At 38.0% G+C, this 64,947-nt stretch overlaps 1 protein-coding gene and 1 pseudogene across 1 annotated transcript; one reads left to right on the top strand and one right to left on the bottom strand.

The window, feature by feature from the left end:
• Positions 1 to 4,592: 4,592 nt before the first annotated feature.
• On the bottom strand, positions 4,593 to 28,916 carry ITM2B (integral membrane protein 2B). The gene is made up of 6 exons (XM_053564061.1): positions 28,584 to 28,916; positions 11,968 to 12,096; positions 10,005 to 10,211; positions 7,972 to 8,082; positions 7,100 to 7,250; positions 4,593 to 5,343 (listed from the first exon to the last, which is right to left on the bottom strand). Exons 1-6 carry the CDS (start codon positions 28,698 to 28,700, stop codon positions 5,258 to 5,260), a joined length of 801 nt encoding a protein of 266 aa, XP_053420036.1. The 5' UTR covers positions 28,701 to 28,916; the 3' UTR covers positions 4,593 to 5,257.
• Positions 28,917 to 62,328: 33,412 nt separating this feature from the next.
• Positions 62,329 to 62,950, top strand: LOC128566465 (60S ribosomal protein L7-like; annotated as a pseudogene).
• Positions 62,951 to 64,947: the final 1,997 nt, after the last annotated feature.

Below are 64,947 nucleotides of genomic sequence, written 5' to 3'. Positions count from 1 at the left end.
CGGTGGTGAACAAATGTAATTTTCAAGGAAATGAGAATAGCACTTACCAAGAAACTGTAAAACAGTGTGGAAGGATGCTAAGAACAACGGAGAGAGTGGCTGGACTGGCCAGTGCAGCATTAACTATTTTGGTCTTTACCCCAAGGAGGAGGAGAAGCCATGGAGGGGCTAAGGTGGGGCGATTGAGCCAGGACTACAGAAGACCAGGAAGCTGCTGGGAGCTGGGGGACATAGTGACTGTCAAGACTGTAGGGTTTCTGGTTTGGACTTCTAGAACAATCCCTGTTTCACGATGGTGGTTAAGACCACATCATCTGACCACGTCATCAGAAAGTAGTTTTCATCTTCTTACTCACTGGGGCAAGAACGAGGTCATCTAAAAATTATATCACACATTAAACTGCTGGTCACTAAGTCTCCCTTAAGGAATGTGACCGCAGAGAGAAGATTGGACAAAGAGGGGGAACATTCATTTTTTTACCTTTAACATTTCTATATTATTTGCAATTTTACAAGGAAATATACTTGCAAAGTTAAAAAACAGATATAGAAATCTCCAAAAATTATTTATAAATGTAAGCAGGAGAGAGCTAGAATTATCTTGCTTCATAGCATTCAGGCCTGGATTTTGAGCTTGGAAGAGCCCACTCCCAACCCTTCTGCTTCTCAGAACCAGCCAGCAATAATAGGTGGCTGGAAGGGATCTACAACCTATGAGTGATAGCAGGAAATATTTTAATTCATGGCTTAAAAATTCAGTAAATATTTCAAAAAATCTTCACGTGTTCTGGGTTAATTTTTTTCAATAAAAGGCTAAAATGTTCAGTAGTCAGAGAGCTAAGACTTGCTAAACCATGCTTCTTCCTCAAAGAAGGGCTACCCACCAACCTCAGACAGAAGCCAGGTTAACAATGACTTGAGACAAGGCTTTCAACAGACTGATAGCTCTGTACTTTGTGGAGATGGAAGAATCGCTCTTTTCTAAGAGAAACACATGGAATCATCATCTAGGAAACTAAGTCTCAAACAGTTAAAATATTCAAGGAATGGTGACCAACACAGAGTAGGATTTATATAATTTGGGGCAATAGACTCTTTGCTAGGAAGAAGAGGGGTGGCTAGGAAACTACTAAAGGTGCACTTAGCACAAACAGCTGGCATTAACTTGTAACTGCATTCAAATGTGGTACTGGACGTTTTCCTTCCAGTAATCATTTGCTTTTCATTTGAATTATTATTTTATTCCTCTTGAGTTTTTTTTAATTTATTTTTTTTATTGTTAAACCATAGCTGTGTACATTTGTGCAATCAAGGGGTACAATGTGCTGGTTTCATATACAATCTGAAATATTCTCATCAAACTGTTCAACGTAGCCTTCATGGCATTTTCTTAGTTATTGTATGTAGACATTTGTATTCTGCATTTAGTAGGTTTCACCTGTACCCTCCTCTTGAGTTTTTTATACTCCGACTTCTGTCATGTCATTTGAGATAAACGCCATTTAGAACACTATGTACTTTTATTTTTGGCATTCTGCTTACTAACAAGGTGTGGAGAGTCTGAAAAGGGATCCAGGAAAACCATAAATGAAAAATTATACACTAAAAAACAAGATCGGTGTTCACTCACTAACAAACAGCAGTGATAGATTTCACTAAAAGTGCTAATTGTACAGAGCTCTCCACAGCACTTTCATACCTATGATTTTATTTAATTATGAGCCACCTTTTGAGCCACATTCTCGATTTGGTGGCACAGATGAGCAATCAGGGTCACTGTCCTAACAATGTGCCCAAGTTTATACAGCTTTATCTTCTGACTTCTATGCTCTTTTTCAACTAGTGCAAAAGATAACAAGAAGGTGCTGCAAAGGTGCAGGACCAGAGCTGTCTCAGGTAAACACACACACTCTAAGATGGCATTTGTGGAATAGTTCCCCCAAATTCACATTGAAATCCTCACCTCCAAGGTCATGGTTTTAGGAAATGGGGTCTCCAGGAGGTGTTGAGTCATGAAAGGACAGCCCTCAGGGAATAAGTGCCTTTATAAAAGGGACCCCAGAGAGATCAGCCATGTGAGGTCACAGAGAAGACAGCTGTCATCTATGAGTGGCCCTTCCTCATCAGACACTGAATCTGCAGCTGCCTTGATCTTGGGCTTTATAGGCTGGAGAATCGTGAGACATAAATTTCTGTTATTTGTAAGTTAGTCTATGGTATTTTGTCACAGCAACCCAAATGGATTGAGACAGAACTCAGGTACCGAGAGGGGACACTGAGCATCCCTGGGGCCCTCTGGGAGACAGGGCAGTCCTCTCTGCACGTCTGATTCTATCATCTCATGCACATCCTTCGCCCTCTGGTTTTTCGAAGCCACACCAAGACTGCAGTCTCCTGCATGGCCCACGAGTTCAAAGGGTATCACTTAGAATTTCAGTCAGACCTCCAAAATTCCTGGGACATATCTGAATGATCAAGCTCAAGTGAGAGACAGTCTCCACTCTACTGAAGTAAGTTGAAGTTACTATAGTAGTCATGGAGATGAAGTAAAATCATGGGCACTACACTAGACCAATCAGGCCACATTAATGATTGTAAATGTTTTAAGGAAGTATTTTTACTAAGATGATTACACAAAAACCTTTACAAATTATATGAAAAACTATGTTATAGGAAAGTGTATGTCTGGGTACCTAGGCACCTAAAGGCTGCCTGCTACACTGGACTGTGATGAAAGCACACTCCTACCATGAAGCCAGCCAGATGGCAGGTTTATTTCCTCGGATCAACTACCTTCATAAAACATTATAACTATTATAATCAATGGAAAAACGGAAACTAATATGCTCCTTCAAAAATGCAAACCTTCAATAGCAGCACATGGTCTACTGAATGAAGTTCTCAGAATGGTATATGACATTTTCCATGACAATTTATATTCTAAAATCTCAATGACTCTCTCAAATATTTCCAAAGCACCTGGATCTGCCCCCTCATAGCACAGATAATAACACAATATAATTGGTTTGTTATTTATCAGTCTCTTTTCGCAGATTTTGAGTCTCCAAGGCAGCAGTTGCCTTTCTCCTTTATAGATGTATCTTTAACATAGTATTATATGTTGGACATACAAAGGATCCTCAGTTATTTGCTGAATGAACAAATAGTGTGTTCCTAGATGTTCACAGCCATGCCCCCTACCCCTGCCAAACCATGAAATTTTAGAACCCAGAAGGTAGGAAAAAGCCAAGCTCATTTTATCAAAAAATATGTTCTTCTAAAAAGTTGTCAATCCCAGAATATCCAACTGGCTGGCCTAAAGTTCTGACAACATGACTGAAATGAAACCAAAAGCCATGAGTAAATAATATCCTTTTGGACTAGAATTGGTTTCTGGACTGAATCCATTATTGAGTTGAAGCTTTAAAATTCTGACCTCCTCACAATGTAACAAAGACATCTGTACCAGAATGTTTATTGCAGCCCAATTCATAATCGTTAAGTCATGGAAGAAGCCCAAGTGTCCATCGACCCACGAATGAACTAGCAAATTGTGATACATGTATACCATAGAATATTATGCAGCCTTAAAGAAAGATGGAGACTTTACCTCTTTCATGTTTACATGGATGGAGCTGGAACATATCCTTCTTAGCAAAGTATCTCAGGAGTGGAAGAAAAAGTATCCAATGTACTCAGCCCTACTATGAAGCTAAATTATAGCTTTCACATGAAGACTATAACCCAACTATAGCACAAGACTATGGGGAAAGGGCCAAGGAAGGGGAAGGGAGGGGGGAGGTTTTGGTGGAGGGAGGGTAATGGGTGGGGCCACATCTATGGTGCATCTTAGAATGGGTACAGGCGAAACTTACTAAATGCAGAATACAAATGTCTACATACAATAACTAAGAAAATGCCATGAAGGGTACGTTGAACAGTTTGATGAGAATATTTTAGATTGTATATGAAACCCACACATTGTACCCCTTGATTGCACTAATGTACACAGCAATCATTATTTTATCATTATTTTATTGTTAATGATTTAACAATAAAAATAAATTTAAAGAAATAAAAAAAAATAAATAAAATTCTGACCTCCTAAAGTTAGAATAGAATTTTTTTGTCTTAAGAATTTTCAATGAAATCACTCTTAGGTATTTTAAATGGCAGTGGATCCAGAATTATTTCAGATTACGAAGCAGCCTTTGAAATATAAAAATCATCACTGTAACTTGCAGTGCTCCATTTGTGAGGGGGCATTCTCAGAGAAGCACAATATTTCATGCTCCTTGAAAACTTTAGGCTCTAACAATAGTCCTTCCATTAAATATAGAAGTATTTTACATTAATCAGCATCATTCAAGAATGAATCTTAAATATTACTTTTAATAGTATCGACAAAGAATCTGGTTTAGTTATTAAAATGGCTTATTTTTATTTTTTAAAAAGATCTATGATTTTACCCACTGTATATAGAGAACTGAACTTTTAAAAAATAGTTTTTCTTTTTGTGAATTATCTTAAGATATGAAGAACCAAATTTTTCTTTGGTTTTATTATATGGGGGGAAAATAACACACAGTCTTGTCAAACAACTTTGTGATATTTATATTCCATTGCACAGATATGGGTTATACAAATTAGTAACACAACTTATTTCTTAAATTCCAAACATTTTCTAAAATATTATTACAGCAGGTGTCTAGGATATTTAAACATAAAAGTGGAAATCATACTGTAAGTAGTTAAATTTGACATTGAAAATACTACACGTTTTAATTAGAGGAAAATTAAAGTATGTGCTCAAATGCTCTAACAAACTAGGTAGCAGGGCAACTAACAGCTACAAATAAGTCACTGTGGTCCATTTTTACATATGGTTATAAAAATGATTATTCTTTAGATAACCCCTTCTCTTGAAAATGCGTAATTAAAACATAAAGATCCAGATAAATGATTTAAAGAAATTTAATTCTTCCTAAAACCTAAGATCTAAGGTGAAGTGTACTATTGTCAATGACTTCATATACTTACTAACTCAAACAGAAAAGACACCACACTTGGAAAAGAAGAAAAGATTTCTTTTTTTAAGGTAATGGTTTTAATTGAATTAATGAGATGAAAAGATAGTGAAGCCCTGTTTGCTACTTACATGGAAGATCTTAAAAAATAATCACTGCACAAAATACAAAGGGTGGGGTTATTTATGCTACGGTATTAAATTTTTCTCCATAATGTTTTCCTTGACTCTTCAAGAACAAATGAGAGTTTCCACAGCAAATTTGTTTTCAAAATGCCGAATTGTGATACAATCGCTGGCTTCACGTTTCTGAATACCTGTTGGAGAGGAAAAAGGTTTTTTTTTTAAGTTTTGGTTCTTTAGTAATAGATATTCACATATACTTAATAGTTATTATATAGGCATATATGGTATTTCATTCTTTTACTCCATAAACTTTTGTCACATCAAAGAAAAAACTTTTTCTCTCTTTTAATTAAGTATCTTAGATCAGAGCAATAATAATAATGATGTGATATAAATTGCTTACAAATTTATGAACTTGTGGTATTTGCATGACCAGGTGTGTCTTTGTAGAAACTCAGAAGTGCACTAAAAATGGTAATAAATCTCATTGCATACTGGTCTGACTTAAAAAAAAAATATTATACACCAGGAGAATTTTAAAATGTAAGGAATCAAGTAGGACTTGATTACATTCCTTAAATGTAAGGAATCAAATGTAAGGACTCCTTAGCCTGAGGTCAAAGAAGAATATTATTAAAAATGTTAACTGTAAACTAACACAGCCTCTATGGAAGAGAGAATCCTCAAAGAACTCAGATTTGCTCTCCCACTTGACCACACAATCACACTACTAGGCATCTATCTACCCAGAAGGAAAATAAAATTTTATCATAAAGACATGTCCACTAGATTGTTTGTCGCAGCTCAATTTGTAATTGCCACGATGTGGAAACAACTAAGTGCCCATTAACTCAAGAACAGATTAACAAGCTGTGGTATACCACGGAATACTATTCAGCCATAAAAAGGTGACTTTATAGCTTTTGTATTAACCTGGATGGAGTTGAAACACATTCTTCTTAGTAAAGTATCACAGAATGGAAAAGCAAGAATCCAATGTATTTAATACTAATATGAAGCCAGTAGACAAATTAATGCACGCCCATACAAGAGAAAAACTCATTTCAATTCAAGTTGGGGGGAGGAAGAAGGAGGGAGGGCTGGAGAGGGGAGTGGGGATTTGGGGTGCTCCCACTGAATGGGCACAATAGAAGGGTGTATGGCACACTTTGGGGGAGCAGGACAGAACTACAAGACAGAATGTGCCTAGCAAATTCAAATCCTGTGGTTGTTTGTACCCTGACATTAACCTGAAATTAAAAAAAAAAAAGAAATTAAAAACACTAAGAAAAAGCCAAGAAAGCACTTTTACTGTGTGACATGATTTCAAAGAAATCACACCAGTATATTTTAATAGCACTTCTTACTTTCTACAGCTGCTTCATGTACTTTCACTTTATTTTTACAATGATCTTCAAAGGAAATGGGGAGATAGTATTATCCTCATTTTTCAGGTGAGAAAAAAAAGTTTAGGTGATTTGGCAAAGCTATAACATTAATTATATCAATGCTCTGAATTCCTCACCCAAATTCTTTTCTAACTAACCTGACAGTGATTATCCTCAATGTGACCCAAAAGGCAAACTGCCTGCTTAGGCTCTAGATCCCTGATGATACAGCTCAAGACTGGTCTTGAGACCCCAGCTGCATAATAAGAACCCTTCCAATATGGCTGAATCTGGCAGGCTAGGAAGTTGGGCAGGGTGACCATTTGCAAAGTCAGGGATCAGCATTTTGAGGTAATGACATTTCACATTGACTTTCCTCTACCTAAAAAGAGTGGATTTAGAATTAAGATGATTCTACCGAAATCTGAGATTATATAGCAATATAATTTTATTTTCTTACTCATGGCAAGCGTATTGGTAATAAGGACGAGGCTTCATCTAAATCTAGTTTAACATAATAAACTTTTCTGCCAACACTTGAACATTAGAAAAGTCTTACCTTTAATAGTTTCTTTGCGTTGGAGTTTGTAAGTTTCCTTGTCATGACACAGTCGATAAATAAAGAAACCCAGGTGATCAACGTTTTCAATGCGATCAGTAATAACCATGTGCTCATGAATCAGATATGACTGAGGCAAATAGGTTCCAGCCTACATTCAGAAAGAAAAGACTACATGAACATCTCAGAACATACATTTAGCAGACTACAAAAATTTGTCAACAAAATTCTTAAAGAATATAGTATTAATTAACAGGGGTTGAAAATTCCCCACCATCTGTCTTTATAAGTAGAGTTTTATTGGAAGACCAGAATGCCTCTTTGTTTAAATGTTGTCTATGTCATCAAAATTAAATACTTAGCTGATATTTACTCACTGGCTCTTTAGAAGACTTAAACATAATTTTATAATTATACCTTAACTTCAAAATATAAAACATTAAAAAAAAAAAAAGAAAGAACAAAACTGGCTTGGCACCGGTAGCTCAGTGGTTAGGGGATGGGCCACATGCATGGGGGCTGGTAGGTTCCACCCCGGCTAGGGCCCGCTAAACAACGACAACAATAACAAAAGAATAGCCAGCCATTGTGGCGGGTGCCTATAGTCCCAGCTACTGGGAGGCTGAGGCAAGAGAATTACTTAAGTTTGAGGTTGCTGTGATGCCACAGCACTCTACCAAGGACGGCATAGTGGGACTCTGTCTCAAAAAACAAGAAAAGAACAAAACTAAAAACCATTAATCTTAGTTCCTCTTTGTAAAATTCTTAGCTATATTCTAGTAAAATGGGCTCTACTAGGGCTAATTTCTCAACTGAGAATTCCAAGGCACTGTAATAGTTTTGTTAATCAAAAATATTAAACATTTTTATACCTTGATGTTAATAAGTAACTCCAGTAGGTTTCTGGGTGGCATAACAATGGAAGTGTTCAGAGGAATCACATAGCACTTATCCAAATTAAGATCTAAATATGCTGTGAGTTTCTGGGAAGAAAAAGACAAATTTTAGTTAGATTAATTTTTTTAAGATAGGCAGTAATTAGATATTTAACAATAATGTGTACTATTTAAATGGATTGGCTCTAGAATGTGTAAATCACTTGCATTCAACAAATCAAAGTTTTGTTGGCTAGGGATGGAAGTAGAAACAAGAGATAAAATTACTGCTACTAGTAAATAAAATGCTTATCTGGGGCTTCAGTCCATATTAAGTAATAACAATACCTATTACAATTAACTGCAAATACGTATCATCCGATTAAGAGATTTAGTTCCCTCACTTATAAGCCCAAATGCCCTCTAAGGCATCTATCTATTGTATGTAAAGATTAACTTTTCTCCTACACATCCAGAAGGCAACTATCATTCTTAGCGAACTGGAAAAATAGTCATGTTAATGCTTTTAAGTTCAATGGTGCAGATGAGAAACCTGGTTGAGGAAGATGGTCTCACAAGATGATTTTGAGGACTAACTTAAACGAAACCATGTTTAACACTTAAATTTCTATGAGCTCAGAAAGTGTTAGGTCTCATTTACTATTTGTTTTGGATAAAGTTTATTACCTTGAACACAAAAAGTAATTTTTCACACTGGTTTATAAATATTTATTGGGCATGAAATGTTTGTAAAGCTAACTTTAGTAGTATGTTTGAGTGTTGCAAATAGCAACCTTATAGAGATATTAAAAACTACAAGTAATATGTGAACTTCTGAATCTCTAAATCTTGATTTGGAAAAAAAAAAATTCATTGGACAAGAATTACTAGGAAACTAGGTAATAAATAGTATAGTACTTTCCCCTTCACCTTCAGTTTTGCTTTGTGGGTTTCAGTTACTCACAGGCTGAAAAAAGGTGAATTTATTATAATAAGATATTTTGAGAAACCACAGTAACCTAACTTTTATTACAATATACTATGATAACTATTGTATTTTATTATTAGTTATTATTAATCTCTCCCTGTGCCTAATTTATAAATTAAACTTTATCATAAACATGTATGAAAAGGAAGGCAGTGTATGTATGGTTATATGTAGGGTTCAGTACTATTTATGGTTTTAAGTATCTATCCACTAGGTTCCTTAAAATTTTTCTCACACAAGTAAGTGAGAGACCACTGTACTCTATTATGTTAATTTCTTACATGTAATAAAGATGTTGTAGTTATGCAGGAGAACATCCTCATTCTTAAGAGATAACAGCGTAAGTATTTAGGAGTTAAGTGTCAAATGAGAGAAAAAGAGAAAGCACATATGGCAAAATTTTGGAAACTGGTAGAAAATTTTGGTTGTTCACTTCAACTTTACTGCATTGCCGAAAGTGTTCAAAAAGCTGAGGGGAAATGTGGAATGAATGAGAACTTAAAAACAGATTAATGAACTACAGAAATGATCCCAGGGACTCTACCTAACAAATGCAAACGCTGTAACCTAACTGTACCCTCACGTTAATCTGAAATTAAAAAAAAAAAAAAATGCTCAGAGTAAAAGTTTGCATTAAAAAAAAAAACTAAATAAGTAAAAAGAAAAACAGATTAATAAAATTATTTCTAAAAATGCTACCAAAAATGAGAACACAAATTACCTCTTATCTAAGAAAACATGGGAGCATATAAGAAATAACAATAATTTGCCAGCAAAGGAGGAATAGCTCTGAGGTGGGCTGCAAGAGCAGACAAGGCCAGGGGAAGAAAGGAATAAAGAGATGACAGAAGGCCAGGTCGCTAGGAGTCTGTTCAAAAAAAGCAGAGCCCACCAATGTTGACAGTTTGTCTTGTAGGGTAGAGAAACCTAAGTTTGGTTTTAAACTCTAAAAAGAATAAGCAAATATTGAAATTAAAACTACAAAAAGCATAAATTAAAGAACCTGCATTCTTTTTAACAATTCTGGACACATGGCTCTCACCTTGTTAAAGTCATGAACGATGTTGGCAGGATCACTATCTGCAAACTCTGGCACGGGCACGCTGATGAATTCAACCTCATCTTCTTCAAAGATCTTAATGTTTTCTTCAATTGTCTGGTAGCGTGCAGCTGGGGCATCTGCAGAAGGCTCATTTAAGATGACATCATCTTTGATGTACTTTATCCCACAGTAGTACACGTCATCCGGCTGGAGAGAGTTTAAACACTCATTTCAGCAATTCAGCATGAGACAGTTTTTTAAATGTAAGCATTACTTAAGCTGCCACCTCTTTCTAAATAGCATTTTGCTTGCAAACTCTTACTTTTAGATGACAAGTCAGACAGTTTAATTACACAGTTAACACATTCTTAAGATCAGGTTTTGAAGTACTATTAAAAATCGGCTGTGGAAGGAGAAAAGCAGCTGATTTCCCTTTTACGTTTTATGGTTGATAAAAATAGAAAATAAAAGCAATTATCCATCATCTTCATATTGTCATTGTGTGACAATATGAAGAAACACACAAGCCTACTTCTGCCTGTTGGCATTTTTCTTTTTTTAAATAAAAGAGTATGCTCAGGAACTAGCAATATTTTTCTGAAAGAATATACTTTATAAACTTTTGATGTGCTCCACTGATTAAATGATTCTTCTTTTATTAGCCAAAAAAGGGATAAGTTCTCTGTAATTTCTTTTCTTTCTTTTTTTTTTTTTGTAGAGACAGTCTCACTGTCGCCCTCGGGTAGAGTGCCGTGGCGTCACACGGCTCACAGCAACCTCTAACTCTTGGGCTTACGTGATTCTCTTGCCTAAGCCTCCGGAGCAGCTGGGACTACAGGAGCCCGCCACAACGCCCGGCTATTCTTTTGTTGCAGTTTGGCTGGGGCTGGGTTTGAACCCGCCACCCTCGGCATATGGGGCCGGCGCCCTACTCACTGAGCCACAGGCGCCACCCAGTTCTCTGTAATTTCTACATGCATACAGGTAATTCTGATTTTTCCTTAAACTACGTCACAATTAAGTGGAAAATATTAGATTACAGCAAATCTTTATAATATTATGTCATTTTTGTAAAAATAAAAGTGTATATACACACACAATAAAGATTAGGGGTATATAACAAACTGTTAAGGTACCAAATGTTATCTCTGGACAATAGAATTAAAATTAATTTTTTCTATATCATAAATATTTCTCATAAAAACTGTACTTAAAAAGATAATTAGCATTTAGTAATACCTATCAACATTATCTTGAATAACATAGAAATGAACATGAAATTTATACATTCCTGGCCGGATCCTCCAAAATTAGTTATTTAAATTATTTTAGTAGGTCTAGTTACCAACTGTTTCTCCAGCTTTTGAAATGTTAAAATACTCCATATATACAAAAAGCTTTAAAGCAATTTCCCCCTTAAGATTCCTTAAGGAGAAAACAAAACTACTGAATTACTGCCGAGAGAAATATATCACAAAAACAGATGATAAGTCATAATTATCTGATGAAAAATCTATGCCTTCACCCACTGGATTACTATTAAACACTCTCCAGTTACGAAGAACTTTCACCCTATGTTAATTTCAACATTTCTGCTGAGCTTAGCCCATTCTTTAGAGAAACCAATGCCTAGGGAAGAGGTAGTTTCAGTGAACTCTGGGCCCAAGAACAAAAGGCCATAATAGGGCAGCCCAAACTGGCTATGAAGTTATAGCCTATCAACATGACGACATTTGTGGCGAATGCATTTGAAGACAATGCTACTCTCCCTTTTAGTGACTGCGAGCTTAATCAGCTGGCAAACATGATGGAAAGATTTTTAAGCACAGCTTTAAAACAGGACCACCACTCTGGGTAAAGGCCATAGACAAAGAGTTCAAACTTAGAGCAAGTTAGAACAATTTTATAATACACATGAAGGAAAGAAAAAAAAGTCAAGGATGAAAAAGTATTTTCCACTTACCTGAAGTGCAAAATATTTGTATAGGTATGCTCCTCCTAGAATGACACCAGCAAGCATAAACGCTAGTCCGAAGCACATGCACCAACACCAGGCTCTTCTTTGGCCAACTGGTACCACATCATCTGGGTCCTAAAATAGGAAAAAGACAGATAGTCATAATCTATCCTATCAGTCATTATCAGAATCATAGAACGCTCAGGAATGGAAACCTTAAGGTTTATAATTTTAATAAATGAAGACAGAAAGACCAAAGGAGTCTGATCAAAATCAACCCAAGAATGATTCAGTGGTAGCATCAAGGCTCATCACAACAGCTCTTAGGCTTCGACACTGGTCCCTAAGCAAAGTTCTGCCTACTTCTAACTCTTAACAGTTCACCTGCTAACCATGTCTCAAGCACTGGCACATGCCATCATTTCCATTTTCCATGTATAAATTTTGGTAACACCTAACATTTAAAAAGTCAGAGAAGATTACAACACAACTTTTCATATAATATCGTGATGCTGAGCCTCATGATTACAAATTCAGGACATCTCTTTATTGGATCATTTATAAAATAATGGGTTAGTCTGCTAAAGGTAATTTTTATTTCAAACCAGTTATAAAGCCATTCTGAACAATCCATAAGAAGAAGTAACAGGAAAGTAAGAAGGGATGGAACAAATAATATACTAAAATTCTTTAAGCCATTAGAATGTTTTGAAAAAGGACAAAGTTACATGCCTAAAAGTCATCCTATCAATTTCACTGCCCTACCCTAAATCTCAGTTTAACAACGTTCTTCACTTTCTTTTTAAGATGGGAATAGTGGGAAAAATGAGATGAGATTCAATAATAAAAACTTACTTATAAAGAGTCAAGAAATATAAAACTGGCATACAATTGTCATAGAATTTTGATTTTGATCCCCTTAAGAAAGTAACAACATCATTTGGGGTCATGACATTCATAACTCCTTCCCTGTGCCCTTCTGCTCCATCACTCTGTCACTTCAGAGTTACAGCTAATTTCTTATTTGTACCCAAGTTCATGTGCACAGGGCTAAGCAAGCAAAGGTGACTATATAACTAGTAGCTCAAGAGACAGTACAGAGAGCAAAAGAAAGGCTTCAACTGGCTTGAAACTATTATAATAAAAGGTGTTGTAGATCCTTGAGATGGAAAACTTAATGTAGGGTAGCTTAAGGGTGAAAGTACAGCTATTCTAAACCTATAATAATAGGATATAAGAATGACACACAAAACCAGGAGAAGTCTTAGACCAAAAACATGGGTATGACTGAAACCCATGTTTCAGTCAGGAATGAAAGCAAAAGTTATGTTTTCAATGCTAAGAGGAATTTTAACTTGATACCACTGGGGAAAGTCCAATCCCTGATGTCAAAGCAACAGAGAACAACCTGACAGTAGACAGTGTGCTCCTAGGTTGAGTTTTTAAACATGGAATTTAAGGCTGAACAACCAAACACTGTTTAAGGACTGGATCAAACCGTGTGAGAGTGCCACACTGTGCTTTGTACTTGTCAATATACAGGGTGTCCATAAAGTTCGCGTGCAATTTATAATAGTTTTACACTGTAAATTACACACAAACTTTATGGACACCCTGTATTGTATAATATGAGTGCCCTCCCTGGAAGGAAGTAATCTGTAATGAGAATAAGTCTGGAAGAATTGATCAAGCCATGTAAGATATCCCATCTGTGAAAAGTTACAAGAATTCCATGGAATCATATGGTATTATGAAACTTGGGTGATAAAATATACACCTTTTGCTTCAGCCCTTGTCTAACAAATATCTAAGGAGATTAAGAAATTGTTCCTAGCATAATTAATTTTAGGGTGGAAGACGGGTAGGAGGAATGAAAATGACAGATGGAAATAGTCATTTCCAACATTTGGTATCAGCTGCTGAGACAGCTAAATGTGCGCACACACCCACCCCGTTGGCAGGCTCTGTCTTCCAACAGTACGTAAATGAATAGCCAGAGAGCATGGGTAGACACCTGTGAAAGATTACACAGCCCCAACTGTCAAATAAATAACAAGCTTCCAGGCCGTTTGATATATCATTTTTAACTATCCAACAAACTATCATTCTGAGAATAGATTATAAATGTATGCTATGTGCCAAGAGTTATGGTAGGCCCTGAAAATATATCTTTTGCCAAGAGACTGGTTGGGTCAGTCTGGAAAACAGATAAATGTACAAAGAGAACATAAATATGATACGGGCTTTAATTTAATACGGGCTTTATGCAGAGTGCATACAAGGCATGAGCTTTAGGAAGCCTTCCCCAGGGAGAAAATACTTAACAGGAATTTTAAAGGACAAATACTCATTACCCACACAGAATACAGAGTTAAAGGAAATTACATGTAAGGCAAAGAATGGATAAAATAACGGCACCACAATGCATGACATTTCCAAGGGCCACCTGCAGTACAGCTGAAGTGCCCAACATGGTGGGGAATGGTACAAGGGATGAGGGCGGAGAAGCAGTCAGGGCCGACCACAAAGGAACTTCATAAACCAAGCTGCGGAGTTTCCCTCTCACGTTCATTTAAAAATTACTTCTCAAGATTATAATAAAAGAAAAAATTTTCATTTTCTTGAAGAACTTAACTTATAAAATACTTCACTTAGCCATAGGTCATTTATTCAGAGCCTCAACAATGAGAAACATGGCTTAAGAACTGGGAAATAAGTCTTTGAATAGCCAAATTATAAGCCCGAAGTCTATACACCATAAATTCCATAAATGAGCTATCAAGTCTTCAAAGTCTGTCTAATCTTTGCTTTTTTTCTAAAAATTCTATGGATCACTTTCTAACTTGCATTAAAACAAGTCACAGATAGATCTTAGCTCTTTCTACTAGGCTGTAAGGTTCTTGTAAGCAACCATTTATATTCATTTTGCATTACTGGTAGTTCTAGATCTAGTGTGGCACTTAGCACTAAAATATGTGATGCGTGAATGAAACTTAGGTATTAAAAAAGAAAGGCTCAAATATTTAGATTTTTAAGATTCACAGAAGTTATAAGAGCCAGCATAATAGGGAGGGGGAAAAGAAATATAATTTATAAAACAAAACTGTGGCTATTTAGCAAACAACAGTAGCCCAGAGTTCAATATTTAGTCAAGGTTTATTATTTGCAACGTACTGTGCTAGATCCTGTGGGAAACTCAAATGTGATTAAGACATGGCTCATACCTTGAGCAATTTATGGGCAAGAATTAATGTATGACAAATAATGTCCCATAATACAGTCAGTCACGGGGAAGAAATTATATTCAAAATTAAAATGTTTTAATCTAAGAAATGTATTAAAAGTGTTTAAAAATGATTACATTTTAACACTAGAAAGAGTAAGTCTTACTGTAGAAAGCCACATATGTAAGATTTAAGAAGAAAACCTCATGACCATCTCAAAATATACAAAAAATGCATTTGACAAAATTCAACTTACTTTCATGATAAAATCTCTTTGCAGGAGGTGAAATTCTTTAACATCAGTAAGGCTAATGATCAAAAACCTATACCAAACCTTATACTTAACTGTGAAACATTAAAGTTGAGTGAACAATCAATGTTAGTTGTTGACTGTCTCAACATTATACTAGAGATCTTAGTATACAAATGACAAGAACAAGATTAGGTATGAAGATTAGAAAAAAGGAAGCAAAACTATTATTATTTATAAATGTTCTATACAGAAAATCTGAGAAAGTCAAATTATTCAAACTAGAATTCAGCAAGATTGCTAAAGAGCAATAATCAAAAATCAACTGAGTCAAAGATTTATACATGAATATTCATAGCATCATTATTCATATAATTACCCCAAACTAGAAATAACTGAAATATCTATCAACTGACAAATGGATATATTGTGGTACGTTCATACGTGAAATAGGAATAACAAGGAACAAAACACAGGCAGAACTGAATCTCAAAAACATGCTCACTGAAAGACGACCAGCACAAAGACTACTTACTGTAGAATTCCTTTTTTATGAAATTCTGCAAGAGACAAAACCATGACAGAAAAGCAGGCCTCAGGCTGGGGAAGGAGAAATTGATGAGAAAGAGGCATGAGGAAACTTTTTAGGGTGATAGAACTGCTTCATACCTTCATGATCAAGGTGGTTACACAACCTCATGTAATTACCATATGTTCAATCAAACTGCATACACAAAAAGAGTTAAGTTTTTATTGTATATGATTCCAATATGAAAGGTAGGAAACAAATATACCAGGTTTAAAAAAAATGTCCAAAAGCAGTAAGGGCTGGAGATAGTATGGAACAAAGGGAACTTGAGAACTCTGATGCAGCTGACAGGTTGGTACAATTATTTTGGAGAACAACTTGGCACTATCTAATAAAATTAAACATACATATGTTTTATGACTCAGCAATTCCTTCGTCAGATATATAACCCTAGATAAACTTTTGTACACAAGCACAAAGAAATATATCCAATAATGCTTACTGAATAATTGTCAGTAACAGAAAATTTATAACCTAAATGTCCATTAAGAATAAAGTATTATAGATTCATATAATCAACTAGCCCTGTTGATTTGTAGACAAATCTAAGAAACGTGATTGCTGACACCCAAAACGGGGAAGGTACACAAGACATACAATACCACCTATAAGTATCTGACCTCAAAAACATGTAAAATATATCACAGGTTCTCTATATTTTTGGGTGTTTGAGATATTTTATAATTAAAAAGAATTAAAAAAAATAATAAGAGCTTCTTCTCTAGGTTACATAACTTTACCTGGCCTAGTTTAAAACAAGCTACTGAGACATTTCCTTACCTTGTATTGCAATAAAAGTGGTGCACCTTAAATTGTGCTTGTAAGATAACAGAACTCCCTCAGGTGCTGTACCATTATCATCGCATTAATCTTCCTAAACCTCAAGTTTTTAGCCCAGTTCATAAACGACACTGAAGCACAGGCTGGCCTAGAACCTCATCTCAATAGGTATAGAAAAGACATGACTTCCAAACACATTCTCACTCCAGCACAGTACTAATTTCTTGTTCAAATAAACCTCACTATCAGACAATAAAGTAAACTTACTTAACCAAGTCCATATTAAACAAAATGAAGGGTAAATTCTATTCTGGTACTTCAATTAAGTTAAAAATTAGGTCATCTCAATCAGCTGTTTAAGAGGCTTCAGTAAATGTGCTTCAATTATAAACCTAAATGTATTGGTTTTTCATATCATTTTTATTTTGTTCTCAAACTCACTTCACCTCCTCAGGCACTTCTATTTGAACCCTCTTTAAAGGATGACTGAAGCTGTTGAGAGACATTTTTCAAAGCTTTCAGATATACTATTTTGCATTATTATGGCAAATGCAACATCAATACTGTAGGCACCAGGATACTAAATGGAAATATACCTCTAAGGTATAAGAACTTGCCTATCTATAATCCTAGCATTCTAGGAGGCTGAGGTGGGAGGACTGCTTGAGGCCAGAAGCAAGAGGGAGACCCCATCTCTACCAATATACAAAAATTAGCCAGGTATGGTGGTGCGTGCCTATAGTCCCAGTTACTCAAGAAGCTGAAGCAGGAGGATCACCTGACCCCAGAAGTTCGAGGTTACACTGAGCTATGAGTTAGCCTTGCACTCTAGCCCAGGGGACAGAGTGAGAGTCTATCTCAAAAAACAAAAATGTATACAGTACCAAAAAAGAACCAAGAAAAGAAATATGGGGGAAAAATACAATTTAATTAACTCAAAATATCCTCAGTTACTAAACCTTCAGAAGTAGATTACTCAGAAACATGTACATTTTAAAACATACATGGGGGTGCACCGGCCAGCTGTGTTGTTTGGCCTGGGTAAAGTTTCCCAAAATACAGAATTAGTTGCTGACATTTAATTTGATTCACAATTTTTCAAAAATGGATTTCCCATCAATGTTGTAATATTTTCAATTCCTTTCTCAGCATTATTTTCCCTACTTGAAAGCCAAGCAAATCAAACTCTTTTGCTACAATGTTGCTTGGTTTTGAACCCTTATCTTCATTTCCAGCTCTGTATGACTGGATATGCTTCCTTCTGAGAACCTAATTATATAAAACCATCTAGACTACCTGCTCATAGGAAGTGCTCAGAGTTCTGGGTTTTAGAGACCAATACGTGTTCTGTTTACCTGGCTGTACGTTAGGTTTCTTTTCCCAGTATGGAAACATCAAAAAAGAGGTGATCTGGTGACCCCTTTATTATTAATAGCATCAATTACCAAACATATCTGCTGTATGTAAAATACAAAATCTCTGGCCAAGACATTAACAATCTCCAAACGTTTGTTTGCATTTTCTCTTATTCACTTAAATCAGTATCTAAATCTTGGTTCTTTTTTTTTTTTTTTTCAGAAGACAGAGACTCCCAGTAGAGTGCCATGACATCACAGCTCACAGCAACCTCAAACTCTTAGGCTTAAGTGATTCTCCTACCTCAGCCTCCCAAGTAGCTGGGACTATAGGCGCCCGCCACAACACCCGGCTACTTTTTTGTTGTTGTTGCAGTTGTCATTGTTGTTTTAATTGGCCCCTGGCCGGGTTAGAGCCGCCAGCCTTGGTATATGCTCGGTATATGTAGCCAGCGCCCTAACCACTGAGCTGCAGGTGCCGCCCCTAAATCTTGGTTCTTAATTTGCCTTTTCAAATAAGATTACTACTATCTTAACTGTGGTGATAAAGTCCACATGGAAAATGTTATGTTGGATACATAAAAAGGAAGTTTTCCAAGTGACTGGCATGACACAGATGGAAACAGAAAGCTGTTTATATTTGTAGGTTGCTATATTTTACAAAGACTTCCGACCTTTTATCAATATGGGATTTCATTTAGTAGAGTTAAATTAGTATTTAAAGTCAGATCAGAAATTATATCAACACATTATGGTTAATAAAGTTATCACTTTATTCTGTATTTGGAAAAGCAAGAGAACTTAATCTCAAAATTACAATGTCTACAAAACAGATTTATCATTAACATACTTTTTTTGTCCACAAATCTTACAATATATAAGCAACAACACAAGAAAAATAAATTAAAATAGTAAAGCCAATGTATAACAATGTAACTATTATGAGAACTGAGAAGTCTATGAAATTAGCATCATATAAAATTAGCACAGGCCTAGGTTAAAGAAAAACAGGTCAGAACTTAAAAAAAAATCAGGCAGGCTGTAAATGCACTGAGGGCTGACTCATAACACAGTAACTTGTATCATCAGGGTCAAGCACAGTATCCAGAGCAAGGTAAAATATTAATACAGGACAACCTAACGTTCACTATTGTTTTTTCTACATGGTGAGTTAAAAGACATTGGGAAAGCAAAAAAAAAGCCTAGACTAGCACAAATAGGCAGATGTTTATAAATAGCATTAAAATACAAATGTTATTTATTGTTAGAAAAAGCATTTATCAGGGATAAACTGGTGAAGATACATTTCCTCTATTACGTCTGAGTCATGAGTTCTTATTGTTCCCAGGAAGACTATTAACTGTCTTCCTAAAAACTTCAAGTATGAGAAATGCTCTTACATAAAATTCATTACAAAATGAATTGTCGAGATTAGAGAAAAAGCAGCAAACTGTACTGGACTCACTTTTACACAAGTGTTGGATTTAGTGTCATTCAACAAGATAATTATTATACATTCATATTCAAATATTGATGATTCTATTTAAAATGCAGAATTCTTGGTAAAAAAAATTCCAAGTGCATTCTCCTGAGAAGTATAAAATAACTTAAATATGGATAGTTACAGATAACTTCCATCACAGTTCAGGATTTTGAAAGCTAAACCAAATGACTACTAGAAAAAAATAATTCTGGAGATGAGGACTATTTCTCTCTACAGCAAACAGGTGTGTGCGTATGTGTGGCGGGGGGAGCCTGACCCTGTGTGCTCTGCCGCCTACGACTGATGCACGTACAGTAAACGCTCGGCAGGATGATCATCTGGTCATGCTCCTTCACCACCATCTTTGCTCTTACATCTAGGGGCACAGTTTTCTTGTGAAGGCAGAAATAGACATTTAAGTAGGTTGTGATTAATTTGATTTACATAACTGGTTGGTCTGCCCTAGCTACGCTAAGTGCTTCTTGAAAGTTGGGGGCGCTCAGTAATTTATAAATGCCTGCTATAGTGTCTGGCCATGTAGTAAGTGCTTAATATGTGATCAGAACAGTGCTGAGAAAAAAAGATCTATGGAAGTACCATGAAAAGCCCTCCAGTCTAATATATTTTACAGATAACTATAATGAGGCCCAGAAAAGTTAAGTGAAATGATTTGTGTAATATAACAGAGTTAACAAGGCCTGAGTATCATCTGACTCTGTATGTGTCTTAAGGGAGGAAGAACATTGGAGCTATTAGGTCAACCATGTGACTAAATAGCTTAGGCAAAATAACTTTGGCCTCCAAAATAAATAAAGTGATACCATGCCATACTTGGACAATACTCTCATACGTGTGTCAACTATTTCAATGATAGTACTGTTACTTTTAATATGTTGGCAAAATTAATAAGACTTTATTGTCCATCAAATTACAAATGATAGTAGCAAAAAGTATTAAAATAATATATACAGGAAGCAAAACAATAAAGGAAAATAACTCAAGACACACCAGCACAAAAGCATTTCAAAATAAATGAAAAAGCAAGATATTAATTATAAAAATGAAATCTAAGTAAAGTTAGAGTACCAAAACTACCAAATGAAAGCATGAAGTTGGCAGTGAGTTAGTCTTGAAGGGGACTTGGAACTCTGAAGAGGGAGATCAGAGGATGCCTCATCTTAGCTTTCTAGGCTATCCTGCCTGATCTTAAACTAGTACTCATAATAATTCAGATGGTTCTCATTATTATGCATTATTATCATTAAGCCCATTTTGAATGTAAAAGGAAAAATTTAATAAATCTTTCAAAAGCTATCAAGATAGCCTAGTTGAAGTCCTAGTACTGATTTCCAGTTAAGTTTATCTTTACTTCCTCCTGAAAGCTCAAATGATAGTAAAATGACAGACATACATTAAGCCAGAGAATGGAAATGAATGACAGCAAAAAATCAAGTCAATAAAAATTGTGAATGCTGAAAGCATTAAAAGAATCCCACGGCATGAGAGGAAATTTCAAGGATCTAGAGAACACTCCCCACAAAAGCAAAGCAAAAACAAAACAAAAACCCCAGGAATCAGAATGGCATCAGACTGCAACTGCATCAAAATACTGAAAGAAAACAATCCTATCCTAAAATTTTGTACCTAGATAAATTATGAGCATGAATTAAGTGTGAGGATAAGATATTCTCAGACATGCAAGGCTGTAAAAAAATTTTATCATAGGCCCTTTTTCTTCAGATTCATAAAGCTTGCAGATCCAACCCGGACGGAGGCAAAAGCAAGTCCAGGATGATCATACTCCCAGGACATCTATACAGCCACGTGCCTGGGTGCAATCAGCCTGGAAGACTGGTGACTGAAAGGTGGGAAATCTCTAAGAAAAATATGAGACCTGATTAAGTTACCTGGTGAGTCTGAAGACACAGCAAGGCATTATATGTCAGGGTCTGAGCATAAATTAGTGATAAATCTATAGAAAATTAAAGGCAACCTCCCCTCCTGCACCAAGAGACACAATCAAATCCGGGGAAAATACAGGTTTTTACAAGAAAGGAAGTAAAAGAAAAGTATACTACATTACTCACACATACATAATGTTTATGTAATCATAATAAAAGTACTGAATATCAGTTCAATCAGAAACTGCTATAACTATACAGGAAGAACAGATGATGTGCGTAGTGTGTAAACATACAGAAAAAGCTAAATATTCATTTACCTTCCACTAGGACATTACCAACAGGTAATACTTAGAACTGCAAAAATTAAAACACAGAAAAATAAAACATGAAACAGCAGCATAATCAAGTATTTAGAGCAGAAGTTCTCCAAATGTGGTCCAGGAACGCCCTTTCTGGGGGTCCCCAAGGTCAAACTATTTTCATAATAAAACTAACGTTTTTATCACTTTCATTCTCTAATATACAGTAGGGTTTTCCAGAAGCTAAATGTGAGGTATCACAACAGACTGAATACAGAAACTGGTAGGAGAACCCAGTGGTCTTTTACTAAGCTGTTCAGTAAAAAGCATTGCAAATGTGGAACACAATGTTACTTGCAGTCCTCTTAAATCTTTTGGTTTGGACAATTAAATTATTCATAAAAATGTTATTTATGTTAACATGTTACAGGTTTATTATTATTAAGTATATATTTTGTTTTAATTTCTAATACCACTTATATAATCTATATTAAACAAAAGCTCTTTGGGATGCTGACCAAGTTTTGAGATCAAAATGTTTAGATGCAAACATTTTGATGTAGAGAAACGTAAAGTTAAGATCGGCGGGTATGGCAGAGAAGGTTGTTTCCAGCACAAGGATGCCAGGGGATCAATGAGACTAAAATCCACGCCGTGCTCTACTCTCCAAAACCTGTTTCCAATTTCACAAATGCAGAATACGGTGTAATGGCTGACCCGGTAATAAAAGACCAGAAGAAGCTAAAGAATGACTGTGTTCGCTTCAAATTAACCTATGGAGACAGAAAGTAGAATAGCAGTTGCCTCTAAAGACAGGACAAATTGTAAAAAGGACATGGGGTAACTTTCTGAGTTGATGGCTATTCTGCCTTGATTGGGCATTAGAGTTCAGGTGTATACATTTAAAAATTAATTATACCCCTCTGGTTCTTTGTACCATCAATGAATCCCCAACAATAAAAAAAAAAATTAATTATACCTCAAGATTTGTGCATTTTACAGTATACAATGATACTACAATTTTCAAAAAGTGTGCTCCCTCTGAGATAGGGCAGGACTACTTGCCTTTTAAAACTAAGTATTACTTTGGTACAACACAAAATTAAAATGTTTAAATTTGATTGACACCTTTACATACCAGAGAAATATACATTATTAAATGAAAATAAATAGTTACTGAATCCTAAGGGTTTTTAATGTTTCAGGAATGAATCTTTATCAGAATACCTTGCCAGATAAAAAGTACCAACAGTATTATTATGCAACTGATATATGAGGTAGGGATAACCAGTAATAATAACATAAGAATTAACATCCTAAAACAAGGATGATAAGAGGAAAAAAGTAGAACTGTGATAATAATAGAAACTAGTATCTACTGATTCTAATTTTGGGCATTGTGCTAACCTCATTATAGATTATTATAGTCCCCATTTTGCTGACATACAGACAGACACACAAAGAAGCTGAAGTAATTCCAGTGGTTGAGGCAAAATTTAAACACTGAAATATGATTACATGGCCTGAGTTCTCAGTGTTGCTTCCTGAATTGCAAACCTCCTTAGACACTACTTCATTTAGATATTAGCTAACAAAGGAGAAAGATTATTTTAATCCCCCCCCCCCCATCATTTAAAAGTATAAAAGCCATAACCTCATGGGACATAGACAAACAGGCAACAGGCCATATTTGAACCCCTGGGCCATAGTTTGCCAGACCTGCTTTCCACTTTAAAGGAGACCAGGCCTTCAGTGTTTGGGGCTAACATTCTCTTCTGAATCTAAATAAAAATCCTTATTTCTAGCTTGCTTTTAAAAATCGGAGGGTTGAGCAATACTGGACCCATTTTTAAAAAAAGTGAAAATCAAGAATATTCTAATTTGTTTAACATGCAAAATGCCCAGCTTCACCAACTCATTTGCTTGGGCCCAGGAGGCACTGAGTTTGCCAACTCTACATAATATACCTACCACTGTCCTAGGTAACATGGAAGGGCTGGGGAAATTGTAAGTCCTAGTACTAAAATAAAAGCAAAGAAAAAGTGAATTGAAGGAGAAAGTTACAAAATGAAAGATTAGAAACTGCAAATGCAGATCTAGATAGAATAGCTCTCAAAATCATTTTCCCAAATGGGTCTCTTCTTTTGGATGGTGCAGTGATGATCTAAGTGACTCAATTAACAGTGCAATGTTTTGGTTTTTATGTAGAATAATTTTAAATATTATCATATACTTAAGTAGAGAAGTTACGGCCTGAAGTCCTCCTGTGGGAATATCCTGAAGTCCTTCTCCTTTAGTCTTTCGTCACACTTGCCAAAGGGCTTAAGAGGATAAATTCATTGATGTCCTATTCGAAAAGACAGTTTTTTTTTACAGACACTATGGTACCCAAAGATGTTTAAGAAGCTTGAATTGAAAGATGAATTCAGAAAGTAGAATGTCCTTTAAGAAAAAGAATGTGAAAAAAAAAGAAGGAAAAAGAATGTGGCTTTTAAATAGATATTCCAGATATTTAAGTTATGTGGCATAAATAAAATGAAGAGAAGTAAAATGTTCTACAATAACTACTCGGTACATTTTCCTACATACATTTATATGCAAGTCAAGTTTTAGCAATTTACCTTAGAAGTTAAATTCTAAATCATATTGAAAATAGGCCTGTCCCATAAATGTGTTCAGGGGGTATTTATAGTTAAAAAAATACTTCTATTCACATAAACTTCTTACATGGCAAAATCAAATTCCATGAAGTCTTACAGGCTTATTATTATGCCACATATAATACACTTGCCTCTGTTACAGGGAATTTGTCCTCTAACTGTACAACCTGCAACCTTGCCCACCAGTGAAGCCCAGTCAGGGATATATATCAATGGTGGCGTACACAGGAGGTCCTGCCAAGAGATTTGGGATGCACACAGGCAATTCATTTCTTTTCTAGCACCAAACTCTCACTTCTGGTATCAATATTGTCAAGGAGAATCAAAAAGTTATGACTATACAATTTATACTGGCCAGTGTTTGTGAACATTAAATTACATAACTAAGAGATGATCTTCTCTAAAGATCAACCCATTTCAGCAAATGTCAAGCCCCGCATTTTACATCCCTCCTCCCTACCTCTCCACAAGGAGCACAAAAAATAACAACCAACACCATAATACAAATCGCTAAATTCCTAAACCCTTCAGTCCTGATTGTGCAGATAGAAAAAATCAGAAAGTGTAAAGAATTAAGGTCCAAATAGTTATTTTGTGATGAGTAACTCAGAACTTACTGGGTTAGTCCGTCACTGTCTCTCCCTTCTTGCCCCATTTTCTCTTCTATATACTTTACTTTTCTCTCTTTTAGGAGAATCTACAAAATGGGGTAAAGAGGAAGCACTACTTATCAGCAAACAGCTTGTGGAGATATCTGTGAAGCGAACAAGCTTTTTGGAGGCCTGCTACTGGAAAAGGGGTTTCATAAGCAGGCATTGCAACAAGAAGAGTTGCTAACAACTTCACTGTTCTCCAGTGAGGTAAATGAACATGAAAATCTGCTGTATTATGTAATACCTCTGTCAACGTCCTTTCTTTTTGACCCATTGCTACTTACTATGTAGGAAGAATGTACCATGTTAAACATTAAAAGAAAGAAAAGGAATGGTCGGTTACAGCAAGGACATAGTATTTTTCAAAATTAAACCAATTTAATTCCTGCCAAATAGAATTATGCAATGCTAGCACCTTCATAGAACTTTAAAACTGGAAGAGTCCCTACAGACCATCTGGTCTTACCCTCTCATCTTACAGACAGGAAAATTAAAAATTTAAGCCCAAGATCAAGCAGTTATATTATATAATGACAAAATTGGGACTTCTGATTCAGTACTTTAGGTATTTTCTTCAATATTTGCACATATCCAACCATTTTCCAAGCTTCAAAGTTAGGGATACAAATAAATGAATGAATGGCTGCCTGTAACATAAAATGTATCACTTCAAATTCACTTTTGTTATATGAAACAGAGCCTACTCTTTGCTATGTCTGTGCCTCTAAGAGCTTTGTACCTATTTGGACAAGAAGAGGAAGGTGAAAATAATAATTAAGGGAGAAAATGGAGGAAAAGAACTAAATATAGCAAGCTAGCTGAGATAATATGATCAATAGAAACAGTTGTTGGTATTATAGCTACTGAGAAGATCAAAAAATGGGGCAATGGAATTGCTTCCACAGAGTTTTTACCCTGCAAAGAGAAAAACAGCAAGGAGCAATGTAAAAGTACTGGAAAGCATATTATATAAGCCAGCTAACTAGAGTAATCAGAATTCTTGTGACCTAAGATAGAATTTCAGCATTTTTAATTACAGCATTTTGAAAGCAGAAGTCCAGATGATACCTGAGCAGGTAGTCCTTAAGAGCACATTTTGAAAAACACTGGTCTATGGGATAGTGGGGTCTAGAAGGGTTAAATGCATTAAAAATTCTTGTTCAGGAGTTCTGGGCCATTAACCAGCTTGGTTTGATCCTTGGTTTGAACCTACCAGGCAAAGGAAATGCCGTAGGCAAAACACACTAAGGCTGATTCTGTTCCCAGCCGCAGCAGTCAGACAAGGTGGCTGCCACCCAGTCACCCCTAAGGAGCCAGAGAACATTATGTAATCACTGCCCAAGCTCTAAGATGAAGAGATCAGAAGTTCTTTCACAAATGTCTGTCATTAAGTAAAGTTTCCCTTTACCCGTTAAATGACTATAAGGATTTACTTTTAATGTAGAGAAATATTTTGTCACCCACCCACTGAAGAAACCAAGTCTTTTACCATATAGCTGGAAAAAAAAAATAATCATTTTGTATCTACCAACACACCCCTGATTGCTGTGTGGTTACAAAGGGGAGCTGACTCTGGCCCTCACTGTTTAGTCCCAGTAGAGGGATCTGAAAACATGAGAAGCGGAAAACAAAGCATAGAATGATAGTAATCTGAATGATTACTTTTTATGGCAGCTATGACCACAAAATTTAAATATGAACCTATTGTGATAATATGAACACAGGGACACCATTTCAGAAATGACAAAAATTCTCAAAAATCAGATTTAAAGGTGCTCAGGAAATTTAATTCTGATTTTTATCTAGAGTTTCAAATTTCCTTCAGTACAGCGGAACAGAGAAAGCAAGTCTGAACTGACATCATCTGGTGCTTTTTTTTTTTAATGGGAGGAGTTATTATTGTTTACAGAATTTTAAAAAATACATATAATAGCATTCAGACTATATACATTTGAGATTTTATTGCGACTGGGTACTTGACTATCAGTCTGTTTTAGATACACTAAATATTAGATAAACAAAGAGCTAAGATAATAATTTGCTACTGGAATTTTTGCGTGTGCATTCCAAACATTTTCTTTTAAGACCAGGACTGTTTGCAATGGGTTCAGGAAAACAATACCAATACCAAACTCAAAACCTAGGGAATCAGTTCACTGTTCCTATTTCAAGACTAGGCAGTCATTTAAATATCAACCCTTGACGTTTTCTAACTAGAACATTTCCGGAAAATAAGTGCAGACATGTTCAATTAACATTATTGTTCTGGAACCTTTTATAGTGTATTAGTGGCCTGCTTTTCAGTAATAATTTTCATTAGACCACATAAAAACTCTTCTTACTCATTCCTGGCACACAACGACTTTCTTTGTTTAAGTTAAAACTAAATTTATCCTACTGATACTAGGTCTTCCAAAGTGGTAACAAAAAAATAAACTAAGCAACCATAACTTCTACAGTTCATTTCTAATTTTTGCAGCCAAAGAGGATCTGGTACTAAGAGCCTCTGGGCTTTCTATTTTAACTTGAGACAATTATACTCATATTTAAATGAATATTACTGTAAGCCACTAAAAAGTCACTCTTGATTTTTACTTAGGGCTTTTAAAGAGGGATTTTGTAAAATGAAGGATGATTTTATTAGGGACATTAGGGCAAAACTTCTTGTGTTTTGTTTCACTTAGCAAAAGGCGTCCTCACAAAGATTTTATAATTAAAAAGCCAACTGTTGGTTTTACACTAACATACAAACAGTAATTACTGATCTGTACTAGGAATGTTTGTTTTAATTATAAAATGAACAGTTAGAACCTGCTACAATAAGACTGTCACCTCGCCCCCTCTCCAGACCCCACGGTGAAGTTGACCTGCCACTACCAAAACGCCTTGGAAAACGGGTAAAGGAAACAAATGCTTTTAAAATGAAGACGCTTACAGTTGTTGGACTTAGTCCAAGTGCAGCACTTCAGCCTAGAAACGAAAGTAGGAAACAACAGAGGTTTAGGCTTGTGATGATGTCAGCCATTTTAGGTACATTATTTACACTGGGAAAGGAAGTGCCAAACTCGGTGGTGGTTTTGCCTGTCGCTGCCGGTCCCCAGGTCGGACGAACCAAGTCCTGGCCCCACGCACATTTCCTGGACTGCACAAATGACAGGAAACTCGGCACAATGCTCCAACTCTCGACTGTCCAGGCCTCCCAAGCCCCCGACCCCGCGTTAGGCACCGCTTCCTGCACACGCACTTCCTTACGAAGCAGCAGCTGCGCTCCACGAGAAAGGGGAGCGCTCAGCTCTCTCGGGGAGCCTCTCCCCGCAGCTCCTGCCCAGCGCCCCGCCACCCAGGTGCACAAAGGCGCTCGGCCCGCGAGGCTCGCCCCGGCCGGGCCCGGCACCCCCGCTTCCCCGACCTCCCCGGGCTCGGACCTTGCAGTCCACCGCGACGGCGTCGGGGGGGATGATGAGCGCCTCCTCGCCGCTCTTGGGCTCGTCCTTTTTGGCCTCCTTCTGGGCCAGAGCCGAGTTGAACGTCACCTTCACCATGGCGCGGCCTGGGGCGCCCTCTGAGGGCAGCGGCGGGCTCGGGGCGCGGGCTGCGGGCTCCCGGCTGCTATTTGCAGCCTCTACGGCCGGGGTCCGGGCGCGGCTCTGGAGGACAGAGCAGGTTCGGGCGGCTCGGCGCGGGCAGACGCGGATACTGCGGCAGCGCTCTCGCAGCCTCGCAGCTCCGGCGCGAGGGCGGAGACGGCTCGCTCACTCCCGGGACGGGGCGGGGCCGGAGGGCGGGACGAGGCGGGGCGCTGCGCGGGACCCTGCCCTTGCCCCCAGGTCGGGCTCGGACTGGACCCAGCGAGAGAGGGCGGAGCCTGGGTGAGGGCGGGTCTTCCCACTGGGCCGCCTGGATTTTCCAGTTCTGAATTCTACCCCTACCATTTTACCACCCGGCCTAGCAGTTTTGCAGCAAAATCGGGTGAACTTTCCTGGATTCACAGCGTACGACGGATTAACCACTGGCAGCAGCAAATCGCCTCTTTCTTGCCAGCTGCCCCGCCGCGGTGGAATTTTTGTGCGTCCACATCTCCTTTTTCTCACTTATTAGGGAACCGACCTGTAGAGCGCCTGCTCTGTCCGTCCTTGTCATTTGACTTTATCATCCGCGAACCTCACCCACGGGCGTTTACCTGACTCAGACTTGCCTTGTCTTCTTCTCCCTCTCGGGAGTTCAGTGCCTGTCTGCCTAGTCCCAGGCCAGGAAGCCAGATTTTTTTTTTTGTAGAGACAGAGTCTCTATGGCCCTCGGTAGAGTGCTGTGGCCTCACACAGCTCACAGTAACCTCCAACTCCTGGGCTTAAGCGATTCTCTTGCCTCAGCCTCCCAAGTAGCTGGGACTACAGGCGCCCGCCACAACGCCTGGCTATTTTTTGGTTGCAGTTTGGCCGGGGCTGGGTCTGAACCCGCCACCCTCGGTATATGGGGCTTATCGACTGAGCCACAGGCGCCTTTCAAACATATCACACTCATAAAACAAAATGTTCCACTCTTGTGCGCACTTGGAACAAAACCACATGCACACTGGGCTGATTTGTGATTCAAGGCAAGTCCTTACTTTTCTTCAAAATGAAAATTGATCACTTAAGGATAAAGCAAAATTCTCATATTTTGAAGACATTTTAGAGGATACTGTTACTGGATTTGTTACTGTGTCCACAGATGGCCCCTTGGATATGCAGTAGAGCTTGTGTCTTCTCCCACCCCATTTCATCATGGTTAAACCAGGTGTGGGTGTGCTCTAGAATGTTACAGCTATGTCAGGTCTGCCCTGGGTCAACTCTGAAGAAAGTAGGTTGAGTGTGAGGTCCTTAAGGATTTGACTTTGCTCAAGGACCGAGTATCTTAGAGTCTCCATTGATTGTGAGACCATAAAACCCTGAGAAATAGCCCAAGATCCCCAAATGTCAGATCACATATTTTAGGAACATCCTGGGTATTCCAAAATTCCAGTCAAAATGGAGTAAGTGTTCAATTGAGAGTGGGAAGAGTTGGGCTCCAGTTCTGGTGGGTTTTGGCAGTATAACCCCTGAAGGAAGTGATTTAAGTTCCCTGCTCACTTGGCCAGTCATCAATTCTGTGATGTTGACTCTATGAACTGATATTTGATAGTAGAAACTGAATCTAATTCCTCAAAGTTATCTATTGCCCCCAGTTCCTCAGTTTCATAAATTTCCTGAAACAGTATAATTACAGACTAAGAAATTCTGGGAGCAAGATCTGGAGGATTATAAATGATTGTACATATATCCTTCTTACTTCTTTCTGTGTTAGGGTGAAATGATGGAAATATACTCAAAGCATTCTGCGATACAATTAGAGAAAAAAGAAAACAAAATTCTTCCTGAACAACACTATTAAACAGACTAGGAAGCTGAGGCAAAGGAAGAACAAATGAAGTTGACAGAACCAGAAATAATCTCTTGCCCCAGGATTTCTATTTTAGAAGGTTCATAAATAGAAGACCATTCATTATTTTGTCTACTAGCAGTGAGCAACAGTTTAAAATCAGTTGGCAAACAATCTGGGAATGAGGTCCTGGTTTTGTTTCTCCATTTTATCTGGTGTGTCTACAGAACTGTGTAGTGCACCATGGCAGGGATAATAAAGAAGCTGGATCAAGACCAAATATAGCAAATCCAGTCTGGTGATTTATAAAAGGTTACCCGTTGACCCTGAAAACTGAGGAGTGGGGGAGGAAGAGAGTCCACACTCAACAAAGTTAAAAACACAGTCATAAGTTACCATTAACTTCCAAATACAAAGGAAGTCTGAAAAGACCTTTGTTCTCTCTTTTCATGTTGATTTTTGAGAGAGCAAGAAGAATGTGATCCTATAGCTCAACATAGCACCAGAATCCAAGTTTGCTTTTCTACTTATCAGGAAGGGCGGGATGACAAAATGGAATTGGGAAACTCACTTCTAGAATCTTTGAGATTTATGTGAGATGCATGGACAGGGAAATTTTTTGTTGTTGTTTTTCTTTTTTCATGAGACAGAGTCTCACTCTGTGCCCTGGATAGAGTGCCTTGGCATCGTAGCTCGTAGCAACATCAGACTCCTGGGCTTGAGCAATCCTCTGCCTCAGTGTCCTGAGTAGATGGGACTGCAAGTGCCCCCCACAATGACCGGCTAGTTTTTCTATTTTTAGTAGAAATGGGGTCTCACTCTTGCTCAGGCTGGTCTCAAACTCTTGAAGTCAGGTGATCCATCTGCCTCAGCCTCCCAGAGTGTTGGGATTAGATGTGGATGCCCAGCCTGGTTTTTTTTTTTTTTTTTTTCTTTTGATTCTTTACATCTCTATTCTCTCAAGGAAGCAAGTCTTTCATCTTCAGATAAATTTCTTGAGGCTTAAAGGAATGATTGGAAAACATTTTTTGTACATATAGGGTCCTTGGGGAAACATCACTGAATATTCCCTTTGAAAATTTCTCCTAATGCCTACCCTCTTAACTCAATGTATGGCTTTGGCTAGGCATCTTGAGGCTTTCTCTCAACTTTCATAAAGTGTTTCTTCTAGACTAAAGGTGAAGGCTTCCATTTCTCTCTTCAAAGACTTCAGCACTATCTTTCTCTCTTTTCTATAAGTTGATGTATCCATTGTCATTTCTGAATTTCTTACCTCCAAAATTTATATTTCTTACCAACTTCCTACCTCAATATCATATATGCTTTTCAATTTTTTTAATTTAATTTTAAAAAAATTGTCATGGGCGGCGCCTGTGGCTCAGCGGATAGGGCGCCGGTCCCGTATGCCGGAGGTGGCGGGTTCAAACCCAGCCCCGGCCAAATTAAAAAAAAAAAAAAATTGTCATTTTGCTTGATGAACTAGCTAAATGAATTTTTTTCCCCTGAAATCTCAGTCTATAATATCCCCAAACGCTTTAGGAGTTGTCTTAACAATGAATACAGATCTCTTTTGATTTGAATGTGACATTTAAGAGTTTTATTTTGTTTTGTTTGATTATGAAAAGACTGGATATGTTCCACACTGGTGTAAGAGAGACAAGAAAGAGAAAAGATGAGAAATACAAATCAAAAAAGAAAGTGAAATCTAAAGAATAAGAAAACAAGCCACAGACTGTGAGAAAATATTTGCAAAACACATTCCTTATAAAAGACCCAAATGTAAATTACACAAAGAACTCAAAACTCAACAAGAAGAAAACAACTATCTCATTAAAAAAGGGCAAAGGATGGAAGTGGAACACATTGTTCTTAGTAAAGCATCACAATAATGGAGAAGCAAGAATCCTATGTACTCAATTCTGATATGAGGACAATTAACGCTCTACAAGGTGGGGGATAGGGAAAGGGAGGGTAGGGAGAGGGAAGGAGGGAGGGGGTGGGGGGTCACAGTGTGTGACACACTTTTTGGGAGCAGGACACAATTATAAGAGGGACTTTACCTAACAAAAGGAATCAATGTAACCTGGTTCTTTGTACCCTCAATTAATCCCCAACAATAAAAAAAGAAAATAAAAAAAATTTTTTTTAAAAAGTGGCCACAAGTGCCCATCGACCCATGAATGGATTAATAAATTGTGGTATACGTACACCATGGAATATTATGCAGCCTTAAAAAAGATGGAGACTTTACCTCTTTCATGTTTACATGGATGGAGCTGAAACATATTCTTCTCAGCAAAGTATCTCAACAATGGAAGAAAAAATATCCAATGTATTCAGCTCTACTATGAAACCAATTTATAGCTTTCCTATGAAAGCTATAACCCAATTATAGCCCAAGAAGAAGGGAAAAAGGGAGAGGGAGGAGAGGGGAGGGGGGAGGCTGGCTGGAGGGAGGGTAATTGGTGGACCACACCTATGGTGCATCTTACAAGGGTACATGTGAAATTTATTGAGTGTAGAATATAAATGTCTTAACACAATATCTAAGAAAATACCATGAAAGTTATGTTAACTAGTTTGATCAAAATATTTCAAATGGTATATAAAACCAGCACATTGTACCCCATGATTACATGAATGTACACAGCTATGATTTAATAATAAAAAAAAAAAGCACAGAGAAAAAAAAGTGGGCAAACAGTCTGAACAGACACCTCACCAAAGATGATATGCATGTGGCAAGTAAACATATGAAAAGATGTATTTTGTATATCATTAGGGAATTACGAATTAAGACAACAATAAGATAGACCTGCACACCAATTAGAATGGCCAAAATCCGAAACACTGACCTTACCAAATGCGGGTGAGGATGTAGAGCAATGGGAACTCTCATTCATTGCTGATGGGAACACAAAACGATACGACCATTTTTAACACTTTGGCAGTTTCTTATGAAACTGAACATGCTCTTACCAAATGATCCAACAGTTGGGCTCCCAAGAATTAAAAAACTTATATCTATTAAAAAACTCTGCATATGTATGTTTATGTTGCTTATTTATAATTACCAAAACTTGAAAGCAACCAAGACGTCCTTTAGTAGATGAATGTATAAACAAACTGTGGTACGTCTGGATGATGGGATATTATTCAGCACTAAAAAGGAATGAGCTATCAAACCATGAAAAGACATGGAGGAAACTTAAATAGTAAGTGAAAGAAGCCAATACGAAAACGGAATGATTCCAACTACACATATGACATTCTGGAAAAGGAAAAATTGTGGAGACAGTAAAAAGATCACAGTTGTCATTGATCAGTAAAAGTTCTTGGTTTAGTGGGGAGGGAGGGAAGTATGAACAGGAATACAGAGGATTTTTAGGTGATTTTTAGGTGACAGTGAAACTGTTCTGTTTGATACTAAATGGTGGATAGATGTCATTATACATTTGTCAAAACCAATAGAATGTGCAATCTTGAGACTGAACCCTAATGTGAACTATGGACTTTGGGTGATAATGCTATATTTATGTAGGTTCTTTGATTTAACAAATGTACTAGTCTAGTGGGAGATGTAGTCAGTGGGGGAGATTGGGTATGCATGGGGATGGGGGGATATGGGAACTCTCTATACTTTCTTGCCCAATGTTGCTGTGAACCTGAAAGTGATCCAGAAATAAAGTTTATAAAATGAGAGAGAAAGAGAGAGAGATGGCACAAAGGCAGGTGGTCCAATGGACAGAACCCACTCAGAAGACCCCCGCCCCTAGCCTTGCTTAAACTTCATCATGCTTCATTTTCTTCTGATGGCACTCTGCAAATAAACCATGGTTCATAGCATTATATGGAAATTTAGCATGAGCATGGAGGTGGGGGAGAAGACAGAATTTATTTGGAGAAATGGAATGGGTAAAGAAAAATGAAGACAAAAAACAGGCAGAGTGGAGGGAAGACCAGGAGAGAGGACTGAGGCAAGAGCAGAGTAGCTGTACTCAGGTGGAGGGGTGTGCATTGAGCAATGGCGGGAAATACAGCTGGATGGGTGGGGATGGAGCCATAAATCTGCCTGCCATGTCAGAATTAGTAGTATGAACTTTATCTTCAAGGGGACTGCTGAAGGTTTCTGCAAATATCACTTTAAAAAGAATGCTGCTCTGTAAAGATTGATCTGGCACTCTGAGTAAGTGAGAAAGAAGGAACCACCAGAAGCAGAAAGGGAAGTTCTAACAGCTTCTCTTCTTTTTATGAAGACAAATGAGATAAGTATCTAATTCTCTTTTATTTAAGTTAGAAGAGAGAATACCAAATAAATCCAACATTACTAATAACTGTATAATAGAGAGCCAGCATGTGAGTTACTTAGTCAAATGAGGTAAAAGACATATATATGCACCAAGGCTCGCAGAAAATGGTAAAAAGTCTGCCCTACTCCTGTTGAATCTTACCAAGTGGGCTTCACTCAGGAAGGCTTTGTACTTCTGGGCCAATGGCATAAAGGTGTTGATGTCAGATGTCTTGTTTTGGCAACACCAATTGTAGAAGGAGGCACTAATATTGCTGTCATGACTGCATACATGATGGACATCCTCATGCAAAACGGGTGTGTATGTGTGTGACTACACCCCCTGCATGCTTCTTAAGGTCCTCCATATTGTGGTGACATCCCACCAAGCCCCCATCTGCTCTCTCCACACTCTTCTCTTCAGTCTTCCATGTGGAAATTTTCCCTACTTATGTCTTTATCAAATCATTACTGTAATTGAGATAGAGAAATTTGCATAGAAGCAAATTCTGTTATAACAAAAGAGGAACATGAAGTTAATAGGAAGAAATCCCTTTCAGTGAGTTTCTCAAATGCTTGGCTAAATTTCCAAACAAAGTTAGAAGTTAGTACCATCTTCTTTTTTTCACACTTTTCTAAAATGAAATAAATCCGAGTCATATATAGTAAGACACATGAAGTACCTGCAAACAGACTTCATCTAACCTGATTTTTCTTTTTTTAAGACAGAGTCTTACTGTGTCACCCTGTGTAGAGTGCTGTAGCGTCACAGCTCACAGCAACCTCAAACTCTGGGGCTTAAGTGATTCTCTTGCCTCAGCCTCCCAAGGAGCTGGGACTAGGAGCCCTGGCCACAATGCCCAGCTATTTTGTTGTTGTTGTTGTTGTTGTTGTCATTGTTGTTTAGCAGGCCTGGGCTGGGTTCGAACCTGCCAGCCCCGGTGTATGTGGCTGGCGCCCTAACCATTGAGCTATGGGCACTGAGCCCACGTAAGCTGATTTTTAAAGATGTACTCATTACCCCAGGATCTAATTAAATAACCCCATGTGAACCTGAACCCTAAGTATGTATTTTTTTTCTTTTTGAACTTTTCCCCACAGCTGGGACAAAGGCAATGGTAACTTTACATAAGTTCTGGTGAATTATTTAACATTCTGATACCTAAATGAAGAAAAGAAAAAAGATACCACTTAACTCTCACTATAAATTTTGTTTAAAGTGTGGATGCTTTCATGAGTGCAACATATGAAGACATACATTATTTCTTGGAAATATTTTATAAATCTAACTGTTAAATAATTTTTTGTCTAGAAGTTTTATGATAATGACTGACATAGTCTAATCATGGTTTGACATACCACATCTACCAATATTTTTGTATACATCTTATACAATTGTGTATTTCTGTATCTGTGGGTTCCTCAGTATTCATGGATTCAACCAACCACAGATAGAAAATATTTGGGAGGAAAAAAGGATGATTGTATCCATACTGAATATGTACAGACTTTTTTTTCTTATTATCCCCTGAACTATACAGTATAATAACTATTTGTCCAGCATTTATATCATATTAGGTACTATAAGTAATTTAGAGATGATTTGAAGGGAAGAGTGGGAAGACTGTGTAGATTAGTCTAGATACAATTTAAAAGGAGGATGTACATAGGTTAAATGAAAATACTATACCATTTATATAAGGGACTTGAGCATCCATGGATTTTGGTATTTGCTGGAAGTCCTAGAACCAATCCTTCACAGATACTGAGGGAATGCATTTCATAAATATTTATTACATCTAAGGCATATGTGTAATTTAAAGCTAAGTCAAAATGGAAGAAAAAGTGCTAGGTAGGAAATCAAGAAACAAACTTCATTGGCTTGGGAAACTGAAATTTCTGAAAACTATAAATTTTGAATCCCATATTTTCAGACTTAATAGCCAGAAGATTTTACCTGGTTTCAAACAATGTTCTAGCTCATGGAATCAAAGAACTGGGGGGCGGGGGGAACTTTAAGAAGACTTCTGGTAGTTCTTTTTTTACCTAGTCCAAGAACAGATTGCAGTCTAATCTAATGGGAAGGTCATGCTTATTTAGAGACTGACTTTTAAAAAGGCACCAAAAAAATTACTTTTCTTATGATCATTTAACACAAGTATTCAAAAATCAAAGAAAAGTTTGAACTGTTTGATCTCCTGCAGAACTGTGGTCAATGACCGATATAGGTGGGCAGGCACAAAAACGATCTTTCCAACTTGAGACCCCAATTACATTACATTACATCCAGCAATAGTTATTAAGAAAGAAAGAAACATTCATAAAGCAGCATAATTAATGGGATAGAAACAGTAAGGGTTTTATCCACACTTAGTCTTCGTGGCTTCTGGGTGGTAATGCAACCCAACAATAGATACTGTTACTGTTTCCTATTAACTCTGGGATCATTTCCTTGACCAGCATGACAGTCTATGGGTGACTAAAACCCTCCCTCACATTCCTAGTCCTTAGTAGACACATAGATCTGGGAAAGGCCTCGCAGTTAGTTATTGACAAATAAATCCTTAGATGTAACTAGCACGGTTAACCTGTGTTGCAGACCAGGTTCTTCTACCACTTTCTAGGGTAAGCAGGGTGGAGCATGTGCTTGAAAGCTCCATTTCCCAAACTGGGTGAAAAGTGCAAAATCTTTGGGTTGGTAAAATGAATTGATTTCTTTTCCTGAGTTCTGCCTTGATCTTAACTTTCTTTGCCAAATCTTAACTTTCTCTTTTAAGTTAAAATTTGTTTTGATGCTGAAGAAAAGACTTAAAAATATATGTTTCTTTAGTGAAATAATAGCTGTACAGCAAAGTGGGAGATTATAGCCAAAGGAGCCCTAGGTGGGATAAAAGAATAATGAATGGGCTGTGCCATGTGACCCATACTTGGGATCAAAAAAGGCCTTAAAGAAGTATGTTTGAGAGCCTTCCTATTACAGATGGCTTCCTATGATCCACTCTACTACAAAAGAGCTTATTTTATTCCCCAAATCTTCCTGGGTTTCAGGCCAATTTAATCAACTTTTAAAAGAATATGGGAAATGCAAATAAGTCCACCAAAACAAGATAAATCTACTCAGATTTTTATCTACTTTGAATCTGATATAATTGATTTCCTTGTACTTTGAATCATTGCATAATAGTAAGAACTTGTACCCAAGAGAAAATTACTTGTACTTTGAGTCAGAAAGCATCTAAAGAGACTGTTCATGTATAATCTTTCGTCTAGTTTCTGTCTGGCTTATTTTAAGAAAAGGGAAGAAATGTTTGCTTCATTAAAATTCCAGAAAACAAACCCACAGATATTTATGTAAAGACCCCTTTTAAAAATGTTTTAAATTCCCCTTAAAGGATGTTTCAGACAGATAAAATGAGAGCACAGTTAGGATATAACTTTTGAAGGCCAAAGGAAATTCAGGCATGTTGCATATACTATATATTTATATATAAATACACTATATTTATATCTAAGAAAAAAGAAGGAAGTTTCTCCTTAGGATATTCTTGAGTTTGGTAGACAACACAGCATAAAAGGCCTGTAAATTCTGTCCTACAGAAAGTGCATGGCCTAAACCAGAAACAGAATGTTTAAACACTACTTGCTTTAAGAGACCACACACAGAGGGAAAGAAATATTTTTAAAGAAAATCTGATCAGATGCTAAAAGATATACTAAGGAAGTGGTCTGCCTTTGGTTTTATCAGTGAAAACAGTGAAGGAATAAAAAACAGTTAAGTACCTTCTTCCCCTTTCTAAGTGCTCACTCAGCTCAGGGACATTTTCTTTTAGGCACAGAAGGATTAGAAGAACAGACAAAATAAGGTATTTTCCTAAAAGAATAAAATAGCATAGAACTGCAAACAAGCCTCTGCGTAAGAGAAAAGGAACAAAAATTGTAGTGGTTCAAGTAATAACACATCCACTTAGAATTCCTTAAAAGTGGTCTAGTCTCAATTAAAGCCCACTAAGTGACTAAGTGAGGGGCACCTCTCTGTGACTGTGCACTCTTAGGAAGACTTGACTCTTTTAGTGCCCTTGTCTTGCAGTACTGTGGGTCACCCTATTGACAAAGCTGGTTGCTTCAGATACGTCTTAACTCATTCCCCCCACCCCTTTTTTCTTGGCTTGATCAATTTTTAAATTTTGGTATTCATTTATTTCTGGAAGTGAACAAGTTACATTTTGCAAGGAGAAAAATGACACCTTGGAAGTATTATAAAACATTTCATTATAGTCATTGCCAAGAAATAGCAAGATGATCATTATGAGACACCAGAGTTAGTTTTATGAAGAATTGGATTGCATTTAACAACAAGAACAAACGTATGTATACTGTGTACAAGGGGTCTTAATGGATTTAATCAAAAGCATTTCAATTCAGCTTTTGAAAACCACTTGCTGCATTTCAATTCAGCTTTTGAAAACCACTTGCTGCATTTCAATTCAGCTTTTGAAAACCACTTGCTACATTAGCTATATGCATTGTGAAAGTCACATCCCTCATAATGGGGGTGAGAAAGTTCCCTTGTTAATGGCAAGTAGGTGGGTGGTTGCAGAAGACTGCAGAGATGAGAAATGAAGGAAGAAATTGGGCAGAGAGAGCATAGAGAATGAGACATGGAAGAAAGGACACATGCCATTAAGAACAAGTAGTTCTGTCAAACAGGAATTTGAACTAATAAATCCTGTTGTCTAATGAATGCACCCAAGGAAAGAAAACAATTTGGTTGAAGAAAGATTTCTAAGAATTTTTTCTTACACAGTTTCCGAGGAAAGCCAATATTTCAGATGCTCTGGTATCCACGATCAAATGGCATTTTTAAACAACTGAGAAGAGAAAGCAGGACGACTACTCTTGAAGTCATGAAATAATGAACAAAACCAGATAAGGAAGAACGTTGCTAAACCGAGTTCAACCCCCTGCCGACACACGGGGAGCAGCCGAGGAGGAGGCTGTGTTCCTAAGATGCTGCTGCTGTCGTGTAGGGCACTTTCCGCCTCAGCCACACTGAGCAATGTTGCTTCTATACCTGTGAACCAGCTTCCTTCTGGGAAGGACCCGAGGAAAGTTACAAAAAAGAGAGAGGAAGCCAAGAGAGTGTTTTTAGTCTCACACATCCTGTGCTTTTCTTCAGCTGCTATTTTGAAAGATAAACATTACATTTGTGGTTGAGTTCTTTTCCAGGTTAAAAAAAAACTAAACAATATGGTCGTGAAAAGAAGAGACCTGAGATGGAGTTAATGACCTTGAAAATGAAGGCTGCTTTCCTGGTTTTAAAAACGAAAGGAAACAAAGAAACCATTAAAAAAAAAAAAAAAAAAAGATTGAAAAGCAGCAACGCCCTCACATCCGTCTCCCGTTCTGCGAGGGGCCCAGCTGGTTCTAGAGTGACCTGCACACAATGACACACTGTCCAGGAGGAAGCTCTGCCAGAGAGAGGGCTGCCTTGCCTGTACAGCCGCGGTCCACTTTTAGGTTTGATTTGATTGGCACTTTATAGGAAGGAAGTTTTGTTCAACTGGGGCTTTACTGAAATTCGAGCAATCTCAAATTCTTGATTAGAAAATGGAAGCAGGTTTTATTTAGGAGTTTTTAGAGTTTTCTTGTGGGTTTGAAGCCAATCTCACTTTACCACTAGGTCAATTCCATAGAATCGTTTTGTTTCACATTAGAATCCAAAGGTAGCTCTTAACTATATCCAGAACCCTGCTGTTGTCACACAGGAAATCCCTAAAAGATTGTGTCTGCTGATAGATCAGAGAATTTGAGAGGTGGAAACCAGCCTGTAAGACATGGCTGGTACAGATATAAGTGAGCCTTTCTGAGAAATTATGGGATTGGGGCTGTCAGTTATGCTCCACTCAGGCCGCCACACATACTTCCCAGGCTTTCTGAGAGCATGGTGGCTCAGCTTTTAGCATTGGGTCATCCAAAGAACCCAAGCAATCCGAGTCAGCACCAAAAAAAAAAAAAGAACCGAAGTGAAGCTGTACTGCATTTTATAATCTAGCCTTAAAGGTCACATATAAACACTTCTGCTAGAGTCACAAAGCCAGCCAGCCTGAATCAAGGGGAAGAACAAAGATCTCACCTCCCAATGGTAGGCAAGTCAAAGAAGAATGTGCAAACTGGTTTGGTTATTGTAGACAGATTGGGAAAATTCACTTGGCCACAAACACTTTTAAAAATTTCTTTTTATATTTTATTATGGGAAATAGTTTTATATACAAAGTGTGCCAAAAAGTATATACACATTAAAAAAAATGTTATTTATGTATTACTTTTCAAAGTTGAATTAAGAGGTATTTGGGAAGTGGAGCAAGATAGCGGCCGAGTAACAGCTTCCCTGAAACTGGGCACAGTGAGTCTGGGAGATAAGACTCCAGGCATCTCTGGCTGCTGGGATCTGCCTATAATCATCCCTTTGAGGATACAGGGAATCAGCAAGGGACTTCTGGACTCCCAAGAGGAGGACAAAAACAGGGGAAAACTGGCAAGTGGTTGTGTGTGTTCGATTGACCTAATCCTGCCAGCAGCCATAAGTACAAGTACAAGTGAGACTGCAAACCAGAAAGGCCTTACCTGTGAACTGTTTCGGTGTTTTTGGACTTGGCATTCCTTTGAACTGCCTTGGGGAGAGCTTGAGCAGGAGTGCGGAGAACTTTGGGCATTGTCTAGGGCCCCAGACTGAGCCACTGAGTCGGATGGAGCTAATAGTGTTCGGCTGTGGGTCGCAGTGAGCCATTGTGAGAGAACTGCCCCGGCAAGCTCTGCCCTCAGGGTCGCAGAGCAAGGATCTGATGAGAGCTAGTAAACTAGTGACTAAGCAACCTAAAGGAGGGGATTGAGCTGCCTTACAGCCTTAACCCTCAGGGGTAGAGTGAGACCTGTTTTGGCACACTGGAGCCTTGGGCTGTTGCCCTGGGTAGAGTACCATGGCATCACAGATAGCAACCTCAAACTCCTGGGCTTGGTGCCGCCCAGACCTCCATAAGAGCTGCGCTGTGACCCCCAACCCACGAACCGCACCCACTGCGTCTCCGCATGCCCTCACAAGGAACTGCGGGAGCCGCGCAACCCTGCATCCTCCCTCCTGTACCTTCCCTGCCTCCACACAGGCCCGCTCGACTGGCCAGAGACTCTGGTAGCCTCGTGCCCTCTGGAGCCCTCCCTGCCTCTGCACAGAGCCCTTCTCCCAGCCAGAGCCTGCTGGAAACTTGGGCACTCTGTGCCAAAGTCACTGGGTACCAGGCACTCCCAGAACCATGCACACCACCTCCCTCCCTGTTGCTGGATCTGGGTGTGTCACACGCCAGAGCTGCTTCCACAACCAGAATTCCCTAGCTGAGTCAGCCCCAGAGGAACTACACAGGGTCACTCCCTACAAAGATCCAGCAACAATACAGTGATCCCATTGGGGTCTAATCTTGGAGAGACACCTCCCCAACTCTGAGGACGGCCAGAGGCAACAGTGAAAAACAATCATGAGGAGAAATCAACAGAAAAACTCTGGTAATATAAATAATCAGAGTAGATCAACTCCCCCAAGGATCAATGGGGCAGACACAGCACAAGATCCCATGCACAAACAAATAGCTGAGATGTCAGAATCAAATTCAGAATCTGGATAGCGGATAAAATGGAATTAGAATTCTAAGCAGTAACCCAAAAGATATCTGAAGAATTCAATGAATACAAAGACCAAATGACCAAAGATTTTGAGACATTGAGACAAGAAGTTGCAGCCCTCAAAGATCTGAGAAACACAGTAGAATCCCTCAGTAATAGAATGGAGTAACCAGAAGAAAGGATTTCTGATATTGAAGACAAAGCTTTTGAACACTCCCAAACTCTCAAACAGGAGGAGAAATGGAGGGCAAAAACAGAACACTCTCTCAGAGAGGTCTGGCATAATTCGAAGAAAACTAATATTTGTCTCATAGGGATCCCTGAAAGTGACAAAGTGGCTTCACAAGGCACAGAGTCTCTTCTACATGAGATTATGAAAGAGAACTTTCCAGACATGCCAAGAGATTCTGAAATTCAGATAGCAGACAGTTTCAGAACTCCAACATGACTCAACACAAATAAGACATCCCCCAGACATATCATAATCAATTTCACTAAAGTTAATATGAAGGAGAAAATTCTGAAAGCAGCCAGACGAAAGAAAACTATCACCTACAAGGGCAAGAATATTAGAATAACTTCAGATGTCTCTTCTGAAACCTTTCAAGCTAGAAGAGGGTGGTCATCGACTTTTAATATCCTAAAACAAAATAACTTTCAACCCAGGAACCAGTACCCAGATAAACTGAGTTTCATTTATGATGGAGAAATCAAATGCTTCAGTGACATTCACATGTTGGAGAAATTTGCCATAACTAAACCAGCTCTCCAGGATATTCTCAGACCTATCCTCCATAAAGACCAGCATAATCCTCCATCACAAAAGTAAACCCACCCAGAAAATTTTGATCAAATTCCAACTTCCACAGTCACAAAAGGATTAAAAATGTCCACCAGATTCTTGAAAGGCTTATCAATATTCTCAATTAATGTGAATGGTTTAAATTGTCCTCTAAAAAGGCACAGGTTGGCTGACTGGATACAAAAACTCAAGCCAGATATCTGCCGCATACAAGAATCACATCTTACATTAAAAGACAAACATAGATTCAAGGTGAAGGGATGGTCATCTATACTCCAGGCAAATGGAAAGCAGAAAAAAGCAGGCATTGCAATGCTATTCGCAGACTCAATAGGCTTTAAACCAACCGAAATAAGGAAGGATAAGGATGGAAACTTCATATTTGTTAAAGGTAATACTCAACATGATGAGATTTCAATTATTAAAATTTATGCACTCAACCAGAACGCACCTCAATTCATAAGAGAAACTCTAACGGATGTGAGTAACTTGATTTCCTCCAGTTCCATAGTAGTTGGAAATTTTAACACCCCTTTAGCAGTGCTGAATAGATTCTCCAAAAGGAAGCTAAGCAAAGAAATTTTAGATTTAAATTCAACCATTCCACATCTGGACTTAACAGACATCTACAGAACATTTCATCCCAACAAAACTGAATACACATTCTTCTCATCAGCCCACGGAACATACTCCAAAATCGACCACATCCTAGGCCACAAATCTAACCTCAGGAAATTAAGACAAATAGCAATTATTCCTTGCATATTCTCAGACCATCATGGAATAAAAGTTGAATTAAATAACAACAGTAACCTGCATACCCATACAAACACATGGAAGCTAAACAACCTTATGCTGAAGGATAGATGGGTTATAGACGAGATTAACAAGGAAATCGTCAAATTTTTGGAACAAAACAACAATCAAGACATGCATTACCAGAACTTCTGGGATACTGCAAAGGCAGTCCTAAGAGGGAAATTTATAGCACTGCAAGCCTTCCTCAAGAAAACAGAAAGAGAGGAATTTAATAACTTACTGGGATATCTCACACAACTGGAGAAGGAAGAATACTTCAACCCCAAATGCAGCTGAAGAAAAGATCTGAGCAGAATTAAATGAATTTTAATCAAAATCTGAGCAGAACTAAATGAAATTGAAAACAAAAGAATTATACAACAGACCAATAAATCCAAAAATTGGTTTTTTGAAAATGTCAATAAAATAGATAAACCTTTGGCCAACCTAACCAGGAAAAAAAGAGTAAAATCTTTAATTTCATCAATCAGAAATGATAACGATGAAATAACAACAGACCCCTCAGAAATTCAAAAAAATCCTTAACGAACACTACAAGAAACCCTACTCTCAGAAATATGAAAATCTGAAAGAAATCGACCAATACCTGGAAGTACACCACCTACCAAGACTTATCCAGAATGAAGTGGAAATGTTGAACAGGCCTTTATCAAGTTCTGAAATAGCATCAACTGTACAAAGTCTCCCTAAAAAGAAAAGCCCAGGACCAGATGGCTTTACGTCAGAATTTTACCAAACCTTTAAAGAAGAACTAGTACCTTTATTACTAAACCTTTTCCAAAATATAGAAAACGAAGGAATATTACTCAACACATTCTATGAAGCAAACATCACCTTCATCCCCTAACTAGGAAAAGACCCAACAAGAAAAGAAAATTATAGACCAATATCACTAATAAATATTGATGCTAAAATAGTCAGTAAGATCCTAACAAACAGAATCCAACAACACATCAAAAAAATTATACACCACGACCACGTGGGATTTCTCCCAGGGTCTCAAGTCTTGTTCAATATACGTAAATCTATAAATGTAATTCAGCACATAAACAAACTAAAAAATAAGGACCATATGATTCTTTCAATTGATGCAGAAAAACTTTTGATAATATCCAGCATCCCTTCATGATCAGAACACTTAAGAAAATTGGTATAGAAGGGACATTTCTTAAAATGATAGAGGCCATCTACAGCAAACCCACAGCCAATATCGTATTAAATGGAGTTAAATTGAAATTGTTTCCACTTAGATCAGGAACCAGGCAAGATTGCCCATTGTCTCCATTGCTCTTTAACATTGTAATGGAAGTTTTAGCCATTGCAATTAGGGAAGAAAAGGCGATCAAGGGGATCCACATAGGGTCAGAAGAGATCAAACTTTCACTCTTCGCAGATGATATGATCATGTATCTGGAAAACACTAGGGATTCTATTACAAAACTTTTAGAAGTGATCAAGGAATACAGCAATGACTCAGGCTACAAAATCAACACCCATAAATCTGTAGCCTTTATATATATCAACAATAACCAAGCCAAAAAAACAGTCAAGGACTCTATTCCTTTCACAGTAGTGCCAAAGAAGATGAAATATTTGGGAGTATACCTAACAAAGGACGTGAAAGATATCTACAAAGAGAACTATGAAACTTTAAGAAAAGAAATAGCTGAAGATGTTAACAAATGGAAAAACATACCATGCTCATGGCTGGGAAGAATCAACATTGTTAAAATGTCAATACTACCCAAAGCAATATATGATTTTAATGCAATTCCTATTAAAGCTCCATTGTCATATTTTAAAGATCTTGAAAACATAATACTTTGTTTTATATGGAATCAGAAAAAAACCTTGAATAGCCAAAACATTACTCAGCAATAAAAACACAGCAGGAGGAATCACACTACCAGACCTGAGACTGTACTATAAATCGATAGTGATGAAAACAGCATGGCATTGGCACAAAAACAGAGAAGTAGATGTCTGGAACAGAATAGAGAACCAAGAGATGAATTCAGCTACTTACCTTTATTTGATCTTTGACAAGCCAATTAAAAACATTCAGTGGGGAAAAGATTCCCTATTTAACAAATGGTGCTGGGTGAACTGGCTGGCAACCAGTAGAAGATTGAAACTGGACCCACACCTTTCACCATTAACTAAGATAGACTCTCACTGGATAAAAGATTTAAACTTAAGACATGAAACTATAAAAATACTTGAAGAAAGTGCAGGAAAAACTCTTGAAGGAATGGACCTGGGTGAATATTTTATGAGGAGGACTCCCCAGGCAATTGAAGCAGTATGAAAAATACACTACCGGGACCTGATCAAACTAAAAAGCTTCTGCACAGCCAAGAACATAGTAAGTAAAGCAAGCAGACAACCCTCAAAATGGGAGAAAATATTTGCAGGTTATATATCCAATAAAGGTCTAAGAACCAGAATCCACAGAGAACGCAAACATATTAGCAAGAAACGGACATGTGATCCCATCTCAGGGTGCGCAAGGGACTTGAAGAGAAACTTCTCTTAAGAAGACAGATGCACGTTCTACAAACACATGAAAAAAAGCTCATCATCCTTAATCATCAGAGAAATGCAAATCAAAACTACTTTGAGATATCACCTAACCCCAGTATGAGTAGCCCACATAACAAAATTCCAAAACCAGAGATGTTGGCTTGCATGTGGAGAAAAGGGCACACTTCTACACTGCTGGTGGGAATCCACACTAATACGTTCCTTCTGGAAGGATGTTTGGAGAATACTTAGAGACCTAAAAATAGACCTGCCATTCGATTCTATAATTCCTTTACTAGGTTTATACCCAGAAGACCAAAAATCACAATATAACAAAGGCATTTGTACCAGAATGTTTATTGCAGCCCAATTCATAATTGCTAAGTCATGGAAGAAGCCCAAGTGCCCATCGACCCACGAATTGACAAGCAAATTGTGGTACATGTATACCATGGAATATTATGCAGCCTTAAAGAAAGATGGAGACTTTACTTCTTTCATGTTTACATGGATGGAGCTGGAACATATTCTTCTTAGAAAAGTATCTCAGGAATGGAAGAAAAAGTATCCAATGTACTCAGCCCTATTATGAAGCTTAATTATAGCTTTCACATGAAGGCTATAACCCAACTATAGCACAAGACTTTGAGGAAAGAGCCAAGGAAGGGGAAGGGAGGGGGGAAGTTAAGTTGGAGGGAGGGTAATGGGTGGGACCATACCTACCGTGCATGTTAGAATGGGTACAGGCGAAACTTACTAAAGGCAGAATACAAATGCCTACATACAGTAACTAAGAAAATGCCATGAAGGCTACGTTGAACAGTTTGATGAGAATATTTCAGATTGTATATGAAACCAGCACATTGTACCCCTTGATTGCACTAATGTACACAGGTATGATTTAACAACAACGAAAAAGTTGAATTAATAGTACCATTGTCATCAAGTGTATCTAGACATGCTACGCACATTCATTTTTTCCTACAATTTTTATTCTTTTGGGGAGAGATTGATTTTACTTCCAACAAGATCTCTTAAAGTGTGTGTGTATATATTTTTTGTACACCCTGGTATTTATAGGGTATGTGTGATGTTTTGATACAGCCACGCATGTGAATTAATCAAATCAGAGTAATTGGGGTATCCAGCACCTCAGGAATGTATCGTTTCTTCATGTTAGGAACATTCCCATTGGACTCTTAATTATTTTGAAGTCTATCCTGACTTTCTGTTGGTTACAGTCAGTTTGTTATGCTATCAAACGTTGTTCATTCTAACTGACCATTGTTTGTACTCATTAACCACCCCTACTTAATACTCCACTCCCCAGTACCCTTCCCTACCTCTGGTAACCATCATTCTACTCTCTATCTCCATGAGATCAATTGTTTTTAATATTTAGTTCTCACATATGATTGAGAACACAAGGGATTTAGCTTTCTGTGCTTGGCTTACTTCACTTAATATAATGTTCTTCAGCTCCATCCATGTTGTTGCAAATTGCAAGATTTCATTCCTTTTTTATGGCTATGTAATATCCCATTGTGTATATGAATAGCATTTCTTTATCTATTCATCTGTTGATGGGCACTTAGGTTGATACCGAATCTTGGCCATTGGGAATAGTGCTGTGGTACACGTGGGCACACATGTATCTTTTCAATATACTGAATTCCCGTCCTTTAGATACATACTTAGCAGTGGAATTGCTAGGTCATGTGGTAGTTCTATTTTTAGTTTTTGAGGAACCTTCATACTGTTCTCCAAAGTGTTTGCACTAATTTACATTCCTACCAAAAGTGAATGAGGGTTCCCCTTTCTCCACATCCTTGCCCACATTTGTTATTGCATGTCTTTTTGAAAAAAGCTATTTTAACTGGGGTGACTGGTATCTCATTATAGTTTTTATTTTTTTTAATAGTGTTTTGTTTTTTTGTTTTATTTATTTATTTATTTATTTTGCAGTTTTTTTTGGCCAGAGCTGGGTTTGAACCCACCACCTCCGGCATATGGGGCCAGCGCCCTACCCCTTTGAGCCACAGGTGCTGCCCTCATTATAGTTTTTATTTGCATTTCTCTGGTGACTAATGATGTTAAGCATTGTTTAATATATCTGTTGGGCATTTATATCTCTTCTGTCAGAAAATGTCTTTTCAATCCCTTGCCCATTTTTAAATTGGATTATTTGGTTCTTTCCTATGGAGCTGTTGGAGCTCCTTGTATCCAGAAGGTGCCAAAAAATGTATACATATTTTTAAAAATGAAAAAAAACTGTATTAAATTTGTAATATTTAAGTCACACCGGACTTCTGTAATTACAAGAGTTGCTCAACATGATTTGTATTCATCTTTTGTTATTAGCATATATAATTATAATTTTTATACAGTTATTTTCTTTCTTAAAATGTATATACATTTTTGGCACCATCTCTATTCTAGTTAATACTCCCTTGTCAGATGGGTGGTTTGCAGATATTTTCTCCCTGGTCTTCTCACTTTGTTGCTTGCTTCCTTTGCTGTGCAGAAGCTTTTTAGATTGATCTGATCTCACGTGTCCCATGTTGCTTTGGTTGCTTATGCTTTGGGTGTATTATTCAAGAAATCCTTCCCAGACCAATATCCTGAACCATTTTCCCAATGATTTCTTTTAGTAGCATCATAGTTTTGGATCTTATATTTAAGTCTTCAATCCATTTTTATTTGACTTCTGCATATGAGAAGAGATGGGGGTCTAGCTTCATTCTTCTGTATATGAATATCCAGTATTCTCAGTATGGTTTTTTTAGGAGATCTTTTCACATTGTATGTTCTTGGCAACTTTGTTGAAGTTCACTATAAATATGCAGATTTATTTCTGGGTTCTCTGTTCTGTTCCATTGGTCTGTGTATGTGTTTTTATGCCAGTACCATTTTATTTTGGTTACTACAGCTCTGTAGTATAATTTGAAGTCAGGTAATATGATTCCTCCAATTTTGTTATTTTTTTTTGTTAGGATGGCTTTGGTTATTCTGGGTCTGATCGTCATGGAATTTCTTTTGGAGATGATGAAAATGTGCCAAAGTTGATAGTGGTGATGATTGCACAACTGTAAACACACTAAAAGCCACTGGATTGTTTACTTTAAATGGGTGAATTGTATGTTAAATGCAAATTATATATCAATAAAGAGCTATTTAAAAAAAGAAGAAAAAAATAGAACCATGCTACCTTATCATAGGCAAATAGACAAACACAATGACAGCTCTGATGATCATTCCAGAAAAAGAGCTCCAAAATCGCTTTGAAGAATGGTCTAAGCCCTGGCATCCATTCATAGCTTTCTGAGGGTGACCTTGGTGATATTCAGCAATGAGACATATAGCACTTTTTCTAGGATGAGTTCATGAATTTATCAGATTATATCAGATTAACAGAGCAAACCTTAGTTTAAAATATCAGATTAACAGAGCAAACCTTAGTTTAAAACCTAGTATAAAATCTAGTGCAGGTTGTAACAAATGTACCACACTGCTGTAATGTAGGGAAGGCTGGATATGGCATGTGAGCAGGGAAAATATATAGGAATTCTCTGCATTTTGGCTAAATTTTGCTGTGAACCTAAAACTGCTCAAAAAGTAAACTTTATTAATTAGAAAAACAAAACAACAACAACAAAAAAACCTAGTGTATTAGAGGCTTTACCAGTAGGAGAGGTTCAGAGAGTGTTCAAATGTTCTAAGTTTTAGATTCAGCTTATCATTTAGAAATTAGATGTTCTAAGCTGGGGGGATCTTTTCATGTTGGAAGACTGTGTTAACTTAGCTATAATCAAATAAGGACACATTCAGTAAACTTTAATTAGATATACTTAAAATGTACATTATTTTGTAAAAATTTGACTACTATGTACTTAATAATTTCAAAAAAATGAAGACTATTTATTAATCTTAAAGTTAACTAACCTTTTAATAACTTTGTTGTGTCTGCTTTTTGTTGAAAGCATTTGAATGTTTGCTTGGAGGTATGCATGGAGGTCCTCAGTTTCTGCTGATCCTCTAGATGGGTATCAGTCATTTGTGACCTCAAGTGCATCTTAATTTGGGTTAGGTAGGAGAATGTAGATTCACAGCAATACGTGGTTGAAAAGTAAAAAAGCATTCTTTTTTTTTGGTAGAGACAGAGTCTTACTTTATCACCCTCAGTAGAGTGCTATGGCGTCACAGCTCACAGCAACCTCCAACTCCTGGAGTTAAGAGCTTCTCTTGCCTCAGCCTCCCAAGTAGCTGGAACTACAGGTGCCTGCCACAGTGTCCCGGGTATTTTTCAGTTGCAGTTTGGCTGGGACCGGGTTTGAACCTGCCACCCTTGGTATATGGGGCCAGCATCCTACCCACTGAGGCACAGGTGCTGCCCCTTAAAAAAAGCATTTTTGGGGGACATTTTGCTGAAAGAATGGGTATTCTACTGTTTTCTTCAATATTTTAATTGGATCTTTCTTAGCATCAAACAATGACTTTAAAATGTCATCTACTGAGAGCTCAGTCAATTCCATCTATAGTTCTTTAGGTGCCTTGGTGATATCAACTAGGTGAGGCTGAAATGCTAAGTTGAGTGTGATGTCATGATTCTCAAAGTCAACAAACCTTTCATTGTATTCTCTGATTAATAAATATTCTTCAAATGTTTTACATGTATCATCCTGCTCATCAATGACCTTTGCTAAGCAGGGAAAATGTTCATCTGAAATTTCTTCTTGAAGAATTATTTTTTAAAAAGATAGCTTTTCTTGAAATGTTGCTTGGATCTTATTTTTTTCTCTACATATCATAAATAGACTTAGTTCTACTTGCAAAGAAATATTCAGGCTTGGTGTGGTAGCTCACACCTGTAATCCTAGCATCCTGGGAGGCCAAGGCTAGTGAAGCAAGAGCACGACTCCATCTCTACTAAAAATAGAAAATTAGCCAGGCCCTGTGGTGGGCGCCTGTGGTCCCAGCTATTAGGGAGGCTGAAGCTGGAGGAGCTCTTGAGTCCAAGAGTTTAAGGTTGCTGTGAGCTATGATGATGCCACTGCACTCTACCCAAGGCAACAGAGTGAGACACTGTCTCAAAAAAAAAAAAAAAAAAAAGAAGAAGAAAAAGAAAAGAAATGAAAAGAAAAAAATATTCAATTTGACATGTTATTACACAGAAATGCTACATTCCTACAAAAATCTTCTTTCAATAATTCACATTACTTACTCTGTTCTTCACAAAATTTAACTACCTCTTTTCACAAAGATAAAATTTTGGCTAACACCTGTCTTTGCCATAGCCAATATACTTTGGAATGATTCAGAAAATCCATACTGAATATGTCATTGTTCAATTTTAGTATGTTATGAATCTGATGATGCCCCATACCATTGGCACCAAGATAGTTAGCAATACTTATAACTTATTGCAAAGTGTCACTCAAAATAGTAGTCTTCAGCCCAGGGATTTTGCTGACGCAAGACACAATGAAAAGAAACGAGAGCATCTGGACCTGTTAATACTTATTATCTGTGCAATAAACTCTTCATGCTTTCCTGTCATGGGAGGCTCACTGTCTGTACACATGCTCACTAAATTTACAAAATTCAGTCCAACTTCATGACATTTATCTTGAAACTTGTTGAAGATATGTATTCCCCATGTCCTGTTCCCAACAGTACCCCAAGCAAGGAGCTCCTCATAGCAAAGAAGATCTTCTGTTATGATCCAAATGAAGTAAAAAACTTGACAAGTCATTAGTATCAGTTGATTCATCTAAAGTGATTGAATGATATATATTTGCTTTTTGAAGTACTGCATGAAGTTGTCCTGTTAAATTGAAGGCTAATTCATGCTGCCGATCAGGTATCCTTCTCCTTGAAAAGAGGCAGCTTTGTGTATTTTATATTATTTTATTTTATTTTTTGAGACAGAGTCTCATTATGTTGCCCTTGATAGAGTGCTGCGGGGTCACAGCACACAGCAACCTCAAACTCTTGGGCTTAAGCGATTCTCTTGCCTCAGCCTCCCAAGTAGCTGGGACCACAGGTGCCCACCACAACGCCCGGCTATTTTTTGTTGCAGTTGTCATCGCAGTTTTAGCTGGCCTGGCCAGGTCTGAACCCACCATCCTCGGTGTATGTGGCTGGTGCCGTAACCACTGTGCTACAGGCGCCGGGCCATCTGCTGTGTGTACTGTTTGAAATGTCCTCAGTGTCCAGGCATCCCACAACTTCAACAATGCATTCTTTCACAATTTCTACATCATTGAGTAGCTTCCTTTCCCCCACCTCCCATAAAAGCTACTTTATAAGTTGCTTCAGTGACATTATGTCCGGGTCTTATGCTGCTTAAAAGAATTGGATTTGCTTTTCATTTCTTAATTTCTGCAATACAACCTTTCATGCCTTTTCCTCTACTTTAAAATCTTTGTGGTCCTTAGGAGTGTTATAATGTGGATGAGCATTTCTTTAATGTTGATATTGCAGTATCGCAAAACAAGTAAATCATCCTATCTTTCTTAGAAACAAGATAATATTGCAGTTCCTAATGCTCTTTTAAAAATGTTTTCCTCCTTCCTTGTTCTCTTAGTCTTCTTTGACATGATGGGCTATTGAGCAGACAGAGTTAAAATATTCTGTCCACTATGCAACTATTTACAAATTCCACTTCAAACAGAAACTCAGTGCATTGTCCTCAAAAGCTGATAAAAGATCAGAGTGCTCAACCACCATAAACTCTCCCACCAGCCTCATGCAGTAGTGGCACCAATCAGGTGGAGGAAGTTACAACTCAGGCCCTTTGGTATTTTAAATTATATTCATTTAAAAATAAAATAAAAATGGCTGGGTGCAGTGGCTCACACCTGTAATCCCAGCACTCTGGGAGGCCAAGGCAAGTGGATTGCCTGTGCTCACGAGTTTGAGCAGCTTGAGCAAGAGTGAGACCCTGTCTCTAAAAACTAGCGGAGCATTGTGGCAGGCACCTGTAATCCCAGCTACTTGGGAGTCTGAGGCAAGAGGATCACTTGAGCCCAAGAGTTTGAGGTTGCTGTGAGCTATAAAGCCACAGGACTCTACTGGGGGCAAGAAAGTGAGACTCTGACCCCCCCAAAAAAATAAAAAAATCAAATAAAAATATACAAGACAAAAATGTATTATTAAAAAATGAAAAGATTTGCTCTGTAAAATTTGGATTTAGTCAAAAGGCTGCACTTAAGTACCTAGAAGGCCACATGCATCCTTAAGGCTGCAGGTTCCCCACCCCTATTCTAGGCATTGAGTAAAGGAGCAGCACAGTTCTTTGTCAACTGCTTTCCAAGCAGAAGGCAGTAAGAACGTTGACCTCTAGGACATATAGTACAGAAAGACGGGGATTTTCTCCAGAGCATGATTTTTAGATGGGGATGATAGTAATCCTACTGTGGCAAAGTTTGCTCTTGGAGGGAAGGAAAGAAAAATCCTTAGATATTACTATAGTCTGTGGCTCTCCAAAGGGCCATAGTACATAAATAGACACACTGGCTTCTTCTCTCAGCTTCTCTGCCATGGCCCATCCACAATGGCCAGGGCCAGGCTCCTGACATCACAACCATCTCCCACAAGCAAGGCTGTTTAATCAAAAGACAAGCAGCAAATAGAATCACCAGTCTTTTCAGGAAAACCAACACAAAGGACAGACAATAAATATAAGCATGATGCCCAAGGAGACAGTTAATAGAGCAAATAAGATTTCAAATGAACTATAATTAAAAAACCTTAGAGCTATGAAAGGATGCTGCAACATAAGAGCAAGCAGTTTTATAAAAGAATCAGTTATTAATTTTGAAAATAAAAAAAAAGATCATTGAAATAGAAGGCCTACTAGATAAAGCACATAGCAAAATAAATACACCAAAGAATAAAACAGTGAAGTATAAGAAATGAGTACAAGAATTCGGCAGTAATAGAGCACACCAGACAGAGCTGGAATGCACTGCAGTAAAAGGAATAAAATAATAAATGTTTGTAATTGTACCAATCTGTGGGGGAAACTTGCAGATGTGTACATAGTCTTCCAAAATGGCCCCAATACCAGCACTGTAGGAGGCTGAGGTAGGAGGATCTCTTTAGCTCAGAAGTTCGAGTCCAGCCTAAGCAAGAGTGAGACCTCATGTCTACTAAAAACAGAAAAAACAGCTGGGCATTGTGGTGGGTGCTTCTAGTCTCGCCCGCTCAGAAGGGTGAGGCAGGAGGATCACTTGAGCCCAGGAGTTTGAGGTTGCTATGAGCTAGGCTGAGGCCATGGCAGTCTAGCCTGGGGCAACAGAGCTAGACTCTGTAAAAAAAAAAAAAAAAAAAATGGCCCAAATGATCCTGTTTTTTGAGCTTGCCAAGTTTTAGTTTGCTTCTGTGTGGGAAGAGAACTTCACAGGACAACTATCAGTTAAAGAAAGAACTTTACAGGGCTACCGTGAGAAGAATTACCACAAAAAGCACCCTAATTGCCCAGTTTAAAAAGTAAGCCGCTTTTCCTTTCCCTCAAGGACATTGCCTTTGCCTTCTGGTGTGACTACGCTCATTATACAGTAGGATCTTAGTTAGCATCTGTAAGCAGGTGTGAAATGATTCAATAACTTTCTCTTACTTTATTGAACAATACCAGTGACTAATGCACTGAGTCAGTTGGAGAAAAAACAGTGTGTTTTAAGTCAGGTGAATAAGACCCAGTAATAATAGAAGCCCTCAAATTGCTTATTTACTTTCTTGAATAATTAGCAGTTAACTGTAAAGGGAAACTAATTATTCACATGTTATCCAAAGGAAAATAGAAAGGCAGAAGTTGTATGATCTTTGCAAACCTGCCAAGTAACAGCAAAATTGGGACCTACGATAATTCCTAATCTTCTGGTATTCCCTTGGATTTCTGCAATAGACTTAGGGCTCAGATAGACTTAACTCTAGTCCCTAATAAAGATAGGAGCTAATATTTATTGAACACTATTATATTCCAGGCACCATGCAAAGTGCTTTAAATGTATTATCTTAGATAATCCATTCATAGGACATCCTCACAAGGTAAGTATTCTTATTATCCCCATTTTACAGGTGAGAAGACTGAGGCCCAGAGGTGTTCAAGCAGAATGCTAAGCTGGTAAGCAGCAGTGTCCAGTGTGAACTAGGCAGTCTGGCTCCAGAATCTACACTCTTACTTTGTGCACAGTGGGGACACTTTGGGGGTGTGTACTAGAGATGTAGGGGACTTTGAAGAGGTTTCTTGGGGTAGAAGTTGAGAAATAAATTGTACTCTCTGGCAGTTCAGGCATTTCAAAAAGTGGTGTTCCTGCCTGGAGGTCAATGTTGATCGTGCTTCCCAGTTTACTTCTATCTTACTTTGCTACTCTTTCCCTTTCCTTATTCCTTTCTTTCTGTGGATTGATACCAAGCCTAACCAAAGAGGCGTGACCACCAATACCAAGCTGGTAGGCCTCTTGTGCTGAACAGCATGTGCACACGGAAGAGCAGTTTTGAGATCCCAGAGTAGGGTACACATGTGGTGATCTTTCAAATTTCATCATAAAATACGGAAAAGCCTAGTTTCATTCTTTTGCCAGATTGATGTATTTTAAGTTACATCTGTTATGTAATTTTACTTTTGCTTTTGTCAAGATTTTCATAGAAAGATGTATCTGTACTACAGTAGCTAGTACCACATTAAAAAAATTATAATAGTAATAAATGCTAATTGTAAAAAGAAGGTGAAGAACATAGATTTGTATAGAGCAAATATGTTTCATTTGGGTCAAAAATTTAAGTATAAATATGCATCACAGGAAGAAAATATTAGTGAATTCAAATAATAGTCTTGGGGTGAGGGAAGAACTTAAGGCACAAAATAATATCCTATAATGATAAAAGAAAACATTAATACAGTAAATTGCATGAAACTTTGTCATGAAAAATGTGGGAAAAAGTAATTTAAAAAACATAAAAACACAAATTCTAAAAAGATTGACAAAAGTGGTGAGCAAAATATATAATAGCTATAATAAATAGCTATTTAAAAAAACTATCCCACCTGTAATTCCAGTACTTTGGGAGGTTGTGATGGGAGAATGGCTTGAAACCAGGAGTTCAAAACCAGGCTGGGCAAAGTATCAAGACCCCTGTCTCTACAAAACATAAAAGTAAAAAAAAAATTAGCCAGGTGTAGTGGTGTTCATCCGTAGTCCTAGATATTTGGGAGCCTGAGGTGGTAGGATAGCTTGAGCCTAGAAGTTTGAGGCTACAGTGAGCTATGATGATGCCACGGCACTCCAGCTCTGGGAAACAGTGTAAGATTGTCTCTAAACAAAAAACAAAAATAAACTAAACTATACAAAGTGCTAATTCAAATCAGTAAGAAAAATTTCAGTTAAATAAAAAATAGAAAAGTGGGCAAAAGAATATAAATTGCTTACCAAAGAAAGCACATAAAAATGCTTTGACCTCACTCAAAAATGAAAATATTAATATATGAAGGAAATGCAATTGTCATATAATTACCAAAGGTCTAACTTTCTGTAGTGCCCAGTATTGGCAAAGATGTGAAGAAATAAGTACATTCCTGTATTCTTTGTGGGAGTGTAACTTTTGTTGTCGAAGTTCTCTCATGAGGTTGCAAAGTACAAATTGATAAAACCTTTCAGAAGATAATATAGCAATATGTATGAACACTTTAAATTCATGGACTTTTGACCAAGTAATTCCACTGAGAATTTCTTTTATCGCCATATCAATACAGACACTATGTATGCCACTGTTTGTAAAAGGGAAAAACTGCAAATGACCTAAGTATTCCTCATTAGAGGAAAGGGTAAATAAATGATGGTGTTTTCTTTCTGCAAAATACTATCCAGTACTTAAATAATGAAGCAAAGCTAAATGTGTTTACTTGGAGTAAAATGTTCAAGATACATCATTTAGTGAAAAAAGAGATTTGCAGTGCAATATATATGGTATGATCCCATTTGGGTATGTATATTCTCCCGTACATATATGTATGTATTGGTTAGGATGCTTTTGTTGTGAGTAAATAGGAAATCATGAAATTTGTCAGGTTCCATAATTGGAAGTGAGCAGGCCGGTCGCATTTAGGTTTGGCAATAATAGTGGCTTCATCCAGAGGCCTGACTCTGTTTCTGTGATTCTCATGGCTCAGCTTCCTCGGCTGACTCTGCCTCAAACTGCTTTCGCAGGTGGGATTCCTCTCTCCAAGCTCTGTTCACCAGAGGGGAAACCCACAGCAAATTTCTGCCTATGTATCGCTTCTCCGAACTGGGTCATGGCCGTGACTCACATGTCCTGGAGAGACAGAAATGTCCTGCATTGATGGCTGAGGCCTGGGTGTCTGAACCCAGCTACTGGCAAGGGAAAAGGATTCAACATGATAGTCTCAGACTAATCAGAGCTGGCTCAGGAATAAGGATGCACCCTGTGGAATGGCAACTATACATGGGATGGAATGGAATAAAGGACTATGAAGGTAAACACAGATTGTATATTTCACTTCTTAGCCTTCTACACTGTGGATTTTTTTTTAATATCTGCATCTGTCTGACTCAGGATCTTAGCAGGAAGCATATGAACAGATGGCATACTCAAAAGGGTTTAATGGCAGCACTATTTACCAAGGTCTGGGCAAGGTTAAAGGAACTGAAAAAAACAAAACAAAAAGAAGGATAGCGAAGAGTATGCCAGGCCTAGCACTGGCAGGAAGTCGTTCTTGCTTCTAGGCTGAGGGGCAAGGGGCTGCAGGTGGGATAGCCAGAGGGGCAGAGCGGGGTGAGGGAGCCAGGGAGCTTGTGCTGAGAAGAGAGTAAAAAGCAGCTCCTGCCTGGACAGTAGGAAGGCAAGAAGAGAGTAACATGAGTAGGAAAACAGTGAGACCTCCTGCCCTTGGGTCTCCTGTGGTCTTTCCAAACAGAAACCAAAAGACACAGGTGAGGCTGGCCTGGGACTCCAAGCAGGGGGAGAACAATGGAGAATGGATGACTTGGTAGGGAAGCCCCTCAGGTGGGACAATCAACCAGCATAGCAGAGCTTAACTAATTAAAAACATTAACGCTTATTTTTAAATTTAAAAAAATGTGGGAGATCTTGTCACATGTTACAACATGAATGAACCTTGAGGGCATTGTGCTAAGCCAAATAAGCAAGTCACAAAAAGACAAGTACTGTATGATTCCACTTATCTGAGATAAGTAAAGTAGTTAAATTAAATTCATAGAAACAGTAGAAAGATTGTTGCCAGGGGCTGAGGAGAAGGGAAAACAGAGAGTTGTTCAATGGGCATAGAGTTTCAGTTTTGCAAGAAGAAATGGAGTTCAGGAAATCTATTGTACAACAGTGTGAATGTTCTTAACACTTCTTGGGCAGTGCCTGTGGCTCAGTAAGTAGGGCACTGGCCCCCACATACCCAGGGTGGCAAGTTCAAACCCAGCCCCACCCAAACTGCAGCAACAACAAAAAATAACTGGGTGTTGTGGTGGGCGCCTGTGGTCCCAGCTACTTGGGATGCTGAAGCAAGAGAATGGCCTAAGCCCAAGAGCTGGAGGTTGCTGTGAACAACCACACCACGGCACTCTACCAAGGGTGACAAAGCGAGAGTCTGTCTCTAAAAAAAAAAAACCAAAAAAAAAACCACTTCGAAACTATACACTTGAAAACCAGTTATGCTGGATGGATTCTGGCCATTCTAAGAGGTGTGATGGGGTATTTCATTGTTGTTTTAATTTGTAGTTCTATAATAACATGATGTTAAGCATCTTTCCATATGCTTGTTTGCCACTGTATATCTTCTACATCTGTTCAAGTCTTTTGCTTATTTTTTATTTGGGTCATTTATTTTGTTATTGTTGAGTTTTAAGAGTTCTTTGTATATTTTGGGTACAAGTCCTTCATCAGATGTTTTTTGCAAATATTTTCTTTTTGATTGTGACTTGTCATCATTCCCTGGACAGTGTCTTTTGCAGATTAGAAGTTTATAATTTTAATAAGACCCATCTTATCAATTCTTTCACTAATTACACCAAATGCTGGTGAGGATGAAGAGCAACAAGAGCTCTTGTTTGTTATTAGTAGAATGAAAAATGGAACAGCCTCTTTGGAAGACAATTGGGCAGTTTACTCTTACCATATGATTTAGTCTGTTTTGTGCTGCTATAACAAACACTTGAGATGGGTTAATTTATAAAGGATAGAATTTTATTTCCCCCAGTTCTGGGGTCTGAGAAGGCCAAGCTCAAGTCGCCAGAAAGTTCAGTTGTTTGGTAAGGCTGAGGTCTTCCCCAAGAGGGTGCCTTGTTGCCTCATCCTCTGAAGGCGAAGAACATTGTGTCCTCACATGGCAGAAGGTGAAAGGACAAGAGGACCAAATGGTGGTCCTTTTTTTTTTTTAAAAAAAAAATAAGATCCTTATTCTTATTCATGGCCTAATCATCTCTCAAAGGCTCCACCTTACTGGATGCAGTGGTATGCACCTGAAGTCCCAGCTACATGGGAGGCTGAGGTGGGAGGATTGTTTGAGCCCAGGAGTTTAAGACAGGCGTTGGCAATATAGTGAGACCCCACATCTGAAAAAAAGAAAAAAAAAATCCACCTTTTAATACCATGACGTTGACCATTAAGTTTTGACACCTGAATTTTGGAAGAGACTTATTTAAACGATTGCACAACTACAGCCCACTAGTCATGCTTTTTGGGGTTTACCCTAAGGAGTTGAAAATTTGTGTCCACACAAATATCTGCACATGGATGTTTATAAAAACTTTGTTAGCAAAACTTGGAAGCAACAAAGATGTCCTTCAATAGTACATATATACAGTGGAATATTATTCAGTGATAAAAAGACATGTACTATCAAGCCATGAAAAGACATGGAGGAATCTTAGATGCCTGTTGTTGAGTGAGAAAAGCCAACCTGAAAAGTCTACATACTGTATGGTTCCAACAACATGACATTCTGGAAAAAGTAAAACTATGGAGACAGGTGTGGTTGACAGTGGTTGCCAGAGTTTGTAGGTAGAGAGGGATGAATAGGCAGTGCACAGAGGATTTTCAGGGCAGCAAGATGATCCTGTATGTACTATGACGGTGGATACATAGCATAATACATTTGTCAAAACGATTGAATCTGAAACACCAAGATGGAACGTAAGCTATGAACTCTGGGTGACAGTGATGTGTCCACGTGGGTCTGTTCTTAAATCAAAATTATTTGAGGCTACTGATTAGTACTGAGATCCAGCACGAGGCTCCAACAGACCAAACCAAATGGAGTCACCTGTGCCAAAGTTCTGCACAACCACACAGAAATGAAGCTGTTTGACCTTCCCAGAAATTGGGAAAGAGAAATGGCCAACTTCCCAAATAGGCCAGTTTTAACTGGCATCATGAGGACCTTCCCTCTGCTTTAACCTTTACAAGGAATGTCACTTTGAAATGAGCAATCCTCTTTTTGTCCATTGTTTTTACTTTCTTCAGCCTTTTTCTATATATAAATACTCAGTGACTATGTTGCAGAGCAGAATTCTCTGAACTTGTGGTTTTGAGAGCTGATTGATTCAAGAATTGTTCTTTGTTCAAATAAACTCTGTTCCATTTATTTTGTCTAAAAGTTTTTCTTTTATCATATTAAATGTATCACACTAGCTTGGGATTTTGATAGTGGTAGAAGTTGTGTTTGTGGAGGGGCTGGGAGTATATGGGAAATCTCTGTAGCCTGTGCTCATTTTTGCTGTGAACCTGGAACTACTCTAAGAAATAAATTCTGTTTTTTAAAAAAATGGTTATGATGGTACATTTTTTATGGATTTTTTAGCCACAATTTAAAATATGTAAAAGTAGTTTCTTTCTTCTCCAGGCCCCAAAACCATTCTCTAACAACAAAGACCATTAACAGTGTCCATATTTTTAACCAGGTCTTAAACTTTACACTCTTTTATTTCCAAGTGATTATATGAAGGAAAATCCTGCATTGAGAAAGAGAGATCATGACCAGAAAAATACATATTTGTGAGTTTTGGGCATGGGCATGGTACTTCCCTCATGGAAGTGGGTGAGATCTCCAGGGACCATATGCACAGAAAGCAGAAACAGCTGAGAGGAACCCAGGGAAACCCACATTACCAAAGCAGAGAGAGGCAGAGTCAGCCAAGATGAGAAATAAACAAAGAACTAATGAGACAGGCAGGAACAAAGGGCAGAGAACATTTTAAGAATAAATGTATATCCTCTTTTCAGCTGGAACCATGAAGGCTGTCGAAGAGAAGAAAAAGAATATTTCTACTGTGCCAGAAACTCTCAAGAAAACATGAAAGAATTTCTTAGAGCTGAAGATCAAGCGTCTGAGAAGGAAGTGTGGGCTCAGCGCCTGTAGCACAATGGTTACAGCGTCAGCCACATACACTAAGGGTGGTGGGTTTGAACTCAGCCTGGGCCAGCTAAACAACAATGACAATCACAACAACAAAAAAATAGCCAGCCGTTGTAGCCAGCACTTGTAGTTCCAGCTACTTGGGTGGCTGGGGCAAAAGAATCACGTAAGCCCAAGAGTTTGAGGTTGCTGTGAGCTGTGTGATGCCACAGCATTCTACTGAGGGTGACATAGTAAGACTTTGTCTCAAAAAAAAAAGAAAGAAAGAAGTGTGTCCAAAAGATGCTTCCAAAGGCAAGGAGGAAGCTTATCTATGAAAAAGCTAAGTATTATCATAAGGAGTACAGGCAGATATACAGAACTGAGATCTGGATGTCCAGGATGGCAAGAAAAGCTGGCAACTTCTATGTACCTGCAGAACCCAAATTGGCTTTTGTCATCAGGATCAGAGGTATCAACATTGTGAGTCCAAAGGTCCGAAAGGTGTGGCAGCTTCTTCACCTTTGCCAGATCTTCAGTGGAACTTCTGTTGAGCTCAATAAGGCTTCGATTAGCATGCTGAGGATTGTAGAACCATATATTGCATGGGGCTACTCAAATCTGAAGTCACTAAATGAGCTTGTCTACACACGTGTGGTTATGACAAAATCAATAAGAACTGAATTGCATTGACTGATAACAGTTTGCTTGATTTCTTGGTAAATATGGCATCATCTGCATGGAGGATCTAATTCATGAGATCTATACTATTGGAAAAATTTCAAAGAAGCAAATAACTTCCTTTGACCCTTGAAATTATGGTTTCCATGAAGTGGACTGAAGAAAATGACAACCCACTTTGTAGAAGGTGGAGACGCTGGTGAGGGAAGACCAAATCAATAGGCTTATTAGAAGAATGAGCTAAGGTATCTGCCCTAATTATTTTGTAATCTTGTCAGTGAATAAACAGTGACTGCTTTCAAATTGAAAAAGAATAAATATATAAATCAAAACAACAATGAGATACTACTTCACACCCCTTAGAATGGCTACTATTGAAAAACCATAAAAGAACAAGTGTTGGAGAGAATATTAAAAAATGCATTGCTGGTGGAATGTAAATTGGTGTGGTCACTGTGGAAAACAGTATCGTGGTTTCTCAACAAGTTAAACATAGAATTATCATGTGATGGACCAATTCTATTCTGCCTATATGTGGGAGGTGGGCAGGCTGAATTCCTCACAGACCTTCCCACTCAGGGTAAAGTGCTCAGTCAGGGGAATGTCTATGTGACTATCCTTGCATGGGGAAGTCAGCTGTGCAAGCTAGCTGAGACCATCGACCAGTAGCTTAGGCTAGAGAATTTGAGATGTCTGTCTGAGGAGATTGGATTTGTCCTCTCCCACCCTCTCTTCCGGTTGCACCGTTATCTGGCCATCTCAGATGTTCTATTACTCTATGTCCTTGTTTACCCTTTACTCAACCTTCCTGGGGGCTGTAATCTCCCCTCTCTCATTCTTAACCTTGAGTGCTGACTGCTGAATGCTGTGCATCCTTGCACGTATAGTCTCTTATGTACCCAATAAAAAGACTCCAGGAAACAGGACAGGTGCTGCATTATTTTCATGCTGCCCCCCTAGGCACATAAAACAGTGTATGCCTTTACAGGTTTCCGGTTTTATGCACTAAGTTTGATGTAAAATCTTGTGATTTCCCCAGTGCCATCTCTCTTGCTGACCATGGTCCCAGGTTGGGGTCCATTCCTCCCCCCCCACACCTATGTACTCAGTGGAATTGAAAGCAGGGACTCAAACAGATATTTATACACTAATGTTCATAGCATCCCTATTCACAATAGCCAAAAGCACAGATGTGGAGAGAAGGGAACACTTTTACACTGTTGGTGAGACTGCAAACTAATGTAGCCTCTTTGGAGAGAAGTACGGAGAATCCTCAAAAAACTCAAAATAGACCTTCCATTTGATCCTGCAACCCCATTACTAGGCATCCACCCAGAAGTAAAAAAAAAAAAAAATCATTTTGTCATAAGGACTAGATTCCACTAGATTGTTTATCAAAACTTAATTTGCAAGCACCAAGATGTGGAAACAATCTAAGTGCCCATCAACCCAGGAATGGACTAATTAACTGTGGTATATGTATACCAGGGAATACTATTCAGCCATAAAAAGATGAATACTTTACATCTTTTATATTAACCTGGATGGAGTTGAAACATATTCTCCTTAGTAAAGTATCACAAGAACAGAAAAGCAAGTATCCAATGTACTCAATACTAATAGGAAGCCAGTAGCCACTAACACACACTCACACAAGAGAAAAACTCAATTCAATTCAAGTTGAAGAGGGGAAAGAGAGAGGGAGAGAAGGAAGAAGAGACGGGGATGGGTGTGCTCCCACCTAATGGGCACAGCATAGGGCTATGGGTGTGGACACAACTACAACAGGGACTTTACCTAACAAATGCAAGGATTGTAACCTAATTATTTGTACCCTTATATTAATCTGAAAATTTAAAAAGTAGCCAAAAGGTAGGAACAATGCACATATCCATTGACTGATGAATGGATAAGCAAAATGTAGTATATACAAACAATGAAATATTAGCGCTATAAAGCATGAGGTTCTGATTTCTGCTACTACACCAGTGAATCTTTGAAAACATTATGCTAAGCGAAATAAGCCAGACAAAAAAGGACAAATATTGTGTGAGTCCACTCTTTTGAGGCACCTGAAATAGGCAAAGTCATAGAGACAGAAAGTAGAATTGATGTTAGCAGGAGATGTGGGGAGGGAAGAATGAGATGTTGTTTAACAGGCACAGTTTCGGTTAAGTTCTGGAGAAGGATGGCTGTGATGATTGCATAACAATTGGAATGCACTTAATGCCACCGAACTGC

Source organism: Nycticebus coucang, chromosome 15 (genome assembly GCF_027406575.1).
Source record: "Nycticebus coucang isolate mNycCou1 chromosome 15, mNycCou1.pri, whole genome shotgun sequence".
In the NCBI taxonomy this organism is placed as follows: domain Eukaryota; kingdom Metazoa; phylum Chordata; class Mammalia; order Primates; family Lorisidae; genus Nycticebus; species Nycticebus coucang.
The sequence above is the reverse complement of the archived record's forward strand: the minus strand, read 5'-3'. Positions and strand labels throughout refer to the sequence as shown.

What these genes read in the sequence shown, in the direction of transcription:
- ITM2B (XM_053564061.1), bottom strand. Translation starts at nt 28,700, where the DNA reads ATGGTGAAGGTGACGTTCAACTCGGCTCTGGCCCAGAAGGAGGCCAAA. An exon ending in ACAAATATTTTGCACTTCAG is followed by an intron (nt 10,212 to 11,967) that starts GTAAGTGGAAAA and finishes AACTCTCTCCAG; the next exon opens with CCGGATGACGTGTACTACTG. An exon ending in AGTTACTTATTAACATCAAG is followed by an intron (nt 7,251 to 7,971) that starts GTATAAAAATGT and finishes TTCTGAATGTAG; the next exon opens with GCTGGAACCTATTTGCCTCA.